This window comes from Haliotis rubra, unplaced genomic scaffold (assembly GCF_003918875.1).
Source record: "Haliotis rubra isolate DU_JTF1 unplaced genomic scaffold, ASM391887v1 Scf3, whole genome shotgun sequence".
NCBI classification, from domain to species: domain Eukaryota; kingdom Metazoa; phylum Mollusca; class Gastropoda; order Lepetellida; family Haliotidae; genus Haliotis; species Haliotis rubra.
In genome coordinates, this window is record NW_025766968.1 from 2,164,400 (window position 1) to 2,228,532 (window position 64,133).

At 41.7% G+C, this 64,133-nt stretch overlaps 2 protein-coding genes across 3 annotated transcripts in view; both read left to right on the plus strand.

The window, feature by feature from the left end:
• The first annotated feature begins 1,906 nt into the window (after positions 1–1,906).
• Positions 1,907–31,754, plus strand: LOC124282412. 2 transcript variants are annotated; one of them, XM_046718394.1, is made up of 12 exons: positions 1,907–2,186; positions 9,324–10,277; positions 11,748–11,866; positions 15,945–16,187; positions 17,692–17,909; positions 19,129–19,560; positions 22,255–22,452; positions 26,095–26,193; positions 27,502–27,645; positions 28,365–28,526; positions 29,623–29,760; positions 30,436–31,754. In XM_046718394.1, the coding sequence occupies exons 2-12, from the start codon at positions 9,967–9,969 to the stop codon at positions 30,487–30,489; spliced, it is 2,118 nt and encodes a 705-aa protein (XP_046574350.1). In that variant the 5' UTR covers positions 1,907–2,186; positions 9,324–9,966; the 3' UTR covers positions 30,490–31,754. The 2 variants fall into 2 exon arrangements, with proteins under 2 accessions (XP_046574350.1, XP_046574351.1); XM_046718395.1 differs by lacking the exon at positions 1,907–2,186 and adding an exon at positions 2,367–2,481.
• A 32,324-nt stretch (positions 31,755–64,078) lies between these two features.
• Positions 64,079–64,133, plus strand: part of LOC124282413 (angiopoietin-related protein 7-like) — a 14,224-nt gene continuing 14,169 nt past the window's right edge. Inside the window, exon 1 of the mRNA XM_046718396.1 lies at positions 64,079–64,133. This exon is cut by the window's right edge and continues 1,456 nt beyond it. The gene's annotated coding sequence lies outside the window, so the exon portion shown is untranslated.

Consider the following 64,133-nt stretch of genomic DNA (forward strand, 5'->3'; position numbering starts at 1 on the left):
TAAAACACTATTTCGGTTATACCAGGTCGTGTTGGTTTGTGAGGGGTGCAGGTGTTGATAAATCTAGAAAAGTGAATTTTGGATACGAACCAATAAACACGTGAAGAAGAAGATCCACATGGTGATAACGTTCCATTATAAGAAACAACGCCTAGTAATCATTAGTAGATGTGCTGAATATTGTAAGTGTAAACTTGTTTTAGACATTCATAACCTGCCTAATCAATGCACAGTACTACTTGTCTTCACAAATCAGCACATTAACAAAGGATAGCACGAAAATATCTGTCATTGTGTAGTTTTCTCGTCCTTTCAAAGAAGCATTATAGATATACATTGCAATTTGTTCATTAGGGATGTAATCCCCACATGGGTACAATGTGTGAAGCCCATTTCTGGTGTCCCCGCCGTGATGTTGCTGGAATATTGCTAAAACCGGCGTAAAACCACACTCAGTCCGTCAGTCATTAGGGATGTGCTGGATATTTTAGCTGCGGGTTTCTACAGAACATTTGTAAGGTCCATAGTAACTGCACGGCGCATTTTGCAAGCTTTTTACACGAAATTTGTTTCAAACAAATTGTATGTTAACTAAATTCAAAATTTGTAAACTGATGTTTGATCCTCGCCAAACTATGATGATCTGAAACTGCGTTACAAATATTTTCACTGCTTCGCTTTCATTTATGTTTATGGGGTGTGTTATACAGTTCATGTACAGCACCCAGTTTCGGTGTCAGTCCATACACGACTTTTCTCACATGGTGTGGTATGCTACTTGCTTTACTGGTCACAGAGATGGGTGCATATCGCACAATGCATCGACACAAGTCAAACTATGACATGCATTAGTCAAACAAATATTATTAAATGTTATATGTACACAAAATGAAGGGAAAAATGATGATGATGATGATGATGATGGTGATGGTGATGATGATGATGATGATGATGATGATGATGATGATGATGATGATGATGATGTTGATGACGACAACGATGCTGCTGCTACTGCTGATAATTTTATACAGCCAAGAGGAATCGGATGATCCTCTCGCAATCATGATGGTTAGGGTATTCATTAGACTAACATCTAGTCTCTGAATGAACATATTTTAAAGAAAAAGACTGCTCATAAACATTTTTTTATTAAAATATAATGAAAAGGAGCCCCGAGAATTTCTTCATTTTCATTATTCCTGAAACTGTGGAAATCTAGACTTGCCACATATTCTTTTACTTGCATGGATTTTCTTGGATACATTTGTTTCGGGGTCTTTATGACAAACTAGGTATTCTTCTTTTTCTAATTATTATTAGGTTTATTCTTAGGCTTGTGATCCCGGTACAGTGTGTCTACGTAACGTGTAAGCATTGCAGGGCATTTCCATGACAGATATAACACGACATATATGCTTTTGACAGCATGAAATAAACAGATAATCAATTTGGGAATAGATGCTGTTCTAACAAAGCATTTACAGAACAAAAACCTTTATATTGTTAAAATTGGACCATGTCAAAATAATGTGTTTACTTCTGTTATACCAAAACGTTCAGCACTGTGGAGCGACAGCAAAATTTAAATTGATTATTCTGACCAATTAAATTATGTTCAATTACATCACCTAACTTTGACAGTGACCGTCAAAATCGAACTCATTTCAAAGAACAGGGTCGATTTATTTCATCTATACGTCCCTTAACAATCGGAGAGTTTGTGCACACACACATATTTCATGTGAAATTGTTCTACGAAAATTAACATTAATTTGCAGTGTTTCTTTAAGAGTATCGCATATGTTGACCTACTTTCTACACAATTCGGGAAAAACCGGATCTGTAATCGACTTCGTCATACGCTAATTTCATACCAACACATCACTTCTAGACAAAGTTCTGATATACGAAAGTCGGCGTCTATGACGGCCCTTACACCATCACGTGACCGACCCCCTTACTGTGACTAAACACACACAAACGCCCTGGTCCGCGCGGTATTCTACCACCAATAGATTATCTGTTTCCGTCTGGCTCAATCGGGTCAGTCCGTCGTCACACTCACACGAGCTCGGATCTACAGTTGCGTTCTGTGAATAGTTCCCCGTATACCATCCGTGTACTCGTGTGTTATTGATTGGGTGGATTGCTGAGTCACATTAATGGCTGTCAAAATACAGAATCAGGTAAGTGGAGACATAATTACGTAAACCGTCTCAGAATTTAGGAACGGAGTACGACTTCACGGAATGTGTGTTGGGTCTGTTTGTGTCCGAGGCGTGTTACGCGTTGTTACGGTGTGATCGGGTTGGCCGTTTTCTGCAAGGCGATTCTATGCTGGCGCTCTGCTATGACAGTGTTGGGAGCGGTCGCATCGGACCATCGGTCTTGTTGCTAGCCACAACGATTGCCATGTTCGTGTTCTAGGTCTACCACATTCCGCAGTTCCATCAAGCACTGCCTCATCAAACACACTCATATGTAAGTTCCGGTATATATGTCATGCACACAAATCTACAAACGCGTACAATGTAATCACTGATGTCAATGTACAGTCAGTCGATTCTTGCTTAATTTAACTACATGTACTTATATAATTTGTAAATAGTTGTCAAGAATTTATAAATATCGGCGTGGTGTATGGATAAGGATAATATATGGATGCATCGATTGTTACTAAATAACCTCAGTTTAACTCGAGCGAGCAGGCCTGGCTTAATTAGCTCCAGTTTACGAACATTAACAAACACATACTGAGAGATCAAGGCTTTAAAACCACTGTTTTCATGGCGGTTGACCGGTTACCGTATTTTATTGCCACATTGTAGTGGCTGAAGTGTTCTGACTAATTTATTATTGATGTGAAAGTTGTTATTCCCCAGCTGATATTAAGAACTGCATTGTGAATGTGTGTCACACCAGGAAGGATAGGAGTCTTGTCGTGACCTCTTGAAAGTTTCCTAAACAAATAGAGCTTAAACCTAAACCTGCCTTGATCTGTAATATGAGAGGATGTGCAGTGATGTCCGCATGTGGTAGGTTAATATTAGCAAACGTTTAGTGTGTTGTTGAAAATATATCGACTATGTGAGTAAGTTTAGTTTTACGACGCACTCAGCAATATTCCAGCTATATGGCGACAGTCTGTAAATAATCGAGTCTGGACCAGACAATCCAGTGATCAACAGCATGAGTATCGATCTACGCAATTGGGAACCGAAAACATGTGCCAACCAAGTCAGCGAGCCTGACCACCCGATCCCGTTAGTCGCCTCTTACGACAAGCATGGGTTACTGAAGATCAATTCTAACCCGGATCTTCACAGGTTTCGATCTGTAATAAGAGAGGATATGCAGTGATGGCCGCATGTGCCAGGTCGATATTAACAAACGTTTAGCGTTGTGTTGAAAAATATCGACTGGATGTACACAGGCTTGTGGTATGTTTGTGGTAATGAAACTTATAATAAACATTGATACAACTGTACAGCTGTCGTGAAACTGTGATGATAAACGAGAGATAACGAAACTAATGAAGATGTTAATAATACCGGAGTTACTACAACAACAATTAATATGATATTTCAAACTCTATTTAGACACCTAGTCTCTGAAATGAACATAATTAACAGAAAAAAAAACAGATAATAAAATATGATAATAATATGTATTATAAAGAGCCGACAGACTTTCTTCATTTGCCTGAAACTGTGGTAATCTAGACCTGCCACATATTCTAGACTTGCATGGGCTTTCTTGGATATATATGCTTTTCAGGGGTTGTATGACAGGCTAACTGCTATTGAAATAAGAACAATATACCAATAGTAACGATGATGATCATGGTGATGAATAATGACAAAAACAATAATAATACAACTACTACTACCAACACAACTATTACTTACTGCTTACTTATATTACTTCTGTTGTTGATGATGATGATGATGATGATAAGTATCATCTACTACTTGTCATTGTGACCGCCTCCGTGGTGTAGTGGTTAGAGCGTCCGCCTGCAGAGCGGAAGGTCGCGGGTTCGATCCCCGACCGCGTTATACCAAAAGACGTTAAAATATGGTACTTGTTGGTCCCTGCTTGGCGCTCGGCATTAATGGGTACAACAAGGACTGGTCGGCTCGGAGTCAGTATACTGTGTCTGAGTGGGGTATTCATGCTTCACTGCGGCATGGTATCTCAGTGAGATAGCACTATAAGACCAGCTTCAGCCTGGGCTAATACAAGCAGCCGCACATACACATACACACGCATGCACGTCGTCATATGATCGAAATATTCTCAAGCACGACGTTAAACCCAATTTCATCTCACCTCCCCTCACTATTACTCCTACTACTACTACTACTACTACTACTACCACGTGTTTCACCTCGTATTCTATTTGTTATTGTGTACTGTGAAACTGCGATCCATTTGTCCCGTGAGACGTCATGTGAACGTCATCATGTGAACGTCATCACGTGTGAGACTTTGATAGGATGTATGTGATATTGGCTTTGATACCCCTATCAAATATATCACCACCCTCTAAATATGTCTCATTTAATTTTAAAACCTGTGTATACATTTTGCTTTTTAATTTCACAACTACAACAGAAACAATATTTCAATACGAAGTATTATATTCTTTAAGAATATATTCAATGACGTACATGCATAACCTTTCTCAGTACGTGTGTATTTACTGAGGGAACAGGTCAAAAGGGCCACATGACAAAACGGCCACAAAAGGCCACAAAAGTTTACTTATTAAAAACAGAACTATATAGTCTGTTTGCCGTGAAAACGTACCGATGAATTTCACTTTTAACAAAAAAAGTAAATCAAATAAAGTAAACTTAAGATTGCGAATCCTCATAAATTTACTTCGCCAATTGAACATTAAAATCTCAGAATTTTATTCAACATAGGATTAAAGTTGTTTAACAAACGATCATAGTTTCAAATCGCTATTATTGATTTGTATTACAAGGGGGTATGCACATTAAATAAAACCCTAAGAATAAGAAGGGTTGGTTTCTACGGTAGTAAGGTAACGCTCATCACGTACCCGCACGTGCATTTGTTTCACTGTTCCAACTACTGCGCGTACCCCCTTGTAATACAAACCAATAATAGCGATTTGAAACGGCAAACAGACTATAGTATGTATAAAGCATACATTGTATAGATTGTTACTGTAATACACATTTAAAAAAGATGTTATTATTATCTTTTTATATGGGGCCCTTTTGGCTTTTTGATGTGGCCCTTTTGACTTTTTGATGCGGCCCTTTTGACTTTCTTGTGGTCCTTTTGACTTTTCCGTTTTGGGGCCCTTTTGTCATGTGGCCATTTTGACTAGGACTGTTTACTGATGCTTTTATCCCATGAGTTACAAAGGTTGTATCACTTATGTAATATGATATCACAGATGGAATACTTTTACACATTGATTAATTAATCCCCGTCAGATTAAAGGACAAAACATGAATTACACAAGAGCGACACGCCTAGTGTGTGCCTTACATAACAAAGCTCATTGTGAAATAAGTTCACAGACAAGAGACGAAGAGAGGAAAGGCAATAATGTTTTTTTAAAGCTCTCAAATAAACTCATTATTATTTAAGTCATTATCTTGAACGTGGTTTTGAACAAACTAGGATGTAGGTCAAAAATGTAACTTTTTTCGTGTTCAAGGACACTAGCAGTTGTAATCAGTTGTTGGAAAGTTTATCTGTATTGCGAAATGTACTCGGGAGGGTTAAATGTCACGGTTCATTTTGGCGATGGTTTTCAAGTGCCGGTAACCTTGTTCTGTGTTTACGTTGTATCGCTGGCAGGGGATAATTGCGTTTATGTCGACTGTATAGGTAATCGAGTGCGACTAAAACGAAAATGTCTCACCTCATTACATTAAAATACCAAAATACAGTGATATACACTGGTAAAAAGTGTTTAAATTGCAATGAGCCACTCAGAGTTATTAGAGACTGTTAAGCGTGAGTGAGTGAGTTTAGTTTTACGCCGCTTTTAGCAACATTCCAGCAATATCACGGCGGGGGACGCCAGAAATGGCCAGTGCACTTCTGAGTGATCTAGAAATACATGTACGTGTAGTGACATGATTGTCTTTCAAGCGACACTTACGTCCCAGGGACCAAAATAGTCGTGTCATTTTTTTTATTGAACAACTTAAAATGTAGGTTAAAACGGTATGAGTCAGGATTGAAGGAGCTCTTAAACTTGACATATTTATCATTATGGTACTCTTATACGAAAGGTTTATTTTTCACTTTCTTGAGGGGCTAAAGTGATATACTAGTATTAAGGTCCATATTGCTGTGTTTTATGACCAGACACGTTTGAAAATAACCCAAGTATATATTTACTGATCACATAATGTGTTGTTGTTCTGTTGGGGGGTGGGGGGTGGGGTTGTTGGTCAAGAGAGATGTTGGCGAGTTTACAAATAACAGCCCCATTGTCAGTGCATATAGACCAGAGTTACTTCCCTTAGCCGTGCTACGTCACTAAGTCTATTTTTTTCACAGACCACTACCCCATACAGACACAGACATTTCAGAAGACGGCAATCGTGCTCGTATCCTAGATTCAACCCGATTATGACACTTGGCATACCGGGGCCGTGGGGTAGCCTAGTGGTTCAAGCGTTCTCTCGTCACGCCAAAGACCCGGTTCGACTCCCAACATGGTTGCAATGTGTGAAACCATTTCTGGTGTCCCCCCCTGGTGATATTTGTGTAATTATTGCTGAACTGGGTGTAAAACTGTGCTCAATCACTACTACTACTACGGTTGCTGCTACTGCTGCTGCTGCTATTACTACTACTACTACTACTACTACTACTACTACTACGGGGCGGTGGGCTAGCCTAGTCACTCACTCACCCCGTGGCACAGGTGGCTAACTAGTCTGTCATACAGACCCTGAAGCATATATATATATCCAAGAAAGCCCACCCAAGTCTAGAAAATGTGGCAAGTCTAGATTTCCACAGGGCTCCTTTCCATTGTTTTATTGTTTTTTACTATGAGCTTTTTTTCTGTAAAATATGTTCATTTCAGACACTAGTTGTTAGTCTAGTGGCTAACGTTTGCAGTCATTTCTCTTTGGCATACTCCACTCCAAGGCCCCACTCCAAAACTCCACTCCATGTTTTACAGTATGCCTTTCTCTTTCCAGTTGCCTTCCCACGCCGGGATAAGCACATACACACGTACGGAAACCCGAACCACTCACTCATCGACTGAACACCCACCTCCGCCTATACAAAAGCTTTTAACCACTTTACATCAAAATAAATGTTTATTACATGATGTACCCTCGGGTCTGAGATAGATGGACTTATTCTGCAGCGTTGCACGTTCACTTGGTCGTGTATTTACATTTTGCTAATCGGAACTTGTGAGTCGGCCTCATGGTGTGTCGAAGTAGCGTTTTACGTGGGTCTGCGTGTGAACGGGACAGATGAAGGCTGCCAATTTGAACCTGTAGGCCTCAGTCTGGGTCGGTATTGTTGTTCGACTTCACGATAAATTCGTACTTTTATATTATTCACCCAGTAGGTATTGGAACCATTGTAAGTTCTATTATGTGGATATACATTATATCGTGTAAACATAAATATAATTAGAACAACGGTAATAAGAAAAATAATGACAAAAACAATAATAATACAACTACTACTACCAACACGACAACTATTACTTACTGCTTACTTATACTACTTCTGTTGTTGATGGTGATCATGATGATGATGATGATGATAAGTATCATCTACAACTTGTCATTGTGACCGCCTCCGTGGTGTAGTGGTTACTACTTCCGGAGAGCGGAAGGTCGCGGGTTCGATTACCGGCCGCGTCCATACCAAAAGACGTTAAAATATGGTACTTGTTGGTCCCTGCCTGGCGCTCGGCATTAATGGGTACAGCAAGGACTGGTCGGCTCGGAGTCAGTATAATGTGTCTGAGTGGGGTATTCAATACTATTCATGCTTCACTGCGGCATGGTATCTCAGTGGGCTAGCACTATAAAATCAGCTTCAGTCTGGGCTAGTACAAGCAGCCGCACATACATATACACACGCATGCACGTCGTCATATGAGCGAAATATTCTCAAGCACGATGTTAAACCCAATTTCACCTCACCTCACTTGTCATTGTTATAATGACTCGACGACTACTACGCCCATTCTGCAACAATAATGAAGGCAAATGCCCTTTCTATTTTCCATGATGGAAATTTATTCAACTCTGAAATGAAAAATTATGAAAAAAAAGATTTTTCTCGTATATCTTAAGGAGGGTTTACGGGTTGTACAAAAAAACTTCCAAGGTCCATCCTTATCTGACTGATATCGGTACGTGTCCAATAGCAAGCGCATGAGTCAGTAGGTGTATTTGGTGTGCCACTACATAAGCACGCCATAGATAAACTAGACTAACATCTAGTCTCTGAAATGAAATAACCATAAAATATAATGAAAAGGAGCCCAGAGATTTTCTTTCTTTTCAGAAACCTGACTTGCATGGGCTTTCTTAGACTAAGAACTAGTCTCTGAAATGAACATTTACAGAATGAAATTTTACAGAAAAAAGGCTCATAGTGAAAAAACCCCAAAATACAATAAAACGGAGCCCTGAGACTTTCTTCATTTCCTGAAGCTGTGGAAATCTAGACTTACCACATTTTCTAGACTTGCGTGGGATTTCTTGGATACATTTGCTTCAGGGTGTGCATGACAGTGAGTGAGTGAGTTAAGATTTATAGTCACATCGGCAATATTTCAGCCATATCGTGACATCATAGCTTGTTTTATTCACGATATGGCTGACATAAAGTAATAAATAGATAATAAATGGAATCAAATTACAAAAAACCTGTCGACTAAAACATTTTAACTGTAGAGGACAACACAATATAAAAGCAGGCTATAGATTGCCAACGACTGAATGTAGATCACCATACTAGGGACCAAGGGGACTTGCAGTACACTTGCTTCCTGCATGGACCCTAGCTGGATTTAAATCTAACCATACATTAAAAGCACGCCGTTTGTAAGACATCGTCCAATACCAATGGCTACAGAAGCATGTTTGGTGTATGAGGAAGGCACTTCTGTTGGGGGGAGGATGTCCAGAGATATGACTTTGTATATTTAGTTCACGAAGCTTTACTATTTCATCAGAACACAATGCATGCTCTGGCATATCAATGACCGTCTTTCAACACTCATGTATCTGCTATGTACGTAGATCTTTGACCTCTAACACGTGTGTTTTTGTTTATTACAGTCATCAACGAGTGCAAAGCGCGACATATGACATTTGGTTACCGCCGTCTACCGGGAGTAACATTTACCGTTAGCATCACTCTGTAACCGCTGATGTGTGCAAGATTACAACCATCAGGGTAGCTCGACCTCAGCTCATTTTCGGAATCTGAAACTATTTTGTCATCCGTGGCATCCACTTCCGACATTTAAAGCCTTTACAACATGTGACCTTACATTTGGAAATACAGCCATTTCGTCGGACATTGAGATATAAACCTTTCAAAGTGGATAGAGTATAGTGTCACAAGAAGACTGCTGCAAGAGTTCCTGGTCTATTGCAACGTGGATCAAGGAACAGGCTCCGCCGTCGGTGACATCGTTAGACGCGAAGGAGACGTATTTCAGTAACAACACCTGGTCAGTCTAGACTGGTTCTTCAGCATTCAAGCGTTCAAGCGATCTAGTGTGAAATTGGTGACAGTTTGAAAACCTGCTGTTCCACTGACAGATTCGTTTCGCGTACTACTGAAACCTAAAGGAGTCAGTATGTCTGATACACTGTGTGTTAGCGAAAACTAAAAACCCATTTTCTGCTCTGCTCGTGTGTTGAGACTTTAATTTGCGATTTGTTTTATTTTTCGATTCATTGTTTACCATCAATCATGTCAATTCAAACAACCAAGCTGTACAAGAGCATCATAAGTGATGACATTGACCAGATCGTATTACAATTGCTCAACTATGTGCGGGGTGGAGGAGACATGAATATTTGTGACAGCGTGACGGGAGAGACGTTCATTCACCACGTCATCAACCACGTCCATAGGTTTATGGATCCGAAGACCGTCTCCCTGTTGTATCTGCTGGCTTGTAAACCCATAGACCTGAACGCCCAGGATTGTGATGGAGATACAGCCCTGCACAAGGTGGTCCGAAAGAACGGAGCACACAGGGCAATGGTGGCTCTCATCAGGTGAGTATTGTTCACTTGAAATGGGAACAAATATTTGTTTTTTATTTAACGCCGCACTCAGCAATATCCCAGCTATATGGCGGCGGTCTGTGAACAATTGAATCTTGACCAGACAATCCAGTGATCAACATCATCAGGATGAGGATACACAATCGGGATACGATGACAAGTCAGCAAGCCTGACCACTCGATCCCGTTAGTCGCCTCTAATGATTAGCTGAATGGTTGCTGAAGACCAAATCCCCCAGAACAGTCACCAATATAGAGCATTCCCCCAGAACAGTCACCAATATAGAGCATTCCCCCAGAACAGTCACCAATATAGAGCATTACCCCAGAACAGTCACCAATATAGAGCATTACCCCAGAACAGTCACCAATATAGAGCATTCCCCAGAACAGTCACCAATATAGAGCATTACCCCAGAACAGTCGCCAATATAGAGCATTACCCCAGAACAGTCACCAATATAGAGCATTACCCCAGAACAGTCACCAATATAGAGCATTACCCCAGAACAGTCACCAATATAGAGCATTCCCCAGAACAGTCACCAATATAGAGCATTACCCCAGAACAGTCACCAATATAGAGCATTACCCCAGAACAGTCACCAATATAGAGCATTACCCCAGAACAGTCACCAATATAGAGCATTACCCCAGAACAGTCACCAATATAGAGCATTACCCCAGAACAGTCACCAATATAGAGCATTACCCCAGAACAGTCACCAATATAGTGCATTACCCCAGAACAGTCACCAATATAGAGCATTACCCCAGAACAGTCACCAATATAGAGCATTACCCCAGAACAGTCGCCAATATAGAGCATTACCCCAGAACAGTCACCAATATAGAGCATTACCCCAGAACAGTCGCCAATATAGAGCATTACCCCAGAACAGTCACCAATATAGAGCATTCCCCCAGAACACCTATGTTCAAAGAACATGGTATTATTATCATGGCCACCGGATCTGATTTATAGCATCTTCAGCCCCCCTTCATGTTATAAGTATGCAATGGTTGTGAACAGGAGAATACACGTTTTACTTATAGAGGTATTGTGTTCAAAATGCTAAATTTGTCATTCTTTGACACCCTTGATCCATTTATTTCTGGCTAAAATGGAACATCGGAAAGATATACGCGAATCCAGAGGGGAGGGGTGGGGTGGGGGGGTGCAGATGTGTGCCCCCTTTAGTCCTGAAAGTTTATTAAATGACCATTGAAACTCTCGTGAAAATGAAGTGTGCACCCCCCAACCACCTTTCTCAAAAAGCTGTATCCGCCCCTGGATATAAGTGTTTTCACGTGTAAGGTAACTGTATTACAACCTTATTATCATTGGGTAACGTTAACGAATACCAGGAACCTGAACTTTCTATCAGATCGAACTGAACATCAAGGCAATGTCATATGTTCCCACATTTACCATGCTTTAAACCCCTTATTTTCTCTCAGATGTGGCGGTAGTATGGACGTGAAGAACAAGAAAGGCTACACCCCTGAAGACATTCTTTTGAAAGAGAAGCCAGCAGGATGGGAGACCATGCTTCATTGGTACCGGAAGTTCAAACCAGGTTAGTTCCCCACTCTCCTACCCAGAGTTCCGTGCGGCAAGCCAGCATAGTACCTCTGCCACAGGCCACAAAAATGTGACGATTCGTCACATCTTGCACCGTCCATTCAATATAATGTACATATTTCTTAACTCTTTTATTTTTGACGAGTCTACACATCTAACTAATCATCTTTAATAGAATGGTTTAGTTTCACTGAGAAAATATCCAAAATCATGTAACACTATTTCGATTTGCGTGGCGATCCTTTGTTTACATATGTTGTACGGCTCCACGTGCTGTCGTCGAAGCTGGTGGAGCCAGTTTGATATCTATATATGTACTGTCATAAACCTAACTGTCGCAGTTGTGGAAGAATATATATGTAACAATGTAAAACATTATGAAGAGAGCGCCGAAAAGCTTTCGTGAGTCCAGTCTTTTCTTATTATAAATATGCGCGTTTGATTACAAACAAGAGAAAAGTCCGGTCACGTGATATGCAAATTAGCCTGTGGCAGTGATGTAATGTTAGTCATCGCTGTGCCGGAGTGTGGTTAGTTCCCCTTATTCGTAGCCTAGTTTCCTGAGTATACTGCGCTGGCGCAGCATTAAAGCGGCATCGCATCATACCCAGGGAACCCGATTGGGCTGTTCATTTAGGCTCATTTCTGTATAGAGAGGCTGGTCCAGAATAATTGGTGTTGAATGAGAGTATAGTTCATTTTGTTTTAGAATTATATCCACTTCGGATATTTTTTAGGTTTTTAAAGAGTTGAAGGTCAGGCGTTGCTACAATGTCTGAATGAAATAAATAGTACGTCAGACCGTGACTACATTTTTTGACAGCAATACATTGTAGGTATCTTCAAAAAGGCATAACATCTTAAACATTTCTGTGAAATGATTTATAACAGATGAATAAGCATTCGACCTGTCCATGCTGCTCGTTCACAACCCATGACAATACCCTATCGCCTCATCAGAAAAACACGTATTGTATATTCTGTGTGTGGTCGATACAGCAGGTCATTTATATCCAGCTCATGTAGATAAGTGCTAGAAAGGTTTTCCCAATAACAACCTTTATGACCACCATCAAACAAGGCTGATGGATAAATCAATTTGTTTATCAGGTCTCCATGGAGATGATAGTTCACCGCATCAACTTACTATTGTAGACATGACAGTGTACCATCGTGTGTAGATGGAAACGTGTGTGGCCACTAAATCTGTATCAGACCATTCCTCTTGGGAGAAGGGTGTGTGCATAATTATGTCCCTTTGTCGTGTCAGGAAGCTATGATAGTGGGTTCAAATTCTCGTTCGATCTGATTATAGTTTCTAGGTTTGTCAACACAATACCCTTGCTCGTCAGTTTCACAGCGTTAACGTCTAAACGTCAACTCAGGAACTCAGGCGTTTCACCGTCAACAAGTTGGTGGATCAGTGAAATACAATTGAAAGAAGTGGTAAACCTTACCGACTTCATAAAGTCGCATCATAAAGATTTAAATAAAATGAAGTCAGAATATCCAAATTGGTCTAATTGATATCTTCAACGCCAAAATGATTCCATTATGGTGAAAAATAATGAACACGGGGGAAGGTATACTATACTGTTGTGGGAATCCTTGGCCTTTTACAACCCATGCTTGTTGGAAGAAAAATCTAACCAATGACAGTGATGGGAAGGTCGGCAAAATGTATCACAAATATAGTAGATGAAGGGAATGGAATGGGGTTAGGTGGTGGGGTAGGTGGGCTGGGGGACAAGATAACTAAGTAAACGTTGTTCATGACAGATTAGTTATTAGGGTAGGGGAGGGACGTGAAAGAATGTTACATAACATGAGTGTTTGTGTCTGTACTAATATAAATCCAACCTGCCCCCCCCCCCCCCACCCCTGCATAATAACTAACCAGTCCCTCATCAATATCAATATCTGTTAAAATATCCCACTACCAAAGATCAAGATCAAAGATCAAATATTTATTGTGCAAACGTTCCATACAGAAACAGTGACAATATTCTATAAACTACATAAACAAGATATATAATGAATCCCATATATATGATGAGCAACAAAACATACAATAATACAAATGTGTATAATAATAATAATAATAATGGCCAAGGACAATCAGATCTTGTATATTTGTTTAAAGTTGTACATGTGGTAGCAAATAATTTCTATACTATTTGGATCATTATTTCTAAAAAGGAGGTTAAATTTTTCAGTGGTAGTAAGTTTTAGAGGAAAGGGAGTTAAATGAGGACTTTCATGCATCTGAATATTTAGTGCAACACATGAAATGGTGTTCTTCATCTTCAAGGACAGAGCATTTATCACACAGACGGTCCTCCAAAGGTGTAGGTGGTCTTGTTCTTCAATATCAAATTTAGAGGTTACCCAATGTCAAGTAAAATATAACCGTTACGTCCATCAATAATACTCTAATTAATTTCAGTATATATTCGTAAATATGTACTGGTGGAGAATATAGTAAGTCAAACTAGTACAACGAGACTGGTGTAACCGATCCCACAGGTTGAGCTTTGTGAACCGATCAATGTAGAATGAAAGGCCAGGTGGCCTTCGTGCAAGCAGCGCTATTTCTAGCCACGGTGTGTACAAACATGCCTCGTACATTGACGGTGTGTCAATACCCCTGACCTAGGGGATCACGATAAGGCATAAATGATCTTCATGACCTAGATTGACGACCCAAATACATTACCGTACTCCTACTTGTAACGTTTGGTGAATTAGAAACAGGGCTAGCCAACTCTGTGAAAGCACAGCAAATCACCTTGCGTCAACTTATGATCGTGGGTTCAAATCTCAGATTCACTAATGCTTATTTTCGCGTGTTCGTGGATTTTTGAAACATCGTTATTTTTTATAGCACATTCATTTAATTTTTGTTGTTATTTTGCCTTTTAAAAACATTATGTATTTTATTGTATTGAATCGGCTTCGTGGAATAATCGCGACATTCGCCTTGACATTTTGTTCAACAGCTGTAAACGTTCAAGACCTGTACCATTTCGGGTTTTTCTCCCACATTAAGCAGACACGCAGTGATACAAATACAAATGTTTAAGGCAGCGTTCCAGAAAACTCTCACTCGCCTTGGAATATTGTTCGTTTCTTTACTAACACATTGTGCGTGTTGATATAGTTCGTGGCTATAATCATCACAGACTTCTGTATAATGTCAATCCATTTTCTGTCGTTATGAATTGTATCCTGTATATCAACCCGAGAAGATCCGGGTTGAAATGGGTCTTCAACATTGCTTGTCGTTAGAGGTTCGTTAGAGGTCAGGTTCGCTGGCTTGGTGCACATCTTCCAGTCTAAATGCGTTCATGATGTCATTCAGTCACAGGATTGTCTGGTCCAGATTCGAGTGTTTACAGATCGCAGTCATATAGCTGGAATATTGACATAAACAATGTCATGTTTGAAAGTATACATGATTTTCAAACAGACAAACAAAACATCAATTCAGAGAGGAAAGGCTATTCGGCTCTACGTGAGTCGTTCGCGATAATACACAGAAATTTGCGAACGGGCTTTCGTTGTCAAGAGCTCGAAGTTGATCTCTGTTCTCGAGTCAAAGATAATGAACACTTGACATGGTGGTCAGGCTTGCTGACTTGGTTTGGTCAAGACTAGGCGTGAGGCGTTAAGTAACAAACAAACAAACAAACAAACTTATAAAATATCCTGTTTATCATTTTCTGTTGTGGAAAAATATATCAAATTCCGATTGTTGAAACCTGTCAGAACTAAACACTAAACACATGCAGTGTATGTGTACCATTTGGTGTGTAAAGTGTCACCAAGCAACACTGAAGCTTAATGACGGCGGTTTCTAAGTATAATAATTTGCCAGGACTGGATAATCCGGGGTTTGACATCTGTATGATTATGTTCAATCGTAACCTGGCGACGAGGATCGTTTTTCATTTGTATTTACGATGTCCCAGACATGATTATATACAGGCCATGGTGTTGAAATGTCGTCAGTCAGTCAGTCAGTCAGTCAGTCAGTCACTCACTCACTCACTCACTCACTCTTGTTCCTCCAGGGCTGTATGCAGTTTTGGTAGCCCCGAATCCAGACAAGCGTGTCATAGAGCGTCTGTTGAAATCTTGGTGCCGAGTCACGGTCTTCAAAAACGGTAAAGTCACCAACCTGAAATGTCTTGCACACGCAAAAGCTGGACAACTGGACATCGTGTATCTGCTGGAGAAGTACGAAAACACCATAGAGTTTGCCCTGGGGGTGATGGCGGCGGTACAGAGGCTGTGTGGGATGTGGAAGGACCTCGGTAAGTGTTTTAACCAGTCCATACAGCACAGATTAATTTGGTGGTTTATTCTTGCTTCATACAAAGGGGTAGACTCGAAACTAGTCTCTGAAATGAACATATTTTACTGAAAAAAGTTCATAGTAAAAAGAAAATATATAATGAAAAGGAGCCCTGAGATTTTCTAGACTTGCCACATTTTCTAGACTTGCGTGGGCTTTCTTGGATATATTTACTTCAGGGTCTGTACGACAGACTAACAAAGGGGCGGTGGGGTAGCCTAGTGGTTATATCGTTCGCTTGCCACGCTAAAGACCCGGGTTCGATTTGCCACATGGGTACAATGTGTGAAGTCCATTTCTGGTTTATCCAGCCGTCATATTGCGGGAATATTGCGACATGCGGCGTAAAACCATACTCACACACCCCTGCATACAAGGCACGGTTGAGTAGCCTTGTCAAGACAACGACCAATTTTAAATTCCGTAGTTGCCAAAATGTGACCAGTCCAGTAAAATACTGGAATTTACATGTCATGCCTCGTATACGTGTTTCAATATGTTTCTGTAATGTAATTGTAATTGACATGAAACCAGATTAGTTTGAACTTGAAAATAAATGACAGAAAACCTAACAACAGAAAAACCACGACATCCAGTTCGTGTGTCACGGTTCGTGCTCTCTTTCACATTGCAAATATAAATATCTGTTCCCAAAGATATATGAAAAATAAATGTGACCTCTTAACCTACATAGGTGTCCGAGATACGCTACCGTACTAAGCCCTGTTAGCGTTTCAGTAACTTTGTAAATAACTTGGCTCAGTCGTCAGAGACGCCACAATTTGCGTTCTTTTGGCGTACCCGAAACCTATGATCGTGGGTTCGAACCCAATTTTCGCTATGGTTATGTGTGTTTGTACGACGATCGGATGTGTTGCGAACATCTTGTGTCATCGGGACGGTGGGTCAAGGTCGCTCATCAAGCCGTTCGATGCCCCACATGGGTGCAATATGTGAAGTCCATATCTGGCGTCCCCCGCCGTCATATTGATGAAATATTGCTGAAAGCGGCATAAGACAACCTCACTCACTCACCGTGTGTCTTCACTGATGTTCAGGGATCCATTCATAAAATTGTCACCCCTTTTGACTGTTATGCCAAAGGAAATCTGTTTCCGTTGATAATTGAGACTGGAATTCTTTGGCATATACAAAGCATATATGTGTTTTGTATGTCTTAAAAACGCGGATTGACAAAAAATATCCTGTATACCCCAGCCCCAAACTAGGAAGTCATCGTTCAGTAGCCATCTCCTCTGCCCAAAGTAACAGTGGCGGTGGGGTAGCCTAGTGGTTAGAGCGTTCGCTCGTCATGCCGAAGACCCGGGTTCGATTCCCCACATGGGTACAATGTGTGAAGCCCATATCTAGCGTCCTCAGTCGTGATATTGCTGGAATATTGCTAAAAGCAGCGTAAAACCATACTCACTCACCCAAAGTAACACCATACAACCTTTGTGTAGGATTCGACAGCAGCACCGTCGACGTGAACGCCAAGGACCACTCCCACCAGTTCTGCTTCCCCGACTGCCCAGAGGAACCCCGGCCGCTGGTGGCTGCAGTATGGGAGAAGGACGTGTGGGAGGTGCTGGACTTCGTCATGACGTTCAGACCAGACACCAACGTGCTGTATGCTCCCATATCAGACCCACAGTTGACGCCCAATCCGCTCTTTTTTCATGTAATTATTTCTTTTTTTCATTTCATAAGGTATATAGATACAAAAATACAGCTCTTTCTTTGTTTCTTAAAGTATCTGAAGAGATATAGCTTGTTCTTTGTTTAATAAAGTATCTAAAATAATATATATCTTTCTTTGTTTCATAAAGTATCTAAAATAATATATATCTTTCTTTGTTTCATAAAGTATCTAAAATAATATATATCTTTCTTTGTTTAATAAAGTATCTAAAATAATATATATCTTTCTTTGTTTCATAAAGTATCTAAAATAATATATATCTTTCTTTGTTTCATAAAGTATCTAAATAATAAATATATCTTTCTTTGTTCATAATGTATCTGAAATAATATATATCTTTCTTTGTTTCATAAAGTATCTAAATAATATATATCTTTCTTTGTTTCATAAAGTATCTAAAATAATATATATCTTTCTTTGTTTCATAAAGTATCTAAAATGAATCTATTTCTTTGTATCTTAGGTGCATGTATTTCTTTATTCCACAAGGTAACTGAAATAAATCTGTTTCTTTGTTTCATAAGGTATCTGAAATATATGTATTTCTTTGTTTCGTTAATTAACTCAAATACATATATCTCCTTCTTTGTTTCATCTGGTGTCTAAAATGTGTAAAGTATGTATGTTTCCTACACTATAGAAAATGTATTTCTTTATTTATCTTCTCAAAAATATTTCTCTTTCTTAACACAGTTTTCTCAATTCACGTAAACATGAGTTTCGAAGCCAGCGGGTTTATTTTAGTTTTTGAAGAGAAGATAATATGTATTTTACACTATTCAGTTCAGTTGTAAGTCAATATTGTATAAGTCCATAAGTCCACAGAATTACCAGAAAAAAACCATTCTTAATCCGTTCATCTTACCTCATTTGGTATAACATATCTTCTACACAGAAATGCGTCTATGCGTACTTGTAATGACATCGCTTTCAGCCAGTGGATGTGTCAAACTGAAGTTAAAAATAATGCATGAAACAAGCATGCATAATTTCATGTACACGTGAGCTCATTGGTTGTTCATATTTTCGTATGGAAATTAGATTGTAATATTTCTCGTATATAAATATGATATACGAGATGATGTCCCTGGACTTTCTCTCACACTAAGGTAACAGGCCGTGAGGAATTTAATGAATTACTGGTCAAATCGGCGTTCTACTCACTCACTGACTGTGTATCTGTTTCTTCTCTCTGTAGTTGTTCTCTGGACCTGGTCAACCAACCGATGAGCGAATAATACACCGTGTTCTGAAAAACTCTGATATGACCGCCAGGGGGCGCCAGGGAGGAACAATTCTGTTGACCGCCATGACGTTCGACCAGCCAGAGCACATGATTAAAGCGTTGTTCGACTACGGCGCTAACGTAGCTTCTCGTGCACGCTGTGGACGTACAGTACGGGACATAATCCAAGGATTGGGCAAACCAAATTATGTGCAGATGATTGACGACCATGTGATCGACATTATAAAGACCTGTAACATTGAGCGTCTTGAGACGCTGATCCTTCAGGCGTATGACCATATTCTGGACATAACGGACGAGAAAGGGAGGAATGCACTTCAACTTGCTCGGAAGCAAGGCTCAAAGCAGCTGGTGACCATCCTGCAGAATATTGTCGCGACACAGGTAGGTCTTTATGTTTTTGGTTGGACAACGAAAATACCTGTGCATACGTGGAACCGATGGCAATTTCAGAACGATAATGTGTATCGTCTTCTAAGACTGCAGTAGTCTGTTACACAGACCCTGAAACAAATATATCCAAGAGAGCAAATCTAGAATGTGTAGCAAGTCTAGATCACCCATAGTTTCTGAAAATGAAGAACGTCTCTGTGCTCCTCAGGGGTTAAAATAACCCATTGCCCGACGTCCGAGTCCAGTGCTATTTTCTGTCGGGCAAGCAAATTTGTATATCACGCTGTACCGTTGTCCAGTTGACTTTCCAATGTTAATAATGTTGTTTATTTAAAAAATTAACAAGAAAACGGCCGGTATAGTGGAAAAATGATCAGGGCAAGTGATTTTACATGTGCCACAGTACCGGAGTACACTAGCAATTTTAAAGTTATTTCCATCCCTGCTCCTTTTCATTATATTGTATGATTATCATCATTTATGAACTGTGTTTTTCGTAAGAGACTAGATCTTAGTCTCGGCCTTCAGTTGCTGTGTTGTGTCCCTTATACGTGCCAGGATCCGATGTTAAACATCTTTTTTATCAGAATAGTGGATCAGAAAAGGATAAGGCACACGATGTCAAATTTAGACACTCTCCAAAGATATTTTAAAACTATTAATGGTAAAGAAGGGTGAAAAGCGGAAGAGAAGTATTAACAAAGTAAAGAGCCAGATTACCTGTAGATTTATCCGAGCTAAATGTATCATTTGAAACCTCTCGCTGTACATGTTGCAAGTCATTGTGACGCGGTTAAGTCAATATGTCACCTTGCCCAATTAAACCCACAGAACGTGGATCGCCTAAATAAACACAACATTTGTGGCCAAATCCTCGCTATTGATCGTGTAGCACAATGGAGTTGAACTCGATGGTTCAAATGCACTTTTTGCTTTTGGTATCGTTCCATGTCTCTAGCTTAAGCGTTGGGTTTATGCTCTGGGTGACAAATCATTCTCTTTGAGGGATCCACATAAAAGCTTCTTCGTGAATTATCAACGGCTAAAGATCTTCGTGGAATCTCGATCAAAGTGACGTAGGTGTTTTGTCCGTTCATGATGTGTACGCTAACACGAGTCATTCACCGACATGCTTGAGTGCTCGGAGGGTTCAATGATCACGCTAGTGGTGGTGAGGGCATACGGACTGACTGACTGACTGAGTTTGGTTTTACGCCGCTTTTAGCGATATTCCAGCAACATCACGGCGGGGGACACAAGAAATTGGTTTCACACATTGTACCCATGTGGGGATTCGAACCCGGGTCTTCGGCGTGACGAGCGAACGCTTTAACCATTAGGCTACCCCACCGCCCCGAGGGCATACGGAGGACAAATTTGACGCGTCATTGAATAAAATGATTTCGGTACGCCTCTTTTTTTACTTATATATCTTTAGGCGAGCAGCTGACTTGGTTTTGCATGTGTTTGTGGCAGGTGTCATAGGTGGGGCAAGAGCCCACCTTTGTGTATGCACCTGTTATCATCACTGATAGGGATTCCAGAACACATGCTCATGTTATAGTCGATGTTTCTTATGAACGTGGGAATATGAACATCTGGCTTTGTATTTGAATGAAAAATGTGTATAATTGCATGTAGGTGGGCAATTTTCGCAATTTTAGTATGTTTTGATTTTACCGGGGCATCAGCGATATTCCAAAAATATATCACGAGGGATGAACTCCAGAGAAGGATTCCGCTAAAAAAAATTTTAATTTAAAATAAAAAATGAAAATTTCATTTCTCTTACCTACATCCGCACTCTTTCTTGCAAATATTGTTTATATCCCTCATGAACCAATGACTTGTTATTTTATTCCTCCTTCTTTGTTGCCAATACTGTCTTTACATTCTTGATGAACCGACCATGTATATGAAAAGGATGTTAAGAACCAACCGATGCCTTCACATTACTCTAGCACCCGATGCGTTCATATTTCTAAATGGCATGACAAATTAACTCATAATATGCTAGTGATATGTAAGAATCGGATGGCCCTTAACCTCTTTTGTGTGGTATATGTTACCATTAGTATCCCTTTCGATATACACTAAACAACGGTTATAACGAACTCAAAGGTAAATAAATATCAAACTCATTCGTTATAATCGTTATAATTTTACTGGAGTATATTCTCTCTATGCTATCAGTTGATCTAACATTTTTGTTGAACCCAATGAACTTTGATCATGTATTTATGCATTTATTGCTTTACTTTATTTGCTTGTACTCAATTATGGGAACAAATAAAAAGATTTAACACCCCCCCCAAAAAAAAACAACAACAACAAACCCCCAAACAAACCCGTACCTTGCTATACGTAATTCGATTAAAATATACAACAAGTGGTCGGAAAATATAACAGTTCGTTATAACCGTAGCTTGTTATACGTATTTCGACTAAAATATACAGCAAGTGGTCGGAAAATATAACAGTTCGTTATAACCGTAGCTTGCTTTACGTAATTCGACTAAAATATACAGCAAGTGGTCGGAAAATATAACAGTTCGTTATAACCGTAGCTTGCTTTACGTAATTCGACTAAAATATACAGCAAGTGTTCGGGATGAATAAACAGTTCGTTATATCCGTTAGTTCGTTATAATCATAGTTAACTGTATTGTACTGTACTCTGAACAGGAACACGCCAAGAAGGTCTTCCTGGCCATCGACAGGGGCAATAAAGCTATGGTGAAGAAGTTGCTCACGAAGAAGTACGTCAACGCCCTGGACAGATGCAGTCGGACAGTACTTCATCACGCTCTGCTTCACCGTCAGGGAGATATTGTCCGCAATCTCCTTGAAGAATACCCCCAACTCGTCAACAAGTTTGACTGTGTGAGTGTCGAACCTATTGTGTCGATGTCAGTGCCAGTGGCCAGCTGATTTGTCCGTATGATAAGAGTGAGTCAGAGAGTGAGTGAGTTTTAGTTTTACGCCGCTTTTAGTAATATTCCAGCAATGTCACGGCGGGAGACACCAGAAATGGGCATCACACATTGTACCCATGTAGGGAATCGAACTCTGATACAATAAATGTATAAGTCGAAATAGTAAATTGTTTTTAGATCTAACCTAAAAGATATTTTAGTTTGTACGTTAAAATGCAAATATAACTTATTATTAGTCTTAGGGAAATATTTCATAAGGGTTGAATGACCTTGTGTAATAACCTTAATATATTTGCGTATTCTTGCAAGTCGTAATGCTGATTGGTTGAAGCTATTATACGTCACAGTGCTTCTCTATTTAAACATACAACATGGCGTCACAAATGGAAAATAGATAGATCCCCAGCTGATGGCTTAGAACTTAATCACTCGAAATATATATAAACTGAATCATCTGACTAACGAGGTGTCAATTATATACAATATATAGGGAGATGATTTGGTGCCCAGTGAGTAGCGTTCGGAAGTCGGTGGATTCGGATTAACGAGGACCGGATTACCGCGGCCTGACTGTATATATATTCGTTGAACCTTGTTCGTGCATATCCAGTGTAAAGCTTCACACAGTGGGTAAATCAATTGAATGGCTGTATATGTTAGAATCACTAACCTATTATGCGCCTGGCTGAAATATTGCCGATGTGACTTTAAATCTTAACTATTATGCGCCATCCGCGTTGCATACGGAAATCGAGTCTAAGCACACACTTTACAACCATTCAGCCGGATGTGTCGAACATCGGGTGGTTCGATATTTTCTTTTGTTGTGTTCATGCATCGTCAGTAAATATTGACCGTGTAGGATGTTACAGTCCACTACCGGCTGTGTGTGAAACTAGTTCCTCATTGTCAATACAATTGTACTGAAGTGGGCGTATCCTGAGTCAGAGAAATGATTTGTCGCTGGTGTGTAGGGAGATGACATGATGGTAGCAACTAGAACTGGTGCTATATAAGGCTGGGGCACACCACCACCAATAACAACAGCTAGTACTACTACTACTACTACTACTGCTATTGCTACTAGTACTACGACTACTACTACTAGCAGTAGTGAGTGAGTGAGTTTAGTTTTACGCCGCACTCAGCACTATTCCAGCTCTATGGCGGCGGTCTTTAAATAATCGATTCTGGACCAGGCAATCCAGTGATCAACAGCATGAGCATCGATCTGCGCAATTGGGAACCGATGACATGGGTCAACCAAGTCAGCGAGCCTGACCCCCCGATCCCGTTAGTCGCCTGTTACGACAAGCATGTGTTACTAAAGATCAATATTCTAACCCGGTACTAGAAGTAGTAGTAGTAGAGGTAGTAGTAGTAGAAGTGACCATTGGTTAGGTCATGAGGAATGTATCGGTTTTGATGGTAGCAACTAGAACTTGTGCTATATAACTGACTGACTGAGTTTGGTTTTACGCCGCTTTTAGCAATATTCCAGCAACATCACGGCGGGGAACACCAGAAATGGGCTTCACACATTGTACCCATGTGGGGATTCGAACCCGGGTCTTCGGCGTGACGAGCCAACGCTTTAACCATTAGGCTACCCCACCGCCCCTGTGCTATATATGGCTGGGGCAATATTTAATGGATGACACACCACCACACCAACAGCTATTACTACTACTACTACTACTACTACTACTACTACTACTACTGTAGTAGCAGTAGTAGTAGTGGTGATGGTGGTAGTAGTAGCGTGGTGGTAGTAGTAGTAGTAGTAGTAGTAGTAGTAGTAGTAGTAGTAGTAGTACAAGTGACCAATGATAGGTTATGAGGGATGTATAGGTTTTGTATCAAATGACAGAATGAATTTATCAATTTGAAATAAAACGTCCAGTTTGATACGGTAAGATGTCATGTGACGACCAAATATTTCACTGATATCGGCGCAAATAAAGCGGAAGACGTTTTAATGCATAGTTTAATGACAGCAAATGGAATGTAAGAAAACAGTTTAATGTTAAAACATCTCTGAATATCCGAAAATAAGAATTTTTTAAACAACCTAATCGTGAACAAAATATGAATGGATTCGCTGTGTAAGGTGAATTTTGGAGAGAAAAAAACAGACTTTCCGAAGAATAATTGATTTCCATTGCTGGTTGTTCGTTGTGGGTTTTTACATGTAACACAACGCTCGATACCTTTCTGAAATGAGACACTGCTAAGCGAATGTGGAAGCAGAGACTCAGGAATTCGAACCGTGTTGCTGTGATCCTGGGGCGAACACTTGGCCTGTGCACCTCAGTGTAGCTGAAGCACATTTTGTAATCTCTCGCCTCGTCTCAATAACATTAATTCGAGCTTACAGTGAAAACACTTCAACTCCATGAACGATGTTACGTACTATCGGTAAATCCTCTCGACTTAACACTGTTCTTCTCCGCATTCTGTTAGTCTCGAATTACGACTTCGACATATGAGTTCTCGCTGTACCTATGAAAATCAAGGCGCCTAATTTTCTTGTGTATGATGTAGGAGGACTTCGATTTAACGAGGTTTCAGCGTACTAGCATAGTTTACAGTATCTGATGTGTGTGTGGTTTAAGGTCTTCGATTTAACGAGGTTTCAGCGTACTAGCATAGTTTACAGTATCTGATGTGTGTGTGGTTTAAGGTCTTCGATTTAACGAGGTTTCAGCGTACTAGCATAGTTTACAGTATCTGATGTGTGTGTGTGGTTTAAGGTCTTCGATTTAATGAGGTTTCAGCGTACTAGCATAGTTTACAGTATCTGATGTGTGTGTGTGGTTTAAGGTCTTCGATTTAACGAGGTTTCAGCGTACTAGCATAGTTTACAGCATCTGATGCGTGTGTGTGGTTTAAGGTCTTCGATTTAACGAGGTTTCAGCGTACTAGCATAGTTTACAGCATCTGATGTGTGTGTGTGGTTTAAGGTCTTCGATTTAACGAGGTTTCAGCGTACTAGCATAGTTTACAGTATCTGATGTGTGTGTGGTTTAAGGTCTTCGATTTAACGAGGTTTCAGCGTACTAGCATAGTTTACAGTATCTGATGTGTGTGTGGTTTAAGGTCTTCGATTTAACGAGGTTTCAGCGTACTAGCATAGTTTACAGTATCTGATGTGTGTTGTGGTTTAAGGTCTTCGATTTAACGAGGTTTCAGCGTACTAGCATAGTTTACAGTATCTGATGTTGTGTGTGTGGTTTAAGGTCTTCGATTTAACGAGGTTTCAGCGTACTAGCATAGTTTACAGCATCTGATGTGTGTGTGTGGTTTAAGGTCTTCGATTTAACGAGGTTTCAGCGTACTAGCATAGTTTACAGTATCTGATGTGTGTGTGGTTTAAGGTCTTCGATTTAACGAGGTTTCAGCGTACTAGCATAGTTTACAGTATCTGATGTGTGTGTGTGGTTTAAGGTCTTCGATTTAACGAGGTTTCAGCGTACTAGCATAGTTTACAGTATCTGATGTTGTGTGAGTGGTTTAAGGTCTTCGATTTAACGAGGACTCCCCTTACCTACAAAGTGTATTACGTCTGATGTTGTTGTGTATGTTGTAGATGGGCCGCACACCTCTCCACTACGCCATGTTGTTCATGGACCAGGATACTATTGACTTTCTGCTGAAGAAAGGAGCCAACAAGAACGCGAAAGATACTGTGAGTACTGGCAATGCTGTAATTATACCATCCATACAATAGACAATCATTAATACAAACTGTACCTTTGGCCTGGATCATTAACCTCCATGCACGATATTGTTATGAGGTGGTTGAGGTTACGGTCTCATGAGGTCGTTGTGGAAGTGGTGAGGTGAGGTGAAATTAGGTTTAACGTCGTACTTGAGAATATTTCCCTCATATGACGACGTGCATGTGCGTATATGTGTATGTGCGGCTGCTTGTACTAGCCCAGACTTAAGCTGGTTTTATGGTGCTAGCCCACTGAGATACCATGCCGCAGTGAAGCATGAATACCCCACTCAGACACATTATACTGACTCCGAGCTGACCAGTCCTTGTTGTACCCATTAATGCCGAGCGCCAGGCAGGGACCAACAAGTACCATATTTTAACGTCTTTTGGTATGACGCGGTCGGGGATCGAACCCGCGACCTTCCGCTCTCCGGGCGGACGCTCTAACCACTACACCACGGAGGCGGTCTCGTTGTAGAAGTAGTGGGTATGGGTTCACGTCGGTCCTTTACTCACTCATACCATGTTATCATGTTTACCATGATAGTACAATGAAAGCTCTACGAAGAGATTTTGTCTCGAACCTTTATTCACGATTTTCATCCAACATCAGCAACCCATGCTTGTCGTAAGAGGCGACTTACAGGATCGGGTGGTCAGGCTCGCTGACTTGGTTAACACATGTCATCGTATCCCAGTTGCGTAGATCGATGTTCATGCTGTTGATCACTGGGTTGTCTGGTCCAGACTCGATTATTTACAGACCGCCGCCATATAGCTGGAATATTGCTGAGTGCGGCGTAAAACAACAAACAAACAAACAAACGTAAGAGGCGACCAAAGGGATGTCAGGGTCCCGACTTGGTAGATGCATGTGTCGGGAACCATACGTGTGAGGGACAGGATTGGCTGATTATCTAATAACAAAAAGAAGTCAAGAAACATTTATGATTGTCACACCCGAGCAAAGGACGTTTAATAACCAGTGATGCTGTTCTTCTTTTAAAGAATTACCAAACTACCTATTTCACCCACGTATTTTGTACCTGGCATCAATTTATCAATGTTGTATTTTAAATAAATCCTGAGGCAGTTTGTTTGCCATATTCTGGAACAAATTATATTGAAAATAACGTCAGTACGAATTTCCAAACAACCCTCGCCTTGAACCAGTACAAATTGTCATCCTCGACCCTCATCCCATATCCTTTCATCAAGGACAGAATCCCCCCGTTCCCTCCAATGTATTGAGTGTTTGTATCTGTATCACAGCAAGGCCTGACCCCCCGGGACTACAGTAAGATTGAGTGCAGCCCCCACGAGTTCCAGGTCCGCCAAGCCGATGTTGAAGATTTCGACCTGGAAATATTCCTGGGAATGACCAACTTCTTTGAGACTTTCTACCACGCATGCAGGGTCAGTAATTGGATAGCTGCCTCACGATTCTCAAGATCAAAGGATCAAACTTCATAACATAATTCTAGGCAATTTATTATTGATATTTATTCTGTATAAATGCTACTGTGTTTAATAAGAAGCTAAAGGGATAGTGATCGAAGCGTGATGTACTATCTATGTGACTGACACAAGAGCCAACTCAAAGGGATCGGCTGTAACTCGGCTGATCGGTCAGTCTGACCTTATGGTCATCCTCACGATGGAAGTGTGTCCACTACCTTTATAGGCTGGCTTCTTCTTTAACATAGGCCAATAGACGCACTTGTCCAGGGAAGATGCCCAACAGTGAGGTCCTTGCTTATGATTACAGTTCTTGGTTTGTCTGGTACAGAGTTTACAGTCTTGTTGAGTACGGCGTAAAACTGCATTCACTCGTCCGTTTTCACCGTACGTAATGTCAAGATGCTGCTTCTGTTCACACGTAACTTGACCACAAGTTCCAAAAGTTAACCTTAGTTTTTATTGTTTCCTGAGTCCCGATCCACAAAGCGTTCGTAAAGATACGACCAGTCGTAACTCTATACCTTATCATAGGCTTGCGAATGACATTATGCTGCGAACGTTTTGTGGATCGGGACCCAGAAATTTGTAAACTTACACGTTCAAGGGAAATCAAGTAATCTCATTTCATTTGTTGGCTGTTACGTTGACTAATACGTCGCGTTTTACGTTTGCAGATTGGTGACTTGGCGACAGTGAAGAATCTAACACTTGGTCTGAAGGAGCACCATGCCCAACACCGGTTCAGCAACGCTCTGTTTGATTGTGTGGACAATGGTCAGTTGTCGGTTGCAGAATTCCTCGTCAAGAACGGGTTCAGCACAGACGTCTGGAAACAGGTGCGCTAAACATACAATGATTAGTGTGGAAACAGGTACACTAAACATACAATTATTATGGTGGAAACAGGTACACTAAATATACAATAAGTATGGTGGAAACAGGTACACTAAATATACAATAATTATGGTGGAAACAGGTACACTAAATATACAATAAGTATGGTGGAAACAGGTACACTAAATATACAATAATTATGGTGGAAACAGGTACACTAAACATACAATAAGTATGGTGGAAACAGGTACACTAAATATACAATAATTATGGTGGAAACAGGTACACTAAACATACAATAATTATGGTGGAAACAAAACAAACATAAGTTATTATGTGGAAACAGGTACACTAAACATACAATGTTTGTGTGTGGAAACAGAGACAGTAAATAAACTGACTGACTGAACAATTTAGTTTTCGGAAACAGGTACACTAAAGATACAATTATTATGGTGGAAACAAAATGGACCAAACATACGTTATTTGTGTTGAAACATACACTAAGCATACAGTGTTTGTGTGGAAACAGAGACAGTAAATAAACGTTTGGACAGAAGTTAAAATCAGTTGATAGTGTGGAAATGTGAAAACAGTTACTCTAAGCATACATTATTAGTGTGTGTCAGTTATTAGGCGGTGTCTTAACAGACTCGTATACCCTCACGGTACGTTTTCACAAGGAAGATATTGTGTAGACTTCCTTAACTATGACACACACGAAGATCCAGGTTAGAATTGAGATAAGAGGCGACGAACGGGTTCAGGTGGTCAGGCTCGCTGGCTTGGTTGACACATGTCATCGGTTCCCAATTGCGCAGATCGATGCTCATGCTGCTGATCACTGGATTGTCTGGTCCAGACTCGATTATTTACAGACCGCCGCCATATGGCTGGAAGGGTGCAGTGTTAAACAACGACCAAACCAAACCATATCCTAACTATGAACCCAATGAATATACGCTCATCACGCTGATGGCCCTTGTTTAGCGTGGTTGCAATGTATTTAGACCGTTTTTCTTGCCATCTGCGATACTGCGTGAAAAAAGCGGAGTACCATGTTGTACCACACTCTATTAATGTCCTTTGTTTGTCCAGTATGAAGACTGTGACCCTGATGACCCCATGTGCTCGATGATGGAATGTAGTCACGCGGTAGTTTCACTCCGTCAACGTGCAGTCAACGTGGATGCCAAAGACATCGTGACGCTTATTGACAACGTCGCCAGCGGAAAGGTATGACAATATATAATTTACAAGAAGTTCCTTGCAGCAGTAGCTGTCGACCCGTGAAGATCCGGGTTAGAATCGATCTTCAGCAACCCATGCTTGTCGTAAGAGGCGACTAACCGGATCGGGTGGTCAGGCTCGCTGACTTGGTTGACACATGTCATCGGTTCCCAATTGCGGAGATCGATGTTCATGCTGTTGATCACTGGATTGTCTGGTCCAGGTCCAAATATTTACAGAGCGCCGCCATATAGCTGGAATATTGCTACAACTAAACTCACTCACTCACTCAAATCAATTGCTGTCGTCCTAAAATAAACGGCGGTTGGGTAGCCTATGGTAAAAGCGTCTGCTAGTCAGGCGGAAGACCCGGGTTCGATTCCCCACATGGGTACAATGTCTGTAGCATATTTCCGGTGTCCCCCGCCGTGATATTGGTAGAATATTACAAAAAGTGCCTTAAATCCTTACTCACTCACTCTTCAAAATAATCTTGACAAAATATGCATATTAAAATGCTATAATCAATTTATTCCCAATGCAAAAAACATCACAGATGTTATTGATATCTCTTTTAATAACGGAAAAAAACATCATTTATTCAAACCGAGAACCTTTCCATATCGTTTTGTGTATATATCATATTTGAACAAAAAATAATAATTATTATTTCTATTTCAGGTGAAAACTCTGCTATCCTCCACAGTGTACCATTGTGAAATTGTTCGTGCGTGACGTCATAACATTATTCTTCATTTATATCTGTACTTGTGTCAAAACTCCCTCTGTACGACAGTGTAACATTTAATGTTCAAAGTGTGCCGGGGCTAGCATTGTTTTAAGTCATCCTTTCAGAAATTGGTGAATATACTGTTTCACATTTTCACAAATGTTTTGAAAGATTTGTATGCATACGTTATTTGATTGCGTAATATTTTTGATGGAACATGTAACTGTGCATACATACTTTTGATATTCGAAAGCAATATGTTTTATACATTATAAATGTGTTTCCTTTCCAACTTTAATCTGACATACATTTCTAATGGAATTGAAAATTGATTGATTAATTGATTGATTGATTGATTGATTGATTGTTGTGTAAAGCCGCGCCCAGCAATATTCCAGCTATATGGCGGCGCTGAAAATAATGGAGTCACATGATCGCGTTCGTATTCATTTGAAAACAATATTAGGTAAAAAAAAGATCTTTTTGTAACGTGGAGAAAATATCTTCCTTTGTGAAAGTCTATAGGTTAAGATGTTTTTACTGAAAAGGTGAATTGTTTTAATCTTCATGTTCTGTCAAAATCAGTTTGTATCAAAGAATTGTTCATGTTCAAATACATATATCAGAAAGACACATTAATGCCTCAATCACACCTTTCTTCTACCTCTACATTCTGTTCTCTACACACCCAAACCTTGCAAATGGTTCCCATTCTCATTCATATGTACATTTAAAAAATCATTTTACTATTTTTTAAATTATACACAATGATCCTCTTAAATAACAATTATACATTTACCTTACAATTTCGCACGTATAGATCATTCATTACATCCCAAATTGAATTTCTAACTTTTTTTCGATTTAAAAACTGTATACCTTAAAATGCTCATCAGAACCTTGTTCCAATGCCAGTACGGGTATGTCTTTGAAAGAAAAGAGTGAATTTTGGTAGTCAGAATCTACAACGTCATAATTTTATCAAAAATATTGTATGCACAGTTACTTTGTCCAATTTTGTATATAAGTTGACCAACTAGCGTTACATGTGTAGACTTACCAGCAAATGTGATGTCATTCAGGTGCCTTTCCAGCAACAGCAACAACAAAAACAAACAAACAAACAAACAAACAAACAATCTTCATCAGGGAAGCAGACATTTCGCCCATAAAAAGGTTTATTATATATGTGTCTCCACTGAACTATTTTAGAATCACTCTTGGTGCTAAGCTGATGTATCCTAAAATTCAGTATCTCACCTTTTTTTTTTTAAAAGACTGGCGTTTGTGTAGACCAATCCCGTTCGTAAATACACCCATCACACAATAGGCTTGTGGTAAAAATATATTTTCTCAAACGAGCCTTCAATATTTGAAGTTTGAGTTTTATATTTTCCTCAGTCTAAGTAAACTCAGTATAGCAGTGTAACGAATAATACTGAGCCAAAGTTTACTTAGACTGATGTTTTCCTCTAGTGTGCATTACAGTGTTGTAGATATATGTATGGCGTCACAGGCACGCGTTTTATAACTGCCATCTTGAATGTTGATTACCATTGATACGTTTTGCATGTTGCTATATGTCCCTGCGCTTATTGGCTGTGCTGACATTTCATGTACTTACTGGGCGCGTGTGAGCTTCACTTTGTCAGGAATGGAAACCTGTGATAGCTGTGCATATAATCACTTGCTGTCTCCACTTTATACCAGGACGTTACTTTATGTCACCGTTACATTTGTGTGGGTGTACTCACCCATAAACCCCACCCGACCCCCTAACCCCATCATGTTCAATATAGGCAAAAACACCACGACCGATAACCCTTATTTCTTTACGAATTCAAGGTAATTGGAAATCGCTGTGAAGAGTTGTGTCCCTTGGACCTGGAGAATCGTATGATTCTGGGTTTGAATCCCGGTTCGTCTCGATCATGATTAAAGGTTTGTCAGCACCAATCCTTCGCCTGGGTTTTACCATAGCGGTTAACACTTCGGATCTGCATCACGATAGGCTGTCCACCCTCGCTAAACCGACCCGCCGTTCTTTTGACTTAAATATTGTTCCTTATGGCGTTGAACCCAATTCACTTTTATAACTCAGTCACATGCAATTGTATTTAATACACCCGACCCCATATTACTGAACATTTGTACTAAATAAATACGATGTGTTGATACGAATTGAACCAGGTCCACACAAAGGCCGAACCAGGGCTTAGCCACCCTAAAGCTGTAAAGATAACGGTTTTGGCCGAACTTTCACCTTGTATGCTTATCAGTGATATATAAGTAACGTGGTCAAGTGTACATACATAAACATTGTACCACACAAAGTCTCATGCTATACGTAACGGTGCCAAAATACTGTTTGCACTGTGTTTACTTCCAAACTTAACGTTGCCGCCCACACAACAACAAACCTTCAATGTATACAAGACTTATTCCTGGCCGTGACGGTTTTGTTCCTTCACACGTGACACTAGTCTGTCTTGGTTTAGAATGTACATCCTCACAGACAAAGGACAAAACGACGGCGTTCAGCGTCGCGCATTTATCATCTCCCACAGCTGTTAAGTTCTGCCTACATTTCATGCAGGAAAAATCAGCAACTAGTCGTGTAGAGGTTTCATCTCGTATCTGTTATGGTTCCTGTTTTGTTGATATTTTCTTGTGTTTTTCTTTCAAATTTTAATCATTAAAATTAAATAAAACTCAAAATGTCTGTTGTCATTTTTGTCTGTTGTGGCCACTATGAACCCCCAAAACTGCTCTGCGCCGACTCGGCATGGACTGAATAAGTCTTTGAATTCGACCTTGTGGAATTTTGGCCCATTCCACTTGCAATGCCTGTGACAGTTCATCTAACGTCTGGGGCGCCGGATGACGTTCACGTACGCGTCGGTCGAGGTCATCCCACACATGCTAGATGGTGTTGAGATCGGCCAAAGAAGCTACTGAGTAGTTTCATGTGCTGTGTGAGGCCTGGCATTATCTTGTTGGAACCATTCCCTCTGGCAGACAATGATCGGTACCGTGTGAATCCTTCAGATTTCGTCTCTGTACCGATTAGCAGTTAAATAGCCGTGAAATCGCACAAAGTTCGATATCTGCGTGTCGGATATGATTCCCCACATCATGACGCTGTCACTACCATATCGGTCAACCTGGGCGACACAATTCTTGCAAAACGTTCATTTCGACATCAATAGTCACGCACTCTTCCGTCAAGGCACTGAATCAGGAAGCGTGATTCGTCACTGAACCAGACACATCGCCAGATTCCTGAATACAACGTCATTGCACCACTAGACCCGTCGACGTCGATATCGATGTAGTCGACGCAGCACAGGGCCAAAATAGGGCCTTCTGGCTTGAAGTACGGCTTCTCGTAAACGATTACGAATGGTTTGCGCCGACAGTCTCCTAAAACCAGGCACTGCACTTGCAGTTGCAGCTGCTGTGACAGTTCGATTCTGCAAATGAAGTACCCAGATGTACTGCAGTGGTATTCCGCGGTCTACCACTTCTAGGCCGATCTTGCGTTGAATTGGTTAAGTCACTTTGTTGATATCCCATAAACGACTGTTGGTACTCGGTGAACATTGAGGTGACGTGCAACGGCAGATTGAGACTCTCCAGCCTCCATACGTCCAATCGCAATGTTTCGATTTACGGCAACGTTATTCTTTCCTTTTGCTAACAGAAATGCCAGTGAACGTCTAAAAGCAAAACGGCCCATCACCCCGCAGAACTGTACGTTGGCAGTTGCGAACGTATGGCATTTAAGTTTCCAAAGATGCGTTTTTACGCTGTGCATTCGTTCCATGTACACAAACCAGCATTATATAGTATGACCAGAAATTATTGAGAATTTTAGGAATATGTTTAATTGGATTTCTAGTATAAACAACTTGACCAGCTATCAAGTGCGTGGTTTGATTCAAGAGAGAAAACTCCGTCAATCCTTTTTCATTAGTTTGTGAAGAGTTATCCCCTTTGTTTACTTGCTAGCAGACGATATTTTCAGTCATCCTCAAGAGGAAGTTGATTTTAGAGTATTATAACAAGGACATCAGATCAGCTAAAGAGATTTCAAGTAGAACAGGCATCCCTTTGTCTACTGTTTATCGTGTTTTGAAAAATAGTGCCAACGGATATGGCATTGAGCACCAGGGAGGCGCAGGTAGGCCCAGAAAATTGACTGTCGGTGACAGGAGGCGGCTTGGTATTCTTTTTTCTAACAACAAACGAATGAGTTTAGAAAACTTAAGGCTGGATATGATTGATAGAGGAACTGTGGCTGTCTGTAAGGAGACAATTAGAACTGAGCTACATGCAATGGGTTGGCAGAAAAATCGAGAAATTCCATCACCGATCATGAAACCTGAACAAAATGAGCGAAGGTTGAACTGGTGCTTACAGCATAGAAATTTTAACTGGGACAATGTGATTTTCTCCGATGAAAGTTCTGTGTGGCTGTTTCCTATTACACTGAAATTCTGGACCAAACAAACTGAAAAACTTTTGTATCAGCGCCCAAAGTACAGTCCGAAATTTAACGTGTGGGGTGGCATATCTGTGTAAGGGGCAACGCCCCTCTGTGTATTTGAAGGGAATATGAACAGTGAGCAGTACACGGATATTCTCGAGGGACATTTACTTCCATCTGCTCACGTGTTCTATGGAAATGTTTGGATTTTCCAGCAGGACAACGACCCAAAACATCGTTCAAAGCATTCACAGGCCTGGTTTCGGACCCAAAATATGACATTATTAGATTGGCCAAGCTATAGCCCTGACCTAAATCCAATAGAAAATGTTTGGGGACTTATGAAGGAAAGTGTCAATAAGAAAAATCTGACAAATATTGCTGAAATGAAAGAAGAGTTGGTCCGATATTGGGACAGCATGGACCACGACTTTCTAACTTCTTTGATCAGTAATATGTCCCGCCGCATTGAAGCCTGCATTGCTGCCCATGGTGACTTGACAAAATACTAACTGTTCACCTGTCTTTGAATCTGGAGTTATGTTCTGCTAATATTCACATTTAATACGTGAGAAATGAGTAATATAAAAAAAATTTTTTTACAATCTTTAATTTTCTCAATAATTTCTGGTTGTACTGTATTTGGAGCACAGTGGCACGCTGGCCACTCACACCAAAGGCCCGGGTTCGAATCCCGGTGGAGATACTAACCATTTGTGACCTGGGTCTCATACTGTGTTGTATCCCTGGGCAAGGCACTTCGTCCACATTGCATTCAGTCCACCCAGCTGGTTAAATTGGGTACCTGAGAAGCGGATGTACGGACCTATACGGTCGCGCGAAGCGCTTAGTAGCGGCTTTGAAAGTACAATTCCGTCAGGGTAATAATGTAACGCCAGAAAATAGCATTGCGTTGGATCCTAGGGGCAAAAATTAGCATTAAATAATAAAACAATCAAGCACTAATTTTGAAACAATTTCAACATCATGCGTTACTTTTTGGGGAGAGTATATAAAAAACAACAACTATCATTTCTGCATTTTTTAGGAGACTAAATGACTCTTCATTGACAGAGATTATCTCTTAAAACAAACATATATTTTTAGGAAAATCGCACATCTGTTTTTTTTGTTCCACAAGCCTACTCATAAACCTCAGTAAATGGCTGCTTATTGGTGACAGTTTAGACATTGCTGAGTTGAGAGACAGCTCTGTGCACGGGAGATTAATCATCGAGGGATAGGCACTTCTAAATCCAAAGGGCTGGAAATCAACCAGTATTGTGTTAACCTAGACCGACGACGCATAGCAATACAATGAGCTGGAGTCTAACCTTGGCCTAAATAAACTGCAAACACTTCGAAAACAGTCTCCATGCAGCATGCCGTAAGTGGTATAGTTCACTAATCTCGAAATGCCAGTTCAACGAGTTAATTTGAGCTAACGCGACAATGGCAGTTGGTTTTCGGCAGTTTCATGCTGTGCAGATCAAGAGGCGAATCTCTTTCTTTTTCATTTAAAGCATTTTCTTGCATTTCAAAACAAACCACGTATTGGAGAAGAAGGGAATACTTGATTATGACTGTACTTGCAGACTGGCAGTATTGATGAGATATTACTGTATCATTTAGGAATGGAGTAGACTCGAGCTTGAACACGTCTAAATTTCTCTTGTGTCAGTGAGGGACAAAGGAAAGTAACATTGCCAGTTGGTCATCTAATGTACCGGCCGTCGAACAGCGAATAATAATCAGAGTTGGTCTTCTGGTGGTTACCCATCCGAGAATACTGATGCTGAGAGTTGGTCATCCCTGGTGGTCAACCATCCAAGGATACTCATACTGAGAGTGGGCCATCCATGGTGGTCAACCATCCAAGGATACTCATACTGAGAGTTGGTCATCCCTGGTGGTCAACCATCCAAGGATACTCATACTGAGAGTGGGCCATCCATGGTGGTCAACCATCTTACACACCACTTACTTAAAGTTGACTTTCCCTGGTGGTCAACCGTTAAGGCACCACTTACTTCAAGTTGATCTTCCCTTGTGGTCAACCATCAAGGCACCACTTACTTACAGTTGGTCTGCCCTTGTAGTCAACCATCCAGGCACCTTATAGCCACATTTCTACACTAATCCATGACAGCCACACTACACACCGTAGTAATCCATGACAACCACACTACACATCGTACTAATCCATGACAGTCACACTACACACCGTACTAATCCATGACAGTCACACTACACACCGTACTAATCCATGACAGTCACACTACACACCGTACTAATCCATGACAGTCACACTACACACCGTACTAATCCATGACAGCCACACTACACACCGTACTAATCCATGACAGTCACACTACACACCGTACTAATCCATGACAGTCACACTACACACCATACTAATCCATGACAGCTCACCACACTACACACCATACTAATCCATGACAGTCACACTACACACCGTACTAATCCATGACAGTCACACTACACACACCGTACTAATCCATGACAGTCACACTACACACCGTACTAATCCATGACAGTCACACTACACACCGTACTAATCCATGACAGTCACACTACACACACCGTACTAATCCATGACAGTCACACTACACACCGTACTAATCCATGACAGTCACACTACACACCATGTACTAATCCATGACAGTCAGTCACACACCGTACTAATCCATGACAGTCACACTACACACCGTACTAATCCATGACAGCCACACTACACACCGTACTAATCCATGACAGTCACACTACACACCGTACTAATCCATGACAGCCACACTACACACCGTACTAATCCATGACAGTCACACTACACACCGTACTAATCCATGACAGTCACACTACACACCGTACTAATCCATGACAGTCACACTACACACCGTACTAATCCATGACAGCACACTACACACCGTACTAATCCATGACAGTCACACTCTACACACCGTACTAATCCATGACAGCCACACTACACATCGTACTAATCCATGACAGCCACACTACACACCGTACTAATCCATGACAGCCACACTACACACCGTACTAATCCATGACAGTCACACTACACACCGTACTAATCCATGACAGTCACACTACACACCGTACTAATCCATGACAGTCACACTACACACCGTACTAATCCATGACAGTCACACACTACACACCGTACTAATCCATGACAGTCACACTACTAATCCATAATCCATGACAGTCACACTACACACCGTACTAATCCATGACAGTCACACTACACACCGTACTAATCCATGACAGTCACACTACACACCGTACTAATCCATGACAGTCACACTACACATCGTACTAATCCATGACAGCCACACTACACACCGTACTAATCCATGACAGTCACACTACACACCGTACTAATCCATGACAGTCACACTACACACCGTACTAATCCATGACAGTCACACTACACACCGTACTAATCCATGACAGTCACACTACACACAACTGTACTAATCCATGACAGTCACACCTCACACACCGTACTAATCCATGACAGTCACACTACACACCGTACTAATCCATGACAGTCACACTACACACCCGTACTAATCCATGACAGTCACACTACACACCGTACTAATCCATGACAGTCACACTACACACCGTACTAATCCATGACAGTCACACTACACACCGTACTAATCCATGACAGTCACACTACACACCGTACTAATCCATGACAGTCACACTACACACCGTACTAATCCATGACAGCCACACTACACACCGTACTAATCCATGACAGTCACACTACACACACGTACTAATCCATGACAGTCACACTACACACCGTACTAATCCATGACAGTCACACTACACACCGTACTAATCCATGACAGTCACACTACACACCGTACTAATCCATGACAGTCACACTACACACCGTACTAATCCATGACAGTCACACTACACACCGTACTAATCCATGACAGTCACACTACACACCGTACTAATCCATGACAGTCACACTACACACCGTACTAATCCATGACAGTCACACTACACACTGTACTAATCCATGACAGTCACACTACACACCGTACTAATCCATGACAGCCACACTACACACCGTACTAATCCATGACAGTCACACTACACACCGTACTAATCCATGACAGTCACACTACACACCGTACTAATCCATACAGCCACATCACACTGACATGACAGCACACTACACACATCGTACTAATCCATGACAGCCACACTACACACCGTACTAATCCATGACAGCCACACTACACAACTGTACTAATCCATGACAGTCACACTACACATTGTACTAATCCATGACAGCCACACTACACACCGTACTAATCCATGACAGTCACACTACACACCGTACTAATCCATGACAGTCACACTACACACCGTACTAATCCATGACAGTCACACTACACACCGTACTAATCCATGACAGCCACACTACACACCGTACTAATCCATGACAGTCACATAATAAATCATGAAAGTAGCGTTGTGCATTGTACAAATTCTTTACATTGTAGTACTCGTGGATGACACTATGTACGTTGTGCAATGTATGTACAAAACATTATTCGCTGAATTTGGTATTCTAACTTTAATGATCTAAACAGTAATTGTGGAAAGACTGAAGTGACCTTTATTTTCCAGCCCATATATATTACATCCTTTACGTGAAGTGTACATTTCATGAGCTGTCAATGTCACGTATGAGTTTTAAAATCATATTCACACTGCTATTGCTCTAGACAAATGCATAATACAACCTTAACATGTCTATTTTGTAGCGTTGGGATAAACAAAACCCTCGAATACAAATACAATCTTTTGCAAATTTTCAAAAGCAAATATCGTAACGACAATTTAAAGCAAATACACACAATCAACAATGAAAGATCACATAATATTTACTTGAATATATTACCCTACTAGTATTAAACACCCTGCCTATATAGGAGCCAGCCATTAAATGGGTGTGATTGTCTGAAGTGTGAGTAATTGTTTGCACCGCTTATTGTCTGGTAAGTGTTTAAGTAGAACAAAATTTTATAACACTCAAGACCATGTTAGCCATTATAACCCCTGCTATCTGAGGGTGGAGGACTTGATTGAGAGATGTGCTCTGCTGTGGTCTGCAGAATATGAACAGAAGGTTATTGTTCTGAGTGAGTGAGTTTAGGTTTACGTCGCTTTTAGCAATATTCCAGCAATATCCAGAAATGGGTTTCACACATTGTACCCATGTGGGAAATAGAACCTGGATCTTCGGCTTGACGAGCGAACACTTTAACCTCTAGCCTACCCCACTGTCGCATTATTGTTCTGAAGCCTGGGGTAGTACACATACAAAAGATGAGTATCATATACTGATGACTTTTCATGCTATCGCGTTTTAAAGACACATTTAAAGGTTACATGCAACCAAAAAATCAAACATAATTAAAACACAATTATCACTTATTCATGACATATAATATACATTGCTGATTATGAAAAAACATATAAACAAAATTATAAGCGTACATCGCAAGTCAAAAGTGCAATATTTTGTACTTGGGTTTACTTCCCTAGAAACGAAGCAGCTGGGATACCGAACCCAGTCAGAGCGGGTGGGTGTGCACTCAAGTGTAACGGCTGGTTCATTTGCAGATGCCCTCACGGCTCATTGTGTGTGTATATATAGAGATGTTGGGTTTTGTAAATACATGCTCATTTTTTGTGTAAACATTTTGCAATCAACACACATCATAACATATCATGTGTACAAGTATCACACCTGCCTGTCTGTGTAATAACATAATGTGACAGAGACCAAACTCGGACATAAATCAATGCGTTTTGTTTATGGTGTAGACACATAGGTGTCAATAAAACAGACAATGAGTTTTGTCTGTGACAACGACATATCTATATCACAGTTAGAAATTGTGTCAACGCTAAATATTGACAGTGCTTTTAAGTATCGAACTGAGAAAGTGACTCGGTGAGAAGAACGTGTGGTGAAATAGACAAATGAAATTATATAAACAGTTAAATCGGTAATCTAGTGTCATAACATATAAAAAGCTCGCGCCTGTGAAATATAAACAAAACATAGCTCACACCAAAGCCTTCACAGAGTATTCACCGGACAACCTTCCAAGCTGCGCGAATCTATTCCACTGCGCATGTACTATGAGCGCAGCCCAGCTATTGAAACCACTTTTTCCCCAAGCACTGGGGGAAAATTAGTGAATCGATTGAAATCCGATTTCGCGCGGTTTTTTTCATTGCGTTATATTTCAACTTTATAAGTTGAATTTGCATTTTTGATGATTTGTTTCGGTAAGTCCATACCGAAAGGTATCAGAATCTGCAAAGTTGTGTTTTACGTTGCATGTGACCTTTAAGCAATGGTGCCAGGTACACAAATGGTTAGTGTCTGAATATATATACTGACGAATAAAAGAAAGTACACACCTGGTGATGTGGGGTTATTGTCCATGCTCATGACATCAACCACTGGGTTGTCTGGTCCAGACTCGCTTATTTACAGACCGCCGTCATACGGTTGGAGCATTGCTGAGTGCGGCGTTAAACAACAACCAAATATTGTACCCAAATGCAACGTTGCCAGCAACTCACGTTCCTAACCCATTTTAGACGATTCAGTCGAAGTGGACCGGGTACGTGGTCCTTTCATCACTGTGTTTCTGCTGATGCAGTGGCCTCACGCTGATGACAGTGCTGACGTCGCTGCGAATATCCGATTGCGCAGGAGAATGCGCAGGTGGTGATCATCTTGCAGGTTGGTCACTCTCAGTCTCCCACTTCTGGGACTGTCAGATGTCCGGCCAACCGGTTGATGCATCTCATTAGTGTGGTGACGGTCTGCAGAACGTGTCTGTCCGAAGCCCCCAACTGCGACAATCCATTGGCTCAGTCTTGCTCCACTGCTGATAGGGGCGGTGGGGTAGTCTAGTGGTTAAAGCGTCCGCTCGACTCCCTGAAGACCCGGGTTCGATTCCCCACATGGTTACAATGTGTGAAGCCCATTTCTGGTGTCCCCCGCCTTGATATTGCTGGAATACTGCTAAAAGCGGCGTAAAACCATACTCACTCACTCCACTGCTGATAAACTTGGCATTTTGATGTGCCTTTTACTTACACGCCAAGTAAGTGCTAGACTAACGCTTAGTCTCTGGACATATATTATTCACCTGACGAAGGGGCAAGGAAAAGCACAGAAATACAATAAAGAACTCGACATCCATGATAGTTTGTCTTCTATATGCCTCTCATTGACTGACTGACTGAGTTTGGTTTTACGCCGCTTTTAGCAATATTCCAGCAACATCACGGCGGGGGACACCAGAAATGGGCTTCACACATTGTGCCTATGTGGGGATTCGAACCCGGGTCTTCGGCGTGACGAGCCAACGCTTATATGCCTCTCAAGATCCTCATACATATATATAATTTTAACAGATACAGATCATTTCTTTTAAATTGAAAAGCCCCAGAGAGATTCGGACATGAATATAGACTTGCTCCAAAATGGATTTTGCACTCCAGAAAGGGCTGCACGGACGGGAAAATAATGCGGATCAGGGACTGTGAGGCCGACTAGCATACCACTAAAAATCTCAATCAAATGTGTTTCACTCTGTTGGATTCAACCAAAATCACGATTTTTCATGATATGTCACTCACAGCACCGTAAAGAATTGTAAATGTCAGTTAAAATACTTTTCCAAGTACATGTATTTACTTTTTGGGAACACGTGGTGCACGCGTGTAATTTTTGTTGCATATCAGTTTATAATTAAGATAGAAAAAAACCCAACTACATATAAACTAAAAAGGAGCCCGGTGAGCTGACCAAGTCCTGAACCTGAGGGGAAATCTAGAGCTGCTTTGCGACGGAAGGGGAAATATAGGACTCTGAGACAGACAACTGAATCAGGGCAAATGTGGTTTCAACCATAGTTGAACCAAGCGCTAGTAAAAGTCCTTTTAATGACGACGGGATGATTTATTACCTCCCTTGTTTACTAGCCCAAAGTCCAATCCGGCAGATGCGAATGATCTTTGTGTCTCAATGTCCAACAAGGTGAGTTAACATGACCCGAGGGTTCATCATGTGTTTTTTTGGCCGTTTTTTTAAGTGGGTCTCCCAGATGTACTCAGACTAAGCCAGTTGGAACAGTGAATGAATGAATGGCGAATCCGGGGTGGGGTGCTCGCCCCCGTGTCATTTCACAGGCCCCCACTGCGGGTCAGAAAATCGATAAACTAGGCCCCGGTTTAGTATCAACACCCCCTACTATATAATACATAAAGGTTCATCACGGAAATACGGCGACATGATCGAAAACCGGACAATTACGCACACATCAATCAATATATCCTATTTTAAAGGCCTCACCGGGATCAAAAGCTTTTTGTCCATATTTCCTATGTGTGTAGGAGGCATATACACGTGCTCTCCGTGGGGTGCATTTGTTGGAGGTTTTTAATTGCCAAAGACCGAGTTGCTGTGCCGGAAGTATACCAAACTAGCTCGACTTCACTACCTCCGGCGATCTGATTGGCTAACACATTACACTGAATGAATGTGTTTCTTTAAAAAATATTTGTACTCGTTTTTAAAATTATTCTTACCAAGATAAAACATCAGAAAGTGACATCTTGGATGATAGACGTTTGAGTTTCCCTCTCATTTTAGCACGTGCATTTGTTGTCATTTTATTAACCAATTTGATTGCGCTGACGACCTAGTTTTGTACACTTCCGGCACAGCAACTCGGTCTTTGGCAATTAAAAAACCTCCAACAAATGCACCCCCACGGAGAGCACGTGTATATGCCTCCTACACACATAGGAAATATGGACAAAAGCTTTTGATCCCGGTGAGGCCTTTAAAATAGGATATAGTCATTGATGTGTGCGTAATTGTCCGGTTTTCGATCATGTCGCCGTATTTCCGTGATGAACCTTTATGTATTATATAGTAGGGGGTGTTGATACTAAACCGGGGCCTAGTTTATCGGTTTTCTGACCCGCAGTGGGGGCCTGTGTGTCATTTCGACAGTAAAAACCTGACGCGTGGTCCTTTTTTTTTTCCACTAGATCTGCTTTAATTTTTCTTTTGTATTTTTACAAAAAAATAAATTTATTTTCATAAGTAAGTGTGTTACAGATGATATTGTTCACACGAAAACAAAGTATCTTACGCGTCCGAAAACCATGATGTTTATGAAAGTAAGTGCATCAGAGTTACCTCCCTTAGCCCAGATAGAGCTAGTTATATGAAAGCGACATTATTATATTTTTTTAAATTTTTTTTTTATTGTTCCCAATGTGATGAGTACAAAAACATGATGAGTCCAAGCATATAGAGGAATGTGTGCACATACAAGCTAGTGGGCTCAATAGCGATATAGCACACTAAGTGCATTGAATATCAATGTTAGTGATATGTTCTTTGTTTAATAGTCATTCGGGGTTAAATTCAGGGATGAGAGGAAACCATTTGACTAAAAAGCTTTCAACATTATTATTTCTTCTGGCGATGAATGATTCAGTGGTAAATATGTCTTTCAATATCCTTAAGTAATTATCAACTTTTGGAATTGTTTTTGTCAAAGAGCAAGTGTAAATATATCTCTTAGCAGATAAGATTATGTGGTTCAATAATGCGTTCTTACCTAAAAACCCAAACCAAATCAAAGATTTTGTAAAATTAAGTGTTTGGATACGTTTCGTAATCCACTGTTCAAGTTTCTTCCAGAAAGTTTTGGTTTCATCACATTCCCAATATACATGGCATAAAGTTTCAACAGAATCATTACACAAAGAACATATTGTATTGTCCACCAGATTCATTCTAAAAAGTTCTTTTTTGGTATAAAAAATTCCGTGCAGAAATTTATATTGAAAATCTAACAGTTTCACATCTCTTAAATTCTTTCTACAAGTATGAAAAATCAAATGCCAATCAAAATCAATACAGTCAAATAATGTTTCCCATTTTTGGCACATGTGAGGTTTAACATTTTCAGATAACAATTTATCATAAAATATTCTTGAACCTTTTCTTGGGGATATGAAATCCTTTTGGAGTGAATTTATTGTGAGGTCATTAATGTTTATATGTCTATATTCCTTTAAAGTCTTTTTCCAAGGTTCAGGTAAAATATATATAACATATCCAAGATCTAAGTGAGTACCTTTTATATCAAATTTAAGCTTCAATTGATCAAAGGATATAAACCCATGTTCATCACAAAGATCTTTGACCGTCAAGATTCCACTTTTAGCCCAGTGACTAATGATGTGATTTGAGTTTTTAAAATTGTTATTCAACCATAAAGGTTGGGCTAAAATTTCGTTAATGTTCTCTGCATCTATGGTATTTTTGATACAATATAATTTCCATGCTTTTAATACGTCTTTCCAAAAAGGATTATCAACTGCAACTATATTCTGAAAATTTGCTCCATATTTTAGCATATCCTTAAAAGGAAAATTGCATGGGTTATCCGGATTTGTTTTTTAAGTATAGTTTGAGTGTAGATAATTTCATGGCGTTAACAAAGGTTTTGATATCAATCATCCGTAGCCCCCCATTTTGTAATCTTTTTTTAAAGTGCTCCGTTTGATTTTGTCATTTTTGTCATTCCAGATGAATTTAAAAAATACTCTCTCAAGCGCGGTGAGAAAATCATCTGGAGGGTTAGGTAAAGTGTTAAAAATATGAACTAATTTTGAAAGAGCCAATGTCTTAATAACAGTAATTTTCCCTATCAGCGTCAAATGTCTTTTTCTCCAAGTTGCTAGTAATCTATTAATTTCTTCTAGTCTTTTCTTTGTGTTAATAACCCATAAATCATTCAAATCCGGAGTAAATTTAATTCCTAATACTTCAAATTGTTTTCTTTGCCATTGTATATTCAAATCTTGACATAGTATATCCCTGCTACCAGCTTTTGAGCCAATCCAGATTGCTTTAGTTTTATCTATGTTTATCTTTAGTTAGATTTAATATACTTCTCACTAGAGACCATATAATAGATTATATGATCTCTGTTCTCACTATCGTGGAAAAGAACAATCAATAAAAATAGAAACTATTACACAAAGCTTCCCATAAACATATAAAATATACTAATGGACAAAAGTAACTGTGCAAAACATAAAATTGCTTTATATAAACGTTATTTGAAAAATGATTAAAATAACCCAAAGTTAACATGTGGCAAAGCATGAAATTTGATGCCATGTATCACGTGTGGCATGTGCACAATGAATTTACTCACTTTTTGCATGAATGCATTTTGACACCTGGAGTTGAAAACTGAAGAACGGTTGATTATTCTGTAGCCTCTGAATATTGAGGAAAACATGTTAATTTCAACCTATACTGTGGGAATGTCATGCAACAGCTTTCAGAAAATCAGCGTCACTGTGTCGCAGTGTGTCTGTATGCTGCAGACTGGAATGGCCAGACATTTTGGTGACATCGAAACACGATCTCACCTCTATGGAGACGTTTTCAACATAATGGGAACATGAGTGATTTGCCTCGACCCAGTTGTCCACACGTGACGTCATGTCAGCAAGACAACCACATTCGGCCGACTCATCTATGGAATCGATGCCAGACTGCCAGTTTCACTGATCAGACCATTCCTGGCTTACGTCCAATAAGTTCCAGCACTGTACAGAACCAAGTGAGGGAGCACAACATCCAGCCCCGACGGACTGTAATATGTCCAATTTTGCAACAAAGCCTCCGACAGGCACATCTTGTCTGTTGCATATACGATCTATGGCACAGAAAACAAGATTGGGATGGTGTTTTGTTCACTGACGAGTCGAGATTTCTTATCATATAGGAGAATGGTGTGCTGACGTGTGCTTTTTGTTCTACATCCACAGTGGCGGAGGCGTTATGGTATGGGGGGCCATCACTTCTCATGGTAGGGCACAAATTGTCATTGTCAACGACAGTCTGACAGGTCTGCGATACAGGGATGAGATCATTGGGCCTCATGTGCAGCTGTTCATTGGAGGACAGTGATGTAACTTCAGGCTTCAGCAAGATAATGTGCGTCCACATGTTGCTTGTTATGTGTCAGATTTCCTGAAACAGCAGAACATTCCAGTACTCCCCTGGCCAGCTGTTTCTCCGGGCCTGTTCTATTGAGCACGCTTGGGATGAAATGGAGAGACATTTACGTCAAGCACAGAATCAGCCATTGATGTTAGCTGAATTGGGACAAGCATTGGTTCAGACATGAAACAACATTCCCGAAGCTTTCTTTAATCGCTTAGTGTTTCTATGCTTCATAGTTGTCAAGCCTCCATCGACGCCAATGGCTGACACACATGGGACTGAATTTATGAACTGACTTTTGACACCACATCTCATCAAGGGCGTGTCAAATCATACAGATTATCCTGTCAACAGTAAAACAGTTTTTCAGGAAAACACCACAAATCATGTTATTATCTTTTCCAATTAAAAAATGGCATAACATCGAATAATGCACAGTTACTTTATTCCAGTAGTATTTTTTTATAATAGCAAAACGTATTAAGTAAAGAATGATTACAAACAGATACAATCTCAAAGCTTTAGACTGACTGACTGAGTTTGGTTTTACGCCGCTTTTAGCAATATTCCAGCAATATCACGGCGGAGGACACCAGAAATTGGCTTCACTCATTGTACCCATGTGGGGATTCGAACCCGGGTCTTCAGCGTGACGAGCCAATGCTTTAACCGCTAGACTACCCCACCGTCCCTCAAAGCTTTAGAATAGTGGCAAGCAAGTTTTGATTGTGAGTTAAATTTGAAAAACTTTGCAGCTACTCAACAGTGTCCCCAACTTTGGTGATGCTGTCAGTGTGAAGGTCTGGCATGTCTTTTAGGAATGTAATAAAATGCCAAAGAAACAGAGACTTGAAACTTGAACTTAGATTTAATGGCCATCTTTCATAAACAAAGAATTTCTTTCACCAAATTTCATATTTGCTTTGATTCTATCTGGTTCGATTCCCCACATGGGTACAATGTGTGAAGCGTATTTCTGGTGTCCCCCGCCGTGATATTGCTGGAATATTGCTACAAGTGGCGTAAAACCATACTTACTCATTTGATTCTATCAATTTTGATACTAAAAATCAATCCATCATATATTTCTGTTTGAAAACGCTGTGGTGGAGTTGCCTAGTGGTTAAAGCTTTCGCTCGTCACGCCGAAGAGCTGGGTCGGATTCTCACATGGGTACATTGAGTGAAGCCCATTTCTGGTGACCCTCTGTGATCTGTGGTGATATTGCTGGAATATTGCTAAAAGCAGCATAAAACAAATCTCACTCTGTTTGAACGACCCCCACCCCCAACATATGCTTGTATGTGGAAACAGACCCATGATAGATTGTGTAAAACCTTTCATATTTATAATCCTTTTTGTATTTGTTGAAACTTTTTCCATTTTGAAATATGACACTGTTTGAACAACCTTTCAATGTTAAAGATGGCATTGCATCATTCTAATTCTAACCCCAAATATGTCTTGAAAACTGAATACCTTATTTCTTGCCAATTCGGGGAAGAAACAAATTGAATAGAAATACAGGAATATATATAGGAATATATATATAGGAATATATAGAAGAGTATTGTATTGTAGTATGTTTGGTATCGATACTTTCCATCTATGAATTATTTGGCCTGATAGGGCAGAAAGTGTGTTACATGTCAATAAATGCAAGGTGAGAAGTGTTTGGGACATTGAACATATGTGTGAGGGGTTGAGATCAGCAGACAGGGTGGGCTGGAAGTGAAGGGTTGAGATCAGCAGACAGGGTGGGTGGAAGTGAAGGGTTGAGATCAGCAGAGAGGGTGGGTGGAAGTGAAGGGTTGAGATCAGCAGAGAGGGTGGGTGGAAGTGAAGGGTTGAGATCAGGAGACAGGGTGGGTGGAAGGTGAAGGAAGTGAAGGGCTGAGATCAGCAGACAGGGTGGGTGGAAGTGAAGGGCTGAGGTTGAGATCAGCAGACAGGGTGGGTGGAAGTGAAGGGCTGAGATCAGCAGACAGGGTGGGTGGAAGGGGTTGAGATCAGGAGACAGGGTGGGTGGAAGTGAAGGGTTGAGAGGTGATCAGCAAGACAGATCAGGTGGGCGAAAGTGAAGGGTTGAGAGGATGGGTCAGCAGAGAGGGTCGGTGGAAGTGAAGGTGGTTGAGATCAGGAGACAGGGTGGGTGGAAGCTTGAACAGGGTGAAGGCAGAGTGAGATCAGCAGAGAGGTGGGTGGAAGTGAAAGCGTTGAGATCAGGAGAACAGTGGGTAGGGTTGGATCAGCAGAGGTGGTTGGAAGTGAAAGGTTGAGATCAGGAGGTGGAAGGAAGGGTTGAGATCAGCAGAGAGGGTGGGTGGAAGAAGTGAAGGGTTGAGATCAGACAGGGCAGAAGGGGGTTGGGAATCAGCAGAGGGTGGGTGGAAGTGAAGGGTTGAGATCAGGAGACAGGGTGGGTGGAAGTGAAGGGTTGAGATCAGCAGACAGGGTGGGTGGAAGTGAAGGGTTGGAAGATCAGATCAGACAGGGTGGGGCTGGAAGTGAAGGGCTGAGATCAGCAGACAGGGTGGGTGGAAGTGGAGAGAGGGTGAAGGAAGGGCTTGAGATCAGCAGGGTGGGGACAGGGGTGGGTGGAAGTGAAAGGTTGAGATCAGCAAAGTGAAGGTTGAGATCAGAGAGGGTGGGAGTGAAGAGTTGAGATCAGGGCAGAGGTGGGGTGGAAGTGAAGGGCTGAGATCAGCAGAGAGGGTGGTTGGAAGTGAAGTCGAGAGGTTGAGAGATCAGGAGAGAGGGGTGGGTGGGAAGTGAAGGGCTGAGGATCAGAAGAGAGGGTGAGATCAGTTGAAGTGAAGCCGCTGAGATCAGTGGGTGGAAGTGAAGGGTTGAGATCAGCAGAGAGGGTGGGTGGAAGTGACAGGTTGAGATCAGCAGAGAGGGTCGGTGGAAGTGAAGGGTTGAGATCAGCAGGAGGGTGGGTGGAAGTGAAGGGTTGAGATCAGCAGACAGGGTGGGTGGAAGTGAAGGGTTGAGATCAGTAGACAGGGTGGGTGGAAGTGAAGGGTTGAGATCAGCAGAGATGGGTGGGTGTAAGTGAAGGGTTGAGATCAGTAGAATGGGTGGGTGGGAAGTGAAGGGTTGAGATCAGCGGAGCAGAGGTGGTTGGAAGTGAAGGGTTGAGATCAGTAGGCGACAGGCTGAAGCTCAGTAGAGACAGCCAGGGGAAATAAGTGAGAGGTTGGAAGCTCAGTGGTGGCCAGAGATCAGGCAGAGGACAGCGGAGATCAGAAGCACAGTAGAAGACAGGAAGGGAGGGTGAAGCACAGTGAGACAGGCAGGGAAATAGTGACAGGTGGAGCTTAGTAGACAGCCAGGGAAATAGTAAATGGTGGAGCTCAGTAGACAGGCAGGGAGGGGTGAAGCACAGTAGACAGGCAGGGGAAATAGTGACAGATGGAGCTTAGTAGACAGGCAGGGGAAATAGTGACTGGTGGAGCTTAGTAGACAGCCAGGGGAAATAGTAAATGGTGGAAGGCTGCTCAGTAGGCAGGAAGGGAGTGGAAGGTGAATCACAGTTGACAGGCAGGGGAAATGGTAGTGGTGGAGCTTAGTAGACAGGCAGGGGAAATAGTGACAGGGGAGGAGCTCAGTAGACAGGCAGGGGAAATAGTGAAGGGTGGAGCTTAGTAGACAGGCAGGGGAAATAGTGATGGGTGGAGCTCAGTAGACAGGCAGGGGAAATAGTGATGGGTGGAGCTTAGTAGACAGCCAGGGGAAATAATGTCGGGTGGAGCTTAGTAGACAGGCAGGGGAAATAGTGATGGGAGGAGCTCAGTAGACAGGCAGGGGAATAGTGATGGGAGGAGCTCAGTAGACAGCCAGGGGAAATAGTGATGGGAGGAGCTCAGTAGACAGGCAGGGGAAATAGTGACGGGTGGAGCTCAGTAGACAGGCAGGGGAAATAGTGACAGGTGGAGCTCAGTAGATAGGCAGGGAAATAGTAAATGGTGGAGCTGAGTAGACAGGAAGGGAGGGGTGAAGCACAGTAGACAGGCAGGGGAAGTAGTGATGGGTGGAGCTTAGTAGACAGGCAGGGGCTCAATAGCGATATAGTACACTAAGTGCATTGAATATCAATGTTAGTGATATGTTCTTTGTTTAATAGTCATTCAGGGTTAAATTCAGGGATGAGAGGAAACCATTTGACTAAAAAGCTTTCAACATTATTATTTCTTCTGGCGATGAATGATTCAGTGGTAAATATGTCTTTCAATATCCTTAAGTAATTATCAACTTTTGGAATTGTTTTTGTCAAAGAGCAAGTGTAAATATATCTCTTAGCAGATAAGATTATGTGGTTCAATAATGCGTTCTTACCTAAAAACCCAAACCAAATCAAAGATTTTGTCAAATTAAGTGTTTGGATACGTTTAAGTAATCCACTGTTCAAGTTTCTTCCAGAAAGTTTTGGTTTCATCACATTCCCAATATACATGGCATAAAGTTTCAACAGAATCATTACACAAAGAACATATTGTATTGTCCACCAGATTCATTCTAAAAAGTTCTTTTTTGGTATAAACAATTCCGTGCAGAAATTTATATTGAAAATCTAACAGTTTCACATCTCTTAAATTCTTTCTACAAGTATGAAAAATCAAATGCCAAGCAAAATCAATACAGTCAAATAATGTTTCCCATTTTTGGCACATGTGAGGTTTAACATTTTCAGATAACAATTTATCATCAAATATTCTTGAACCTTTTCTTGGGGATATGAAATCCTTTTGGAGTGAATTTATTGTGAGGTCATTAATGTTTATATATCTATATTCCTTTAAAGTCTTTTTTCCAAGGTTCAGGTAAAATATATATAACATATCCAAGATCTAAGTGAGTACCTTTTATATCAAATTTAAAAGCTTCAATTGATCAAAGGATATAAACCCATGTTCATCACAAAGATCTTTGACCGTCAAGATTCCACTTTTAGCCCAGTGACTAATGATGTGATTTGAGTTTTAAAATTGTTATTCAACCATAAAGGTTGGGCTAAAATTTCGTTAATGTTCTCTGCATCTATGGTATTTTTGATACAATATAATTTCCATGCTTTTAATATCGTCTTTCGAAAAGGATTATCAACTGCAACTATATTCTGAAAATCTGCTCCATATGTTAGCATATCCTTAAAGGAAAATTGCATGGGTTATCGGTTTGTTTTTAAGTATAGTTTGAGTGTAGATAATTTCATGGCGTTAACAAAGGTTTTGATATCAATCATCCGTAGCCCCCATTTTGTAATCTTTTTTAAAGTGCTCCGTTTGATTTTGTCATTTTGTCATTCAGATGAATTTAAAAATACTCTCTCAAAGCGGTGAGAAAATCATCTGGAGGGTTAGGTAAAGTGTTAAAATATGAACTAATTTTGAAAGAGCCAATGTCTTAATAACAGTAATTTTCCCTATCAGCGTCAAATGTCTTTTTCTCCAAGTTGCTAGTAATCTATTAATTTGTTCTAGTCTTTTCTTTGTGTTAATAACCCATAAATCATTCAAATCCGAGTAAATTTAATTCCTAATACTTCAAAATTTGTTTTCTTTGCCATTGTATATTCAAATCTTGACATAGTATATCCCTGCTACCAGCTTTTGAGCCAATCCAGATTGCTTTAGTCTTATCTATGTTTATCTTTAGTTAGATTTAATATACTTCTCACTAGAGACCATATAATAGATTATATGATCTCTGTTCTCACTATAAGTGGAAAAGAACAATCAATAAAATAGACACTATTACACAAAGCTTCCCATAAACATATAAAATATACTAATGGACAAAAGTAACTGTGCAAAACATAAAATTGCTTTATATAAACGTTATTTGAAAAATGATTAAAATAACCCAAAGTTAACATGTGGCAAAGCATGAAATTTGATGCCATGTATCACGTGTGGCATGTGCACAATGAATTTACTCACTTTTTGCATGAATGCATTTTGACACCTGGAGTTGAAAACTGAAGAAGGGTTGATTATTCTGTAGCCTCTGAATATTGAGGAAAACATGTTAATTTCAACCTATACTGTGGGAATGTCATGCAACAGCTTTCAGAAAATCAGCGTCACTGTGTCATAGTGTGTCTGTATGCTGCAGACTAGAATGGCCAGACATTTTGGTGACATCGAAACACGATCTCACCTCTATGGAGACGTTTTCAACATAATGGGAACATGAGTGATTTGCCTCGACCCAGTTGTCCCTGCGTGGCGTCATGTCAGCAAGACAACCACATTCGGCCGACTCATCTATGGAATCGATGCCAGACTGCCAGTTTCACTGATCAGACCATTCCTGGCTTACGTCCAATTAGTTCCAGCACTGTACAGAACCAAGTGAGGGAGCACAACATCCAGCCCCGACGGACTGTAATATGTCCAATTTTGCAACAAAGCCTCCGGGATTATAAGCACATCTTGTCTGTTGCATATCACGATCTATGGCACAGAAGACAAGATTGGGATGGTGTTTTGTTCACTGGCGAAATGAGATTTCTTATCATATAGGAGAATGGTGTGCTGACGTGTGCTTTGTTCTACATCCACAGTGGCGGAGGCGTTATGGTATGGGGAGGCATCGCTTCTCATGGTAGGGCACAAATTGTCATTGTCAACGACAGTCTGACAGGTCTGTGATACAGGGATGAGATCATTGGGCCTCATGTGCAGCTGTTCATTGGAGGACAGTGATGTAACTTCAGGCTTCAGCAAGATAATGTGCTTCCACATGTTGCTTGTTATGTGTCAGATTTCCTGAAACAGCAGAACATTCCAGTACTCCCTGGCCAGCTGTTTCTCCGGCCTGTTCTATTGAGCAACGCTTGGGATGAAATGGAGAGACATTTACGTCAAGCACAGAATCAGCCATTGATGTTAGCTGAATTGGGACAAGCATTGGTTCAGACATGAAACAACATTCCCAAAGCTTTTTAATAAGCTTAGTGTTTCTATGCTTCATAGTTGTCAAGCCTCCATCGACGCCAATGGCTGACACACACAGGGACTGAATTTATGAACTGACTTTTGACACCACATCTCATCAAGTGGCTGCGTGTCAAATCATACAGATTATCCTGTCAACAGTAAAACAGTTTTCAGGAAAACACCACAAATCATGTTATTATCTTTTCCAATTAAAAATGGCATAACATCGAATAATGCACAGTTACTTTATTCCAGTAGTATTTTTTATAATAGCAAAACGTTATTAAGTAAAGAATGATTACAAACAGATACAATCTCAAAGCTTTAGACTGACTGACTGAGTTTGGTTTCTGCGCTTTTAGCAATATTCCAGCAATATCACGGCGGAGGACACCAGAAGTGGCTTCACTCATTGTACCCATGTGGGGATTCGACCCGGGTCTTCAGCTGTGTGAGCCAATGCTTTAACCGCTAGACTACCCCACCGTCCCTCAAAGCTTTAGAATAGTGGCAAGCAAGTTTTGATTGTGAGTTAAATTTGAAAAACTTTGCAGCTACTCAACAGTGTCCCCAACTTTGGTGATGCTGTCAGTGTGAAGGTCTGGCATGTCTTTTAGGAATGTAATAAAATGCCAAAGAAACAGAGACTTGAAACTTGAACTTAGATTTAATGGCCATCTTTCATAAACAAAAATTTTTTTCACCAAATTTCATATTTGCTTTGATTCTATCTGGTTCGATTCCCCACATGGGTACAATGTGTGAAGCCTATTTCTGGTGTCCCCATGCATATATTGCTGGAATATTGCTACAAGTGGTAAAACCATACTTACTCATTTGATTCTATCAATTTTGATACTAAAAATCAATCCATCATATATTTCTGTTTGAAAGCGCTGTGGTGGAGTTGCCTGAGTGGTTAAAGCTTTTAAACAAATCAAGCCGAAGAGCTGGAGTCGGGATTCTCACATGGGTACATTGAGTGAAGCCCATTTCTGGTGACCCTCTGTGATCTGGTGATATTGCTGGAATATTGCTAAAAGCAGCATAAAACAAATCTCACTCTGTTTGAGCGACCCCCACCCCAACATATGCTTGTATGTGGAAACAGACCCATGATAGATTGTGTAAAACCTTTCATATTTATAATCCTTTTTTTTTGTATTTGTTGGAAACTTTTCCATTTTGAAATATGACACTGTTTGAACAACCTTTCAATGTTAAAGATGGCATTGCATCATTCTAATTCTAACCCCAAATATGTCTTGAAAACTGAATACCTTATTTCTTGCCAATTCGGGGAAGAAACAAATTGAATAGAAATACAGGAATATATATAGGAATATATATATAGGGATATATAGAAGAGTATTGTATTGTAGTATGTTTGGTATCGATACTTTCCATCTATGAATTTTTTGGCCTGATAGGGCAGAAAGTGTGTTACATGTCAATAAATGCAAGGTGAGAAGTGTTTGGGACATTGAACATATGTGTGAGGGGTTGAGATCAGCAGACAGGGTCGGTGGAAGTGAAGGGTTGAGATCAGGAGACAGGGTGGGTGGAAGTGAAGGGTTGAGATCAGGAGACAGGGTGGGCGAAAGTGAAGGGTTGAGATCAGCAGAGAGGGTCGGTGGAATTGAGAAGGGTTGAGATCAGGAGAGAGGGTGGGTGGAAGTGAAGGGTTGAGATCAGCAGACAGGGTGGGTGGAAGTGAAGGGTTGAGATCAGCAGAGAGGGTGGGTGGAAGTGAAGGGTTGAGATCAGGAGACAGGGTGGGTGGAAGTGAAGGGTTGAGATCAGCAGACAGGGTGGGTGGAAGTGAAGGGTTGAGATCAGCAGAGAGGGTGGGTGGAAGTGAAGGGTTGAGATCAGGAGAGGGTGGGTGGAAGTGAAGGGTTGGAGATCAGCAGAGAGGGTGGGTGGAAGTGAAAGATGAAGGGTTGAAGAGATCAGCAGACAGGGTGGGTGGAAGTGAAGGGTTGAGATCAGGAGACAGGGTGGGTGGAAGTGAAGGGTTGAGATCAGCAGACAGGGTGGTTGGAAGTGAAGGGTTGAGATCAGCAGACAGGGTGGGTGGAAGTGAAGGGTTGAGATCAGGAGACAGGGTGGGGCGGAAGTGAAGGGTTGAGATCAGCAGGGTGAAGCGGAAGTTTGAGATCAGGGTGGGTGGAGGTGGAAGTGAAAGGGGTTGAGATCAGCAGACAGGGTGGGGTGGAAGTGAAGGGCCTCCCATCCATCCATCCATCCATCCTCCATCCATCCATCCATCCATCCATCCATCCCTCCCTCCATCCATCCTCCTCCATCCATCCACTCCTCCTCCATTCCTCCTCCTCCTCCTCTCCTTCCTTCCTCCTCCTCCTCCTCCTTCCTCCTCCTTCCTCCCTCCTTCCTCCTCCTCCTCCTTCCTCCACCTCTCCTCCTCCCTCCACCTCCTCCTTCCTCCTCCTCCTTCCTTCCCTTCCTTCCTCCTTCCTTCCTCCTCCTTCCTTCCTCCTTCCTCCTTTCCTTCCTCGAAAAGATGGTGGAAAGGACAGGTGGAAAGGAATGGAGCCTAGACAGGGTGGAATGGAATGGAATGGTGGATGGATGGAAGAAGGAATGGAGCCAGTGGACAGGGGGGGACGGTGGAGCCCAGGATAGGTGGAAATGGAGCCCAGGACAAGAGGGGAAGGACAGGGACAAATGGAAATGGAATGGAGCCTTAGTAGACAGGGGAAATAGTGGTGGACAGGTGGGGACGTGGTGGAGCCCAGTGGAAATAGTGGATGGAAATAGTGAGACAAAATAGGGAATGGACAGGTGGGGGGAATGGTGGAGCTGGACAGGAAGGACGTGGTGGAGACAGGTGGACAGGTGGAAGGAAGGACAGGTGGGGGAAGTGGACAGGGGAATGGAGTAGGGGAAATCTTAGTAGACAGCCATAGGGGAAATAGTGACGGTGGAGCTTAGTAGACAGCCAGGGAAATAGTAAATGGTGGAGCCTCAGTAGACAGGCAGGGGAAATAGTGATCGGTAGGAGCCCCAGGCAGACAGGCAGGGAAATAGTGATCCGGGTGGAGTCCAGCAGGAGACAGGCAGGGGAACAGTGATCCATGGAGCCCAGCAGACAGGCAGGGGAAATAGGACGGGTGGAGTCCAGCAGATCACAGGGAAAGAAGGATCCAGGAGCCGAGTAGACAGGCAGGGGAACAGTGGACTGAGCCGAGACAGCCAGGAAACGGTGGAGACAGCAGGAAGAAGGATCCAGGAGCCAGACAGCCAGGGAACAGGACGTGGAGCAGACAGCCAGGAAATAGTAAACGGTGGAGCCCAGTAGACAGGCAGGAAATAGTGGACGTGGAGCCCAGACAGGCAGGGAACAGTGAGCCCAGTAGACAAGCACAGTGGACGGACAGCCAGGGAAATAGTGGACGCAGACAGCCAGGAACAGCCCCAGACAGGCAGGAAGAGACGGGTGAGACAGGAAATATGGACGGCACAGGCACAGTGGCCACAGGCACAACGTGAGCCCCAGGTGGAACAGACACAGGAACAGACAGCCAGGAAATAACGGTGGAGCCCAGTAGACAGGCAGTGGAACAGTGAGCCCAGCATGGAAATAGTGAGACAAGACAGTGACGGGTGGAGACAGCCAGGAAATGAGCAGACAGCACAGGACGTGGAGACAGGGAAGGAGACACAGGAAACGGTGGAGCCCAGACAGTGGAATGAGCCCAGCAGACAGGCAGGAGAGACAAGGAAGACACAGGAACAGACACAACAGCCCCAGTAGACAGGCACAGGACACAGGCACAGTGGAATAAAATGGTGGAGCCCAGTAGACAGGCAGGCAGCACAGCAGACAGGCAGGAGACAGGAAGACAGCCCAGCAGGCAGGACGGTGGAGACAGGCAGTGGAAGGACCGGTGGAGACAGGCAGGAAGAAAGGACGGGTGGAGCCCAGAACACAGGTGGAACAGTGGACGGTGAGCCCCAGCATGGAGGTGGAAGCACAGCAGGCAGTGGCGGAAAAGACAGGCATGTGAGACAGGCACACGACGGGTGGAGACAAGGAACAGTGACACAGCCCCACACACTGGCTGAGACACAGGCAGCACAGGAGACAGGTGGAACAGTGACAGACACACGACATCGGCTCGATCATCGTCTCGTCGGTTTTCATCGTCGGCTCGCTCGTCGTCGGCTCATCGACTCGGCTCGTCAAACTTTCATCGACTCGGCTCGTCAGTCGACTAATCATCGGCATCGTCGTCGGCTCATCGGCTCATTTCGCGTCGTCGGCTTTCATCGTCGGCTCGTCGGCTTCATCGGCTCGTCGTCGTCGGTCGACGTCGTCGGCTCGTCGTCGGCTTTCATCGATCGGCTCGTCGACTTTCATCGACTCGCTCGTCGGTCGACAATCGTCGGCTCGCGTCGTTCGTCGGCTCGTCGATTCGTCGTCGACTTCATCGATCGTCGGCATCATCGTCATCGTCGGCTCATCGTCGTCGACATCGTTTCATCGTCGGCTCCATCGACAGGCAGGGGAAATAGTGGAGCTTGAAGTAGACCCAGCCAGTAAATAGTGGCAGGTGGAGCTTAGTAGACAGGCAGGAAATATGTGGTGGAGCTCAGTAGACAGGCAGGAGAAATAGTGATATAGGTGGAGCCTAGAAGTAGACAGGCAGAATAGTGAGGTAGACTTAGTAGATTGGGCAGGAAATAGCGGATGGAGCTCAGTAGATAGGCAGGGGAAATAGTGGCGGATGGAGCTCAGTAAGGCAGGCAGGGGAAATAGTGGCGGAAGTGGCTCAGTAGACAGGCAGGGGGAATGAAGTAAAGGGTGGAGCCCAGCAGACAGGCAGGAAAATAGTGATGGGTGGAGCCCAGCAGATAGGCAGGGAAATAGTGGACGGAAGTGGCTCAGTAGACGTGGAAGAGAAGGCGGAGCCCAGTAGGACAGACAGGGGAAGTATGAAGGGTGGAGCCCAGTAGTATAGGTATGCACGGAACCTCATCTTTAGAGGGATTTGTTTGCTTTGAGTTTATTAGTGGTGATAACCACCTGACCACCCAGTCCATAAGGTCGTCTCTTAGAGCAAGCAGTTGGTGCTTTGGATAAATTCCATCTGGCAATCCTCGCGTTTTTTGACGGAAATTATTTTGGGATGCATTTCTAGCTAAGAACCCAGGGGTTATTACCCTCATTGTAAAAATCACATTTATGGCTGAGAAATCATCATTTAGTTAGCTCGAGTGTGAAAAACAGCAATATATATCAATCCTACATGCAACAATTTTCGACAGTTCAAACTTCAGTAGTCTGCAAACACCAGAGCAAATTCGTAAAGTAATTCTGTTCTTGCAGCTGTGAAGAAGGGGCTGACTCATTGTTTGGATTTCTCAATGACTGACATGGATTCCTCAGAGGACAATGTAAAGATAACCAAGATCAGCTCGACTCTCGTCTCTTCACGAAAAATTGTTTATCAATCACGCTCAGTGCAATCAGAAGGGTGGAAGTGGACACTTTAGTCCTTTTTGGCTGGCTCGAATGCTAAGAAACCGGAAGCAACAGACAACAATTCAAAGTTATATTATTTGTCACGTGGGTTTGACGTGCGATGTTATGGATGGCAAACTAACTCACTTCGCATAGCCACCAAGCTCTGTTCAGGCAAGTTTTGAGGTTATTTGCGGCTTTTGAAAATGACGATTTGGTCGCTACTGATCACTACCGGACAGAAGGAAGCATGGACCCCATGGACAATGACTGGACATGGAGGACACAGATAACCCAGACTGCCTGACCCCAACCACAGCACAGCACCAGTGGACACACAGGAAGGACAACACAAAGAAAGACACATGGCCGGATGGAACCCCGACCCAGTGAGCACAGGAAAACGGACACAGCACGAACCCACGTGGCCCACACTGAGAATATGGACCGAGCAGACTGAGCCACAAATGGAAGGGTGGAGCCACAGTATGGACGCACACACGGATGACCAAATGGATATGTCATGCAAAGTGTATCAAACTGTACAGAGAACCCAGCGCCCTGTGAGATAGATGTTTGCAGATTGAAGAAATCCATCGATCGGATGTCTCTTTACAATTGTTTAGAAATTGGCGTTTGTATCCATTTTAACACCAATAATTATAACCACCTGTATTAAGGATTGCAAATTACATTTATTAATTGCTGTAGATATTTCAGCCGATGCCAATCACTACCGATGCCTTCCACATTATCACTGGATGATGTACCTGTCCACTGTGTGTGTACATTATTATATTTATATTCAGATATTAAAATTATATGTTTTTATGGGTGTTTGTCTTGATATTGTGATATTGTGCAGAGATCACTAAAGCTGTTTGTCAGGACACGCTGATCTGACTGATAATGAAAGAATATAATGAAAATCGATGTCGTTTTTATTATTTTGACGAAAGAATTACTGTTTCCTCTGATTTATTGTGTCAGACAAAACGTTGGGAGTCGTATTTTATCCTGTGAGTCCATAGACTCTTTCATAAGATGCAGTTTGTGTTTGTGTTTGGATCAATAGTCGTAGTTTGGTTCATTTTTGCTTGGGATGGTCAGTAGTATACTCGATTGGGCAGCGAAACAGGAAAAGAGAAACGAAACACCAAAACCTTTCACGGAAAACTCGGTTAATTATTGTGATCTTGAAAAGGCCAGTCGGTCCACAGGGGCTTGTAACTCTAAAAATTGCCATCAAGGTATGTAGTGTGACTAACGGGGTCTTATCACTATATAAACGGAAAGACCCCGTTAGTGACACTACATACCTTGAGGGCAGTTTTAGAGGTACAAGCCCCTGTGAGTCGGTCAATATGATGCTTCGTGTTAACAAAGCTTGTGGTCTGTGTGATGGGGGTGGTGCTGATTAGACCAAAAGGGCCTGTTGAAGCGCACGTAAAATATGTCTGGTGGGGGATTTGTCATGATTGTACCTACGAACCTTGCAATCAATTAGAATGACGCGGCCCTCGCCACCACTACACAGGCAAGTCTGTATGCTGCCCGTTTTGAAAAATAAATATCAACGTGAGTGAATGAGTTGGTTTTAACCGGCAACGGTAGATAGTCCAGTGTTCCAATTTCGTCAGGCGTGTCGGTTTTGTAATGGACGAAAGCCTAAGTAAAGCACGTCGTTTACCCCTTTGGTGACGCCCACGATAAAGGACATAGTGCTGACAACCATGAACGGATCGATTCTAGATTTGAAACTACGCTCATAAATTTCTGATGTTCCTAAGGGACGTAACTCTGCACAGACTGGTAACCTGCCATTCGCCTCTGAGCGGCAGCACTTGTAATTCGGGGGGAGGAGCGCAAACGCTCTGGGAAGACAAACCAGTCTACAAATTGCGACTGGGCCACCCAACCGTACCCTGTATGTTCACAGAAGGGTCTGACACAGGAGGGTTTACAAAGGTCATTTTGGGGTTGCATTATATAATTAGAGGTATCAATTACTGTCCACCGAAAGCCAGGCTCCAATCGTCACATGGAAATAGTATGTGAGGTTATTCTTTTCCTAGTGTCACTGTAGTTTCGGTACTGATTCAGTGAGTACTTCCGAACTTGCCCCCATGTGTTGTGTGTGTATTGGTTTACTCCGCTTTGAGCGCTATTTTACAGGGGCGGTGGGGTAGTCTAGTGGTTAATGCGTTCGCTAGTCACACCGAAGACCCGGGTTCGATTCCCCACATGGGTACAATGTGTGAAGCCCATTTCTAGAGTCACCCGCTGTGATATTGCTGAAATATTGCTAAAACGGCGTAAAACCATACTCACTCACTCACTCACTCACCCAAATCATGCTGACTAGAGAAAACCCCAACTAAAACCAACACTGGACGACGTGGCCACACACGAGTGAGCACGTGAATGTTGTTTAATACGGTATTCAAATTTATTCCAGCTTTATTACGACAGGCTGTAAATAGTATGGGTCACCCAATTTTTTGTGTGTGTGTCCAGTGTGTGTGTGTGTGTGTGTGTGCGTTGGCGGTAACATGTGTGAAGTTACAGACACACACCCTCTCGAGCAATGAGTGAGTTGGTGGGTTGGATTTTTTCCGCAGCTGAAGCAGATCGGGGAGTTGGTGGGTTGGATGAGCAGTTGTGATGGTTGTGTGAATTTGACGTAGTTTTGTGACGTCTTTGGACAGGACTGCAGTTATACCACAATGGTTTTTTGTGTATTTATTTATTTGTGTGTGTGTGTGTGTGTGTGTGTGTTGTTTGTTGTTTAACGCTGCACTCAGCATATGCAGCTATATAACATCCGTCGAGTGACTGACAGCATGAGCATCTGTCTCCACAATCGGGATACAATGACTCGCACCAACCAAGCCAGCGAGCCTGATCACCCGATCCCGTTAGTCGCCCTTAACGACACGGTTGCAGATCGTATCTTACCCGGATCTTCATGGATGGTGTATATGATAGGCCAGTGCGAGCAACGTATGCAGCAAAGGCCACCAGTTCTGTTGGTTGCTTATAACATAGTCGCGTTGTTCTGTTTAGTTTGATTGTTGTTTAACTCCGCCGTCAGCAATATTCCAGCTATATAGCGGCGGTCTGTAAATAATCGAGTCTGGACTGAGCGTTGTTTTGTATATAGGGACTAAAGACTCTGCGGCATAGTAGGCTTCAAGAAGCTGAGATAAGATGGATTCCCATGAGCCTATGGTAGTCGGAGGCGAGTTAACAGATGGTAAGACTTGGTGACTTGGCTGATCCACGTTATCGTACCCTAAGGATCGAGCTTTTGGTCATGATGTCAGTCATTGGATTGCCTGGTCCAGTTTGATTATTCACAGACAAGCGTAACATAGCTGTAATATCCTGAGTGTGGCCACAAATATAAAAAATGCAAAGTTTCTGAAGGTTTTATTGATTTTAAGGGTTTTCAGTGCGCTTACTTTCTGGATTATACTTAATAGAAACAATACCCTTGACTGACTGAGTGAGTTTGCTTTTACGCCGCTTTTAGCAATATTCCAGCAACATCACGGCGGGGGACACCAGAAATGGGCTTCACACAATTGTACCCATGTGGGGATTCGAACCCGGGTCTTCGGCGTGACGAGCCAACGCTTTAACCACAATACCCTTGAAGATCCGGGTTGTCGTAAGAGGCGACTGAAGGGATTGGGTGGTCAGGCTCGCTGACTTGGTTGCCACATATAATTGTATCCCAATTGCGTAGATCGATGCTCATGCTGTTGATTACTGGATTGTCTGGTCTAGACTCGATTATTTACAGACCGCCGCCATATAGCTGGAATATTGCTGAGTGCGGCGTAAAACTAAACTCACTCACTGATAGAAACAAACAATTCCTTTAAACTGCAAAGGAGCCCCGATGAGAAAGGACATTCAGAATCTTTTGAAATCTAGACTGCTTCATTTAGGACTTCAGCATTGCAGAAAGGGCTGGGCAGCAGGGAAAATATGTAGCTCAGGGACTGCGAGACAGACTAGACGCCCGTATCAAGCGCTGTTTATCTCTAGAACAATAAAATCAACATCGCTTTGTTACAGGAACTTTGATCACACACAACAACCAATACGCATCGTGTTACCCATTAACTTCAGCAAATCAATTCCGTAAGACATAAATACATTCAGCGAGAGATTTCAGGTCGCTGTCTTCAATTTGTAAAGCGTAATTACTAGTGTTTATGACCATTTTGTGCAATTTACCACATACAAACGATTTAAATTTTCTTCATCGGCCAGGCTAGTTTAAACCCGTCAAATCAATATGTTATCTTTAATAAATCATTGTCAGTGTGAATAGAGGTTGAAAATCAACAAAATCAATCTGATTTAAAAAGAGGAAAAAGAGCTCCCTCAAGTATTGTCCTCCATTATTTAAACACAGCGTGTGCTGTGTACAGCACTTCCACGGGAGCCGGGCTGGTGTGATTGGTCAGCCTCCTCTCAGTAGTTAAGATTGTCTGTGATCTGTGATAGCTCTGTGATTGTTAAGCTCCTTTCCCCTTGGCTGTAGACTGCGCCAGTACATAGCG

Coding starts and splice junctions, on each gene's coding strand:
- LOC124282412 (XM_046718394.1), top strand. CDS start 9,967: ATGTCAATTCAAACAACCAAGCTGTACAAGAGCATCATAAGTGATGAC. Junction 10,278..11,747: donor GCAATGGTGGCTCTCATCAG/GTGAGTATTGTT, acceptor ATTTTCTCTCAG/ATGTGGCGGTAGTATGGACG. Junction 11,867..15,944: donor GTACCGGAAGTTCAAACCAG/GTTAGTTCCCCA, acceptor TTGTTCCTCCAG/GGCTGTATGCAGTTTTGGTA.